The sequence below is a fragment of the Papaver somniferum genome, chromosome 6 (assembly GCF_003573695.1).
Source record: "Papaver somniferum cultivar HN1 chromosome 6, ASM357369v1, whole genome shotgun sequence".
In the NCBI taxonomy this organism is placed as follows: domain Eukaryota; kingdom Viridiplantae; phylum Streptophyta; class Magnoliopsida; order Ranunculales; family Papaveraceae; genus Papaver; species Papaver somniferum.
In genome coordinates this window covers 4,259,415-4,331,503 of record NC_039363.1, presented here as the reverse complement: position 1 = coordinate 4,331,503, position 72,089 = coordinate 4,259,415, and the positions used below count along the sequence as shown (strand labels likewise).

The window sequence follows — 72,089 nt, the reverse complement described above, 5'->3', positions numbered from 1 at the left end:
TGACAAGAATAGTCACGAACTGGAAGTAAGTACACGTACCCGGTACATATACTTACCCTGTCGAATATTTTCAGATGCATCAAAATTATTTCTATGAGATAATCGGCATTCGAACAACTCTCTAAAAACACTTTATAGACATATTTGATCACATTATAACCTATGGTTGTGACTCAAGATTAAATTCTTAAGTGTTATATGAAAATGATTGAGCTTATAGTTCGTCTGGTGATAGTCGTATTTATGTGTCTATTTTGATCTCGATTTTCAATATTGTTATTACCCATTTTTATACTTATTTTGGTATTTTATGTCTTTGAAGGTATTTTTGGAAAATAAACATTTTTGGAGAAATCGGCTAGAAAGTTTACTAAAGGCACCCCAACTTTGGATAAGGGCACCCCACAAACGTGTTAAAATGCCCCAGAAAACTTGTTAAAAAAACACCCAAGGAATTTACTAAGGGGAAACCTATTTACTAAAGGGACGCCGAACTCGGATAGGGGGCGCCCATCATCTTCAACCTTTTGAATATGGATTTTGTTGGGAAAATTAGTTTTCATGGACATAAATTAGGGTTTGATAATTCAAGGAGTTTGGAAGAGATTCAATAGCTGAAATTAAATGGGTTTGTTATAATGGGATAGACAGGGTTGGTAAGGTTTTCTAGTTTGATTAAAATTGGCTGGAATCGTGGATTTGAAGTGAACCAGTCCCGACAGAATTAGGGTTCGGGATTTGAAGCTTTTTGAGAGAGATTCAATGGCTGAAATCTTTTGGGATGACTTGATTTGGATAAAAAGGGATCATACGAGTGTTTGATTCGAAGGAATTGAGCTGGATAAACCGATTGGAAGGAAACAGTGTTCTCGGGTTATTATTATTTCTCCTTGAGAATTCCTGTGTATGGCATGGGACTGGATGGAGAAGGATACTGTTTATAAGGTGTTGGGAATGAGATAGAGTGTTCCAGCTGAAGAATAACACGTGAAAGAGATAAAAATGGGAAATCCCATAACTTTTTGGAGAGAAAATATCTTCTTTAGTGTCGAAAATTTGGAGTAATTACAGCAAGATTCGAAGGCCCTGTGGTGCATAGATAGGGTGATAAGCATTTGTAGAAGAGACTCGGAGAGTTAGGGAGATAACAGAGATGAAAACGCGGGGGTATAACAACCACACCCAATATTTCGTTCGGCAATCTGTATGGACTAAACTCCAATATGATTCTGAGAGCACTAACTAAAAGTAAGACTCAATCAAGAAGGATATCGAAGAGCTAATTTTGTCTCTTTATTAATATAATCAGTAAATCAACAAGATAGAAATCTGTGAGATTGACTGTTCTGAGAATAACTTGGACGGTACCAAAGACCAATGCCCAAGTGTCAATCAACTTCTATACAACAATCAAGGTCGGATTTATCAACTGATTGAATTACGCATAACCTGTGATATTTCAATTATATAAAGAAATATAATGCGAAAAAGAAATAACACAGACACCAGAAATTTTGTTAATGAGGAAACCGCAAATGCAGAAAAATCCTGGGACCTAGTCCATATTTGAACACCACACTATACTACTACAAGTTAACTTCGGACTGGAATGTAGTTTAGCCCTAACCAAGTCTCACACCGATTAAGGTACAGTCGCGTTCCTTACGCCTCTAGAACCACGCCGGATTCTGCGCACTTGATTCCCTTAGAGGATCTCACCCACAACTAAGAGTTGCTACGACTCAAATTCAGAGATTAATAAACAAATCTTTCTCCCACAGAAATTCTATTCTTTATTCTTTTTGTTCCGTATTTTGATACAAATATCAAGGTGAATATGAACTAACTAATGATCCAGTCTTATATTCCCAAAGAGCATCCTAGAAGATTAGTCACCTCACAATAACTTAACTATATAGTGGTAGAAGAAGTTATTGCAGAATCACAAAGTCTGAAAGGAAGAACTTTGTGATTACTTTTCATATCTTACCTATCGGAGATAAATCTCGAGTAAATCTTAGAGAAGACAAAACTCAATATGATAGAACAAGTAAGATCAAAATATGCAACTGTAAAATAAATAGTTGGATATGGCTTCACGAATACCAAATTAGGTCTTCAAGTCGTTAACCTAATAATGGTTTTGGAAAAACCTAGGTTAAAGGAGATACAACTTTAGTTTACAACTAGGAACACATAAAAGTGTGGGGATTAGGTTTCCCAGACGCTAGAGTTCTCCCTTATATAATCTTTCAAATCAGGGTTGCTTACAATCAAATCTAAGATAGCTTAGAAACAAAGCATTCAATATTCACTGTTAAATGAACTCCTGATTTAAGATTCAAGCTAAGTCTGCTTAGAAATTAAGCAATCAATATCCAACGTTAGATGGTCTTATCTTGTTAAACACAAATGAAATATACTTATATTTAGATATGGGTAACCATACCTAAACGTGTATATTGGGTTGGCTCAATAATATTTAACCGGTTAGCCATATGAACACTTTTGGACTTAGCCACATTCATCTAAAACTTCTAGATCAAATATGATGATCAATCAATCATGGTATATAATCAAATCAAATGAATTTAATTGTGCTTTAATAGAGTTGTTCAATTGTTCACTATCTCATAGAAATATTCATGAGCAAATTGAAACGAAATCGGTTTGATTCGTGATTGTACAAGGTACTTAAACAAGAATCAATTCATGAACATTAACCCACGGTTTGCAAAGTTAATTTGCATTCTTTAATTCATAAATGTTTTAGTTCATGAGTATGAGAATCATACATTACCGATTTTAGAGCTTAACCAATATGCTCACAAACTAGGTACGCGAACAGTAGCTTCGGACCTTGGCCTAGTCAAGCCGTTCGCAAACCCGGTTCACGAACAACCGTTTCAGACCCAACTCAGGAAAATACGTTGTCATAATAGGTACGCAAACAAGAGTTCCGGACCTTCTCATGCAAATCCATTCGCATATTAGGTACACAAAAAAGAGTTCCGGGCCTGAATCATCACAATACAGTTCGCATAGTGGGTATGCATACCGTGTTGTATCCATACATGATTAATTGTTTTAAACTCTTCTCGTAATTATTGAAACATCCTTAGAAGACGATAATGGTGATCTTACACATACCATTAGCTTCAAGTAATTTTCAAATGATCAAATAATCAATACGAAACTTCCCAAGCTAACATCAAATGACTGTCTCACACAAATCATATAAGATGTTCAAGGTAATTTTCACATGATCATCTTTTGACTTGATATTTAGTTTCCAACTAAACTCGTCAAGAATACGATGAACATATATAAAGATAAAATCTTCCAATACGTATTTCGAGAAATAGATAAGCGAGATAAACTTAGCTCGAAATATCAAATGTGCATAAAGTAAAAGTCTATATAGCTATATGATATAGTCTCATTAGATAATAGAATAAAATAGACTTCTGAGTGATAGATAAGTTTAAGTCTCCACATACCTTTGTTGATGAAGTTCCTCCAAGCTCCTTAGTAGATCTTCTTCTTCAATTGGTGAACGCCATGTACTCTAAAGCTCAACTACCCAATCTATCCTAATCCGAGACATATCTATAAGTAGACTAGAAATCAAGTATATAGTTTTGATCAACTAAACTTGACAAACAAGCTTGAGATAGCAACGCTTACGAGTTCGACCGAGCAGTGCTCTAACAAGATAGCTACAAACGAAGAAATCAAGCTCTGCAAAAATTCCGCTGCTGCTGCTGAAAAACACCAAAAACAAAATTCATCCAAGGTCAGGCGCGGAGACAGTCGTTTAATCAACGGGGGAAGAATAGTTTCAGTTGTAATAGACTATTTGTAGTTGAACTACTTTAGTAGCTGAATACCTTTAGCGACTAAAAATATCTTGTAAGCAAATTTAATTAAACAACTAATTTAATTTCTAGGGTTGAGGTGGAAACTACTTCTAACATATAATTTTTATTTTTTAATTTCTTTTAATTATTACTCTCCATTTAGATTTAATTGTATATTTTTTTTGTTCTTTAATGCTTCATAATAACTGTTTTGGATCAATCTTCTATAAGCGAAGAAAAATTAGGTCTTAGATTATCGACTTAGTCGCATTGATATTTCATTAACGATAAATTTTCCAAGGCATGATATTGGGTTCAAAATGACCTTGTGTAGTTTTAAGAGTAGATTAGAGAAAATAATTATTATACACTTTTTCATTATTGGGAGAACCCAATAAGTACTCTCTTGCGGATCCATGAAACAACTCTCAGAGATAGCTTTACTCACGTTCGTGGCGTATTTCTATGAAATCCTAGACCTATCTCTCTTCATCTTGTTACTCTATTTTGCACATATTTTCCAATTTTTTTAGTATTTCCTTCTATTAAGTCTAAAATCAAAATCTTTAAAAAGTCCAAGTGAATGATACTTTATTTACCACTATAAAAAATACATCAGCTGGCTAGTTTCGGCTAACCTTTCATGAACAAGTATTTGTACACGTTTTGGTTATGGTTCATTTTAACCAGAGTGTATATTTTTTGTGTTAATCTCAAAACAAGGATTCACCTAACTGTGTATATTGATTGCTCGATTCCAAATCTAAACTTAGCTTAAATCCAAAGAAACCTTTGATTTGAAAGTCTATATAAGGAGAACCACAAGCAACTGGGATTGTTGAATCTCCGACACTTTTCTTGTGTGTCTAAGTTGTAAACTAGAGTCGTCCTCTCCTTTGAACCCTTTTACGGTTTAACGACTAAAAATACTTCGCCTAGGGATTCTTGAAGCCAGATCCAACCATTTTTATTTTGATAGTTTGTGTATCTCGATCTTGCTACTGATTGTTGATCCTTTAGATCCATCTATAAATATAGATAAAACTCGAAAAATTTCTTCGTCTCAAACTTTGTGATTCCATAGGTTTTTTACTTGTGAGGTGAATAGTAATCTAGGTTGCTCTTCGGGAGTCATAAGTACCGGATTTTGAGGGACTTTGTCTACTGCAATCGTTTTTTTATCTCACCTTGATCTTTGATCAGAACAGAAATCACATATATGTTTATCTGTGGGAGGAAGATTGGTTTAATGTCCTCAGTTTATTTGAAGCAACTCTTATGATATAAAGGACGTAATCTAAGGGAATCAATTGCGCAGAGTCCTGCTAGGATACTAGAGGCGTAGGGAGCACGACCGTAACTGAATTTCTGTGAGGGTTTAATTCGGTCTCAACAACATTACAATCTGAAGTATTGATAGTAGGATAGAGTCTGTAGCGACTTAATACATTTTGGTGTTTAAATCAGGATAAGATCCCGGGGTTTTTCTGCATTTGCGGTTTCCTCGTTAACAAAATTTCTAGTGTCTGTGTTATTTATTTTTGCGCATTATAATATCACAGGTTGTACGTAAATCAATCAAAGTGGATACATCTATCGTAATTGATTGGATACAACTTGATTGATACTTGGATATTGATCTTTCGAATCGTCAAAGTACTCTAAAAAATAATTAGGTTCACAGACTAGTCTCTGTTTATATTCTGATTATGAGAGAAATAGATATAAACTATGAATATTATTCCTGATTGAGATTCACTAAATTGTAACTCTCGGAATTGTATTTAGGTTTAGTCCATGTATAAGTTGTCTAATAAAAATTTGGTGGTGTATTTTGGTACCCTCGCATTTTCAATTGGAAACAGAGCAGTCAAACACGCGAAATACCTAATAAGTCTATGTTTGAAGCAATCTCACTATATGGAGAGGATTGCAATCTGGATAAACATACCTCCAGCCTTTGATGGCACAAATTGCTTATAGTGGAATTTTTTTACAACCCCATGACTCTCATACATGGAAACTTGTAGTAATATGATGCAATCCTCCGACAGTTGTTAGAGACAGAACCACTATTGAGACAGATTTAACAGAATATAGTGAAACCGAGATAAGTGCTGCAACGCATAATTCTGAAGGGTTAAATACTATTATTCATGCCATAAGCAAAGATCTTGAGAACCATGTGACTTCATGCACTAAATCTAAAGATGCTTGGGATATCCTAGAAACCGTATTCGAAGGAGATACCTCAGAAAAAGAAGCTAGGCCTTAAAACCTAAATTCTGACTGGGAATATCTTCGTATGTCTAATGAAGATTCGTTTGATGAGTTTAATAAAAAAGTGTCTGTAGTTGTTAATGTATGTTATGCGTTAGGGAGGACTATTCCCCTAATGGACATTGTGATGAAAATTCTCCGATCTTTACCAGCAAGATACGAGTCTAAGAAACATGCCATCATGGAAGGAAATATCCTTGCACCACTTTCCAGAAATGCCTTAGTTGGAAAGTTAAGGATCTTTGACCATGAACTGCCATCCAAAGTCAGAAAAGATATTGCATTCAAGGCACTGAAAAACACTGAAACTCGTAAGAGTGAAAGTGTTTACAACTCTGTGAACAATCTTGTTGATTCTGAGAATTTTCAGATGAAGATCTTGATAACTTAGTTTTATTAATCACAGGACAGTTTAGAGAACTTCTTAGGAATAGAATTAAGCGGTTCACTAGAAAAAAACCTCATAATTCAGCTAAGCTACATAATCGTATTCCTGCGAAAAACAGAGATTCTAATGATGCTGACGATATAGATATTCCACAGTGCTTTTAGTATAAAGAGTTCGGTCACTTTGCTAATAAGTGTCCAACTCAAAATAAATACACTGGCAACAAGAATTTTGCTGCAACTCTTGATGATGCATCTGATCATTATGATTCCGAAAGGGATGATGGATCAAGCGTAGCACTTTTGGGGAGGAATTATCAATTTTGTTGAATGTATTAATACTCATATCAATCTTGATAATTTGATTGATGATTATTTATCAAAATCATTGGAAGCTGTTATGGATTTTTCATATACCAATGAAAATTCTGTTAATGTTTCAGGTAATCTTTGTTTAGCTTCCAACGTCGTCCCTCAATCAATCACCAATATGAAATTTCCTTATTGTACCATTGAGGGTCACGTACTCACACAATATTTCAAGTACAAACACAAATTAAGGTATGTCAACAAACTGCAACGAAGGGGTAGTCGTTTGGAAAATGTGTTTAAACTTGTTCAAAAGTTCAATCGTGAGGTACGTAAAGTTAACTCTTCTTCTTCTAAAAGATTGAATGTTTTAAAGGAAAATGTAAGATCTCAAATGAAGAGAGGAGACCGGTCTAAACATTCCGTAAAGAAGGGTATTATAAATTTCATGCAGGAACCTAGTGGTGAGCATCCTACCGCTCACCTCAATACAACTTAGTCGTGCTGAAAATTGCATATTTTCTAATGCGACCTTAAAAGATACAAGAATCTTGCATATTAGGTCTTTGGATCAAACTTGAATATCATTACTTGGATTTCCATCTTTTAGTGTTCTTTGATGGAATAGAACTACTTGTGATACATTTCCATCTCTCAAGAGTCTTGCTCCATCGTAATAGTCCAGGATAATTTTATCGGGTCATAATCGGTCGCATAACTCATTTTTAATGAATTGATACTACCACTGCAAGTCTGTGGGTGTCGACATTTCGATATAGACAAGAATAACATAAATCAAATAAGATTTTGTTTATTCAACTAAAATGTTCATCTTAATCTGTGTCTCAAGTAATGATATTAAAAATGATGATCTATGTAGAAAGTTAAGGAGGATAAAAGATAAATTGTACTCTTCTAGGTTTTATATATCTCTAGTACGGGAACTATATTATGTTGTTCCGTAACCCTGCATGGTAAATATCTTCTTTATTAAGACTCGTATCCTAGTCTCTTCTATAATATGTTTTGTTTGCTCGAGCAATATATTTGTGTTTTCACAAATCCATTTTATTCTTACAAATTATGGAGACTCCAAGCGTAACATCTTCTCGTGAAATATATACTCTTATGGTTGTTGATGTTAATCCAACTAGAAAGGAACAAGAGATATCATATCCTTATGATTCATCTATTAAAAGGAAATGGGAAAATTGGGAATATGCCTCAAAGTCGATTGTCATCTTGGGGATATGCCCCAGGATTCCAGTTTTTGGAATTATGCCCCAAAGTAATGGTTTCCGTCAAGGAACCGTCAAATAGTCAATATATCATAAATATGTCTGAACTTTCTCTCCAATTTCTTCTAAGTTGTTTCTGTCGAATATGTTCCTGAACCTTGTAAGTGTGTTAATATATAGTTTATCTTTTTTTTTTTTTTTTTTTAATTCGCATATGTAATTCCAAGTGTGTGCGAATGTTGACTACTTAACGGTTTGGATGGAATTTTGGACGGCCGGGGCATATTCCCAAAAATTGGAATCCTGGGGCATATCCCCAAGATCACAGCCGATTTTGGGCGTATCCCCAATTTCCCCAAAGGAAAAGGATGAATATGGAGAAACCTAGAGACGATCGCTTAATTCTCCGAAGGTTTGCAATTCTTCTCGAAGAACTTAAGAATACAAAGATGAAGATGCAGGGACTGAAAGCTATTTTGCAAAAATATCTTAAGATACAAGAAGCACTTGTCAAACAAGAACCTAAAAGGTTTGGAGGAGTTAACTCTCTTATTCATGAACCGTATGTTCCTATGCTGTTATTGATAAGGAGTTCAAAGATGATAAAGAATTTTTCAAGGATTATAAGTACTAGGAAACTTCTTTTGAGAATTTATTCTTGTGTTCGAGAAGGATAACTAGGGTTTGGTCACAAGCTATTTCCAACTATTTTCATCTTGCATTATTTATTTAAATTCTAGAGTTTTTGGAAGATGAACTTGTAATATTTAATCACTATTGATTTTATGTATTGCAAAGTCTTATAAGATATATGTGTCCTTTACTTTTTTTGAATGGAACTGATATCTCATATATGCTCAAAAGTTAAATCTATTAAGTTTTATGAATTAAAAATAGAACAAGCTTTGTGAGAATTTTTCGTAGTTTTGATCTACTGGTGATCACACTCTTGTGTAATTACTGCATTATCAAACTTCGTAATATTTTCTTATGTTGAGTCATAATCAATTAAATTGTCTCCTTGTTCGTAACTGGCGTTGAGATTAATTTATGTCGATGTTTAAGATACAAATCCATGTGATTTGTTAATATCCAACAAAATCCTTCTTTTTCATTAAAGTAAGGTCACTCATGTTGTTCTCCTGGGAATGACATCAAATGGGGAAGAGTTCTTAATTAAACTTGTGCTCAATTGTTATATCTTTGTGGAGAGAGTGGATGTGAAATATGTAGGGGATGTTTGTATCTTAAATATCCTAGATGATACGCTAAGTATTTTATACTCTTTGATAGTATCTAATTGGAAGTTTATATGTGTCCCTTTTAAGTATTGAAGTATCTTTTGATAGAGTTCATTACGATCCCATTATTTTTGTACCTTCGCCAATTTTTATTGACAAAAAGGGGGAAAGTTTATTAGTAGTTTCGCACTAGATACATATGATTTATGTATCATTATGTAGGGGGGTGAATTAACATCTATAGGTTTCGCCTATTATGCAAAAGATGTAAGTAATGACTAAGGGGGAGAAATATATCACCATAATATTACTTCGAAGTTATGATAAAATTGAACTTTGGAAAAGATAATAATTTTATGTTTTTGTATAACGACAATTGAGAATATTTATTTTCAAAGTTGTTATCAGTACGGATCTTCAACAACAACGATGTTGAATTGAACACGTTCAGTATCATCGCAACTTGAAGTAATGAATAATCCAAGAAGTTGGAGAACCAATGAAATTAAGCATCATGGATTCTGAAGTTTTGAAGCTTCATTTTTTAATCCATATGTTGATAGTTTTCTCACTAAAATTAACAAAGGAGGAGATTGTTAGAGCATTGCTCGGTCGAACTCACAAGTGTTGCTATTTCAAGCTTGTTGTCAAATTAGTTGATCAAAACTATATCTTGATTTCTAGTCTACGTTTAGTCAAGTCTCGGATTAGGTAAGTGAAAGGGGAAGATCAACCAAAGCTTTTGGAGAACTTCTTCAACAAAAGGTAAGTGAAAAATGAACCACCTATTTCTCAAGTTTTCACCTTTATATCTATGGTACTATGTCTCATGACTAATTAGACTATTGAATGCACAACAAGAATTTCGAGTCAAGTTTATGTTGTAAATTATTCTCGAAATATATATGACTGAGATTAAGAACGTTTTTTTATACTTGATGAATTTGGTTAAAAAAAATATTGTTTATTACCTAAATCATGATTCAAGATTATCATTCGAAAATAGTCTGGAACAGTGATATGTGTCATTGATGTTATTTGGGGATGTTTCGATTTGATTAAGAGAGAAAAATAAAACCACTGTAAATCTGGATACATGACAGTATGCATACCGGCTTACATATTAGGAGCCGTATGTCCAATGCGTGATTGCAAATTCAGTAAGTACCGGTATGCATACCAGCTCAACAATCAGACGAGAGTTTTCCAAGCATCACACACTAGGAGCTATATATCCACTGCATGACTGCAAATTCAGTGATGTAGAGTGACATGGTTTATGAATAGGCAGAAGACTTGCAAAGTTCTACAAATGCATTTTGGTACTAGTTTCATTTTGATTCACATTGAAAATCCTTGCCATCCCATAACATGCAATTTTGGGGTTCATATATGCTCCTAACACTGCAATAATTGATTCTATAGAAATTTATGATCCATAACAACGATGTGTTGCAGAATTAACTATCGATATTAGGATGTTAAATTTGTACAAAATTGACTCAAAATTGAATCTAATGTAGTACATACATTTATAAATAGGTAATTATTGAACAAAAATGCACACTAACTAGTACTAACTAATATATATAGCTGATACATCTTCTTATGAATAACACACCTCAAGACATCAGATGTGTCTCTAATTCAGTGACATTGGTACTAAATGATGGCATCAATCACCTGAACTTGAAACTGGTAAGCACCTCACCCAACCATCAAAAGAAAACATTCTGAAGGACACAATGGCTCTTCTAGTATTAGATTCTGGTGAAATTGTCCCTCCATGGAAAATTGGAAACCGGGACAAGTTCTTAACCACCGACAGAAATTGCCCACTAAAACATGAATAGCTATACGAAGCCCAACAAGGCAAAGCCTGTCCTTACCCCTTCATTTTAAGAATGATTTTTTAGGGACCATCGTTTTTTTTGAGGGGAACCTCCCTATAATTATCAGGGGTGTCCTAAAACGTTGAAATGACTAACCTATTCTTAACTTAATTTTATTTAAAACCAACCTAATACCTATTTATATATATACATAACCACCACCTCTTTCCATCACCACTGCCCACCACCGTCGATTATCACCACCACCAACCACCGATTACCACCACCACCACCCACCATCGCTGATTACCACCACCGCCGCCACCGATTATCACCACCACCAACCACCGATTACTACCACCACCTCCGATTACCACCACCACCAACCACCACCACCTCTCTCTATATATATAGCTTAATTTAAAAACATTAACAAAGATATTCTCACAAACTCATTACTTGTCATTCGTTTTTGGTTGAATATATGAGAAGTAATCATCAAAATGAGTTGAAAATGAAAGTTGCAGAGAGGTTTAATGGAGGTTTTTTTTCCAGAGAAAAGTTCGGTTACGTCGCAAAAAGTTCGGTTTCGTCGCAAAAAGTTCAGTTATCACTAATTAATTTTTTCTTAACCGAACTCAGAGTTCGGTTGATTCGCAAAAAAATACTTTTAACCGAACTCCTTGAAATTTAGAACAACACAAGTCCATAAGTTCGGTTCCTTCGCAAAATAAGGATATCACCGAACTTTAATTTACGAAAATAATGAGAAGTCCAAAGTTCGGTTCGTTCGCAAAAATGTTAAGTTTTCTTTGTAACCGAACTCTACCTTTGAAACTTCGTAACCGAACTCTACCTAATTCGCTAAGAAATAAATTTCGTAGTAACCGAAATTTTGCCTAATTCCATATATAAGCGCAGTTCGGTTGATTTGCAAAATATGTTGAAGTTTGCGAACCAAGCGAACTTTTAATACTAGGTTACTTTTAACCTGCAGTTCGGTTGGGAAATTGGTTGCGTTGAAGTTTGGGAACTAACCGAACATACCTCTGTAAATCTTAATACTAAAGTTCGGCTACCTGCATGTTCGAAGAAAGAAACCAAACTGTGTGTTCGTTTATATGTTCTTGACATTTATTAACCGAACTCCGTGTTCGGTTACCTGTTCTTCACACTTGGTAACCGAACTACCTGAACCTAGCAGGATTTTTTTAATAAAAATTTACAGTTTTATGAATATTTGGGCCAATTCAACCACCATTATTTAAGTTTGAATTTTACTTGGGTACCCAAATACTCTTCCTCTGGTTGTGGTTGGTAAAATCCATCATTTTCATCTTGAGATTGAGTTTGTGGAAGAATACATTCACCATCTAAGAAATAACTCATATCTAGATCATTGTGAAGATTAACAAATGCTCTAGGAGAGGATGGAGATGAAGAATCAGATGAGCTATCATCACTTGAATACTCAAGCTTAGTGAATTTTCTTCTTCATCTTCTCTAGTTTTACTCTCTCAATAATTCTACTTCTTTAGCTTAATCATTTCACTAATGATTTCACTACTCATTATCCAAAATTAATCAGGAGGATAGTTTAGATATTAATATAAATATCTAGATAAGGGGTGATCTAGATTTACTTCTAAATATCTTACTAAAAATAGAACCATGGTCCCCAAAAAACCATGGTCCCCCAAAAAAATCATTTCCATTTTAACTTTCAAGACATTTTGGTATGTCATACGGCATATATGGTATAACTGCCGCGGTAAGACACATAAAATATGTGAACATGTATCATCATCTTGCAAGAAACATTGTGACGCTGCTTAACAAGTACTCCTATTATATGCATTGTGATCTATATCTGCTTCCGTATCCAAAATTAGCGTTGTGACCCAAAATCATTCACCGCCCCTCAAAGTTTGTTTAATGTGGCGTGTGATTCACATTCGATCTCATAACGTAATTTATTCCATCGTGTAAAATTTTATCTCATCTGTAAAATCTATCTGATCACCTAGAATTTATCATTCTTAAATGCATTTGATGGCATCTAATACTCCTATTGAGGAAGGAGTCGAAGGACTATAAACATTGCCAACATGCATCCGGCCTGTATATGTGTATATAGCAGCAAAATAAAGATGGGTGCCTAAACATGGCAAATCTTAATTACAAATCACCAAAATAATTATTGAAATATCTTTAGATTAATTGCTTCAAATTATTCAATTCTCTTGATATTATCTTAAAAGCCTAGCCAAAGTTCCTTATAAAACTACAATAAGAAATTGTTAGAGGTGCACAGACTTCTTCCCATTGCTTTGGGGATTTTCATTTAAGATTTGTTCATTCACAAGAAGAACTCCTTGAAACGGTAGTTTGCATTTGCAGATTCTTCTCCTGTCGTACAGGTAATCTCCTTTTTGTCAAAGTACTAATGATTATGAATTTTAGGTTTGACATAAAATTGTAACTGTTATATATCAACATTCAACAATCTTATCATCTTATCAGAGCGTGTAATTTCTTTCTTAGAATTAAACATAGTTATACACCAATATCTCATTGTAGCATATTAATTAGAATTCAATCACCACCTAAATTTTATTGAAAATAACGGAATACAAAAAGGTTAATGTGACCATATCTCCTATTTTATTTTATTATATCTTCCATAAATGTGAACACATACATGTTTTCTCTCATGGGACTCTGGATCACCGGCAAGTTTTCAGAGTGGGAGGCCATCAGCATTTACAAGTCCATGGCCATGCACCATTTTGCAACTCTCAATTTATTAATATTTGATTTATCAACATAAATAAGTGAATAAAAATCTTATTGTTTAGTTGGATATAAAATGACTTTGTTCGTTGGCAATATCTTAGATTCCAAGTACTTGTAGAAGGTCACCCCTTAAAGATTTCCATTCTTTAGCCAACTCACTGTAGTAGCCTAAGACCGTTATTGCCACTTGCTAGTACATTGTTTTTGACTTATCCGATCTTACCCAACTTGCATCATGCCATCATCTTCTCTAAGTTTTTGTTCTTGGATCTTGAGTGTGGTTTTACAGATTGAACCTTTAGATTGAGGATCAGCGGCAATGACAATGGCTTCCCTGAACATTTCTTGCTCAAATTTGGGTCTCACTCTTCCACAGTAAGTTACCCTTACAAGATTCATTTCTGTATCCAGTTTGAATGTTTACTGCTTTTCAAATGCTAAAAGAGTTTTCTTGTTTCAGAGATCAGAAATACGTAAACGGCTTTGATGGCGTACGGAGTTCACTTGCGGTGAGAACAGGGGGTCTGTCTATTATCAGTCTGACTAGAAGATCAAGCATCAGTCAGAAGGGTGATGTTAGTGCAAGGGCTGCAGTAATCTCGGGGGAGATTTTGCAACCGGGTGCTATAGCATTTGAAGAACTTTCAGCCGATGTTGTCCCGACTAATGGTTTTTCCCCTGATAGCGATGAGTTTAATGAAGAGTCCCGGCCAGAAGGATTTTCCACCATCAAAGACGCTATCAAAGACATCCAAGATGGAAAGGTCAGCTCAAGTACTCCTAGGCCGGGTTTAGTTTTGGTTCTCATTTTTCAGATGTGAGCATGACCTGAAAATGACTGGAACATTTTATAATTTGTTTGTCAGTTTTTACATGGGTTAGTTGGATTTTTCAGATGGTCATTGTCGTTGATGACGAAGACGGAGAAAGTGGGGGTGACCTGATAATGCCAGCATCCTTGGTGAAACCTGAAGACACTGCTTTTATGGTGAAGCATGGAACTGGGATCATTTGCGTGAGCATGAAAGAAGAAGATTTAAGGAGGTTACAAATTCCTCAAATGGTAACACAAAATGGGGACGAAGCGCGTGCAGCGTTCACAGTCTCAGTGGTATGCAACTTCTTCTACTCATTTATAAGGAAAAATTATATAACAAAGCACTGCAGCGTGACATAGTTGCTGAATATGTAGGATGCTAAACATGGCACAAACACTGGAGTCTCAGCAGATGATAGAGCAACAACCATACAGGCTCTTGCATCAAAAGATTCAAATCCTGAGGATTTCAACCGACCGGGGCATATCTTCCCTCTGAAATATAGAGAAGGGGGTGTTCTGAAAAGAGCTGGCCATGCAGAGGCTTCAGTTGATCTTTCCGTGTTGGCTGGGTTTGGTCCAGTCGCGGTTCTTTGTCAGATTGTGGATGATGATGGTTCCATGGCAAGGCTGCCAAAGCTTCGCCTTCTTGCAGAAAGAGAGAACTTGAAAATCATATCCATAGCTGACTTAATCAGGTACGCCGTTGTAACATGAACCGTATTAGCTCAGATAAATCTAATCCTTTGCATGCTGTTGCATTGAAGCTTGAAATTTCGATGCACTGATTATGGATAATGAATTGCAGCTATAGGAGCAGGAAGGATAAATTGATTGAGCCAGCATTTCCTGCACGAATGCCGACTATGTGGGGGCCATTTTCTGCTTATTGTTTTAAATCTGTGGTGGATGGAATTGAGCATGTTGCCATGGTTAAAGTAAGCAAACATTTTTAACTGAATCAGGGAAAGCTGTTGCATTTTTCTTTCAGCATACAGGATTTATATATCATTGTTACCAAGTACTCAAAAGGCAATACTGTGATGTTTAACAGGGTGATATCGGGGATGGGCATGATGTTCTTGTAAGGGTACACTCTGAATGTCTCACAGGAGATATATTTGGTTCAGCCAGATGCGACTGCGGACCTCAACTTGCACTTGCAATGCAAAAGATTGAGGCAGCTGGTAGGGGTGTATTAGTATACCTTCGTGGACACGAGGGAAGGGGAATCGGTTTAGCTCACAAGCTTCGAGCTTACAACCTACAAGATGCTGGTCGTGATACTGTAGAAGCCAATGAAGATCTCGGATTACCCGCTGATGCAAGAGATTATGGTGTTGGTGCACAGGTAACTTACATGATGAACGTCGATAAATCAAAATTGTTTCATACAAGTACAATTCTGAATTATGTTCGTGTTGTTTGTTTGTGACAGATTTTAGTGGAGCTTGGTGTGAAGTCATTGAAGTTAATGACAAACAACCCGACGAAATTCGTTGGGCTAAAGGGTTACGGTTTGGCAATGGCAGGACGGGTTCCATTGGTGACTCCGGTAACTAAAGAAAACCGGAGATATTTGGAGACAAAACGTTCAAGAATGGGGCATATTTATGGTACTGAGTTTAATGGACTTCTAGCTGATCTCGTCAATAGGAATGATACTCTGTAAAAGAAACAACCAAACTAAGAGCAGATGGAAAGCTGCGTTCCTTTTTTTTTTTTTTTCAAATGCAAATAAAGATTGGCGAATTGTTAGAGCTGATCTTTTGATTCTTTTTTTGTTGGGCCAAGAGTGTTATTACGCTGAGACTTGGTCTTTCTTCCCAGTTTATTAAGCTGGAATTGTTCCAATCCATTATATGTTTTCTTCGGCTTGTGATGTGTTTGTCAATTTCACATGATATTCCCATTCAGTGAAGGACTACTTTTCCCCCCCTTTTTTTTTTTTTTTTTGAAACTTGAAGAATGTATTGATTAAAATTCAGTGTTCATGATAGTTGCATCTTCTCGAAGTTGATGAATGATACAACTAGGAGGAGATAATAACCAAACACTACTTAATTTGTCTGCTCTTGTTAATTTTGACAGAATATCTGCCATCTTATTCTTCTCTTTTGGCACATAGTTACACTACCAAGAGCTTAAATTTCTGAATAAAAGTTTTATGTCAATATCCAATCTATGTTGAACGATTCTTTATTAACAGCGTCTACCACTAATTTTGAGTCAGTTCAAACTCCATCATGTCTAACCGTAGCTCTTTAGCCCATTGAGTTGCCTCCCATAAAGCTTGACATTCAGCTTGCTCTGGACTCAACACATGACTTAGATAGATGCATTTTTCTCTCCGGTACATACCTGCAAAATCACGTAATATTTGACCAACTCCACCTGTATTAAAGGAGGCGACAACATTAAATTTAAGTACTCCTTTAGGAGTTGAAGATCAATGAAGATTACTTCTAGACTGAGGAGGAATAACTCTGGTATCCGCCGGTGGTTTAGCTTTGAATTTGATATTTCTTTCCTGCACTTTGGATAATGACCTCTGGAAAAGCGTTTTTGTAATTAAAAAAACTTTGTCACACCTGACATTCCAAATACACCATGCTACAATGACAATCCTGCAAAAATCCTTTCCTTGAATCTGGTGCGATATTAGTTTGTCAAACCAATAATAAAACCATTCCTTCAAGTTTCCAGAGTTGTCCCTATGCATACCTAATGTAGTAAACCAAACCTATCTTGAATAAGAACACTCCAGAATGCAGTGAGTAGGGTCTTCAATAACTTGATTACAGAAAGGACAACTAGAGTCACCATTTTGAATGATATGATGAAGCTTATCTCTCGTAGGAAGGATATCTTTGACAGAATTCCATATAAATTGATTAATTCTTGGGAGAAAAGGGAGTTTACAAAGTTTCTTAAATATACCATGCATTCTGAGAACAACAGATTATATTCTTTTCATCCATCATTTTCCTATAAGCTGACTTACTGAAAAATTTCCATTGTTCTCAAGAGTCCAGACCAATCTATCTTGATGATTATGGTGAATTCTGATTATTTGGATAAGTCTTGTTGTAGAATCTTCGAAAATAGAAAATAAGACTGATGTTCTATCCTCCAGTTTCTGCATCAAAAAGTTGATGAACATAAGTGAACTCCGCATGATGGGTTGCACTAGCTTTTGGTGAAGGTGGCATATATCAGGTTCTTCAATCCATCTATACTTCCATATCATTATTCTCCACCCACTTCCCAAAGACCAACAACTGAATCTTTTGGTAAAATGTAACTCTAAACTTATGCTCCTCCAAGACTATGTAGAAATACTCTGTTCTTAACACTGAAAACTTGCCCATCTAGAAAATACTTTTCTTTATGAGATCTAACACATATTGAAGAATCATCAAAACATAATCTTCTAGCCGATTTGTAAGGAAATGTTTACCTCTATTAGATTTTTTATTACTCAAGTACTTTTGTTGAGTTGAATTCATCTTACTTATGGTGCTGTCTGGAAGTTTAAAACTGATCATATGATGGAAAAGAATTGTAATTGTGAAATTTCTAATCATCACTGATCTCCCAGCTTCAAATATATTAATACATGTCCATCTTGAAAGTATTTCTTCCATTTTTTGAATGAGAGTTGAGAAAGGGATTTTCTTGTTTCCCCCAACAAAGAATTTCAGTGATATCTTGCTTCCTGACTTGAAAAATACCACTAATGACTTGACAACTGGAATGAATCATGTTTTTACTGAAAAAGATAGTTGACTTGTGAAAGTTTATTAGTTTTCCAGAGCACGCACTGAAATCCTCTTGAAGTATTTTATTGGTTTGAAAAAAGATTTGCTTTGCAGAATAAAAGATAGTCATATGCGAACAATAAGTGGTTGATCTTTGGTGCTGATCTAGAAAATTTTCATACCTATAAGCTGGTTCATGATTTCATAATTAATTAATTGCCTTGGAAAAGCTTCCATTGCAAGAATGAATTGATAAGGAGAAAGAGAACTCCCTTGACATATTCATCTTTTAGGTTTGAAAATTGTTGAAGGAGATCATTTAGTCATTATCTGCACTTGGACAGTGCTAATGCATTGCATGATTAGATGACAAAAATTTTCACAAAACCAAAGTTTCTCGGTACTTTAATAAGAAACTCCCATTCTAATATGGAAAACGCCGTAGACATATCCATCTCCAGAGCTAGATGCCCAGACTTTCCACCTTTCTTTTTCATAAAATTAACTTTTTTTGTACTATATACATATGTTGTCTTTCTTATCAAAGTTACTCTAGTATTGTTGAGTTTCTTGAGAAGAAATCCTGAGCTAAAAAAAGCCTTCACTGTTTTAAAAATATATTCTTTTGTTACATGCTATTGACTTTGATAAAATCCGGGTGGGAAAGCCATCTGGTCCTGGAGAAGTCCATGGCTCCATTGTCATTAATGCTTGAAAATTTTCTTTTTCAAAAGGAATGGCAATCAGCTCCTCATTATGTTGATTAGAGATGCAACCTGGGATGCTGAAGAAAATGATATCTATCTGCTGGATTTGAAGTTGTGCTGATCTTTTTGAAATGAGATACCAGAAGTTCTTCTATAGAATTTCTGTCTTGACACCAAGTACCATCTGGAGATTGAAGAGAACTGTTGTACTTCTGACTCTTCTTTGATTTACCCTTATATGGAAGTATTTTGAATTTATATCCATATCGTTATAAAAATGATATCTAACCTTCTGCCTATTAGAGCTACCTTGGATATCATTCAGAGAATCTATTAATTTATTTCTCTAACTTCAAAACTTCAGATATGTTGTTGCTATGAGAGTATGTAGCTTGTTAGAGCATTTCTCGGTCGAACTCGCATGCGTTTCTATCTCAAGCATGTTAGTCAATGTTAGTGATTAAAACTATAAGTCCTGATTTCTAGTCTATTTATAGATGTCTGAGACTAGGACATAGATAGTGTAGTTGATCTTAGATCTCTCGGCGCTCATAATTTGAAGACGAAGAACTACTAAGGGGAGCTTGTGGAACTTCATCAACAAAAGGTATGTGGAGACTTAAACTCATCTATCACTTGGAAAGTCTATTTCTACTCTATCTCCTATATTGAGACATAAGTCGTGTCACGATATAGTTTTCTATTATACACATTTGAGATTTCGAGTTGAGTTTATCTCGCTTATATATTTCTCGAAATATGTGTTGGCAAACTTTCGCTTTAGCCATGTTCATCTTACATTCGTGACGAAAGTCCAAATAAGATCATATGAAAATTGCCGAGTTACATCTAACATGGTTTGTGTGATACAATCATTTGGTGTTTCCTTGGAATGTTTCATTATGATAATTTCAATAACTTCAAAATTGCTTTACGAAAAATAGTTTGTGAACAACAACTATATAACGTCCTCTAAGAAAGTTTCAATGATTGAAATTAAGAGTTGATGATATAACCATCTTTGGATATAAGCATATATAGTATGTTCGCACATTAGTGTATAAATCCATAAATCGGGAACCAAGTGTATGCATATGTGTGTATACAAAATTGGTGAAGGAGTCAACATAAGTACGCATTCTGGTAGAAGTTTTAGACCCAAAAATATCTGCTTTTTTTAGGAATTAAAAACTCCTAAACTAGTCACCTTAAGTATGCATACTCTACGCATACTGGAGAGAGTTTTCGAGCAAAAAATATCTGCTGAGTTTGGGAATTACAAACTCCTAAACTAGTCATGTACGCATACTGGCGGAAGTTTTCAAACCGAGAATTTCTGCTGAGTTTGGAAACTTAACAAACTCAAATCATGTTGCCTAAGTACGCACACCCGTGCGCATACTTAAGCTGGTTATTTTTTCAAATCGGTCTGCTCATGAACTTATACATTTAAATCTTAAGGAATGCAATCTTTGCAAACCGTGGCTATAATGTTCATGATTGATTCAAGTGAATCAACCCGATTTGGTTTCAATATGTCTTCTATACAATTAAACAACAATTTAACTAGTTTCATTTGAGTCATTTGAACTAGTTATGGTTAAGATGAATATGGTTAACATTAGAGTAACCATATGGATAACTTTGGTTGACCATTGTTGAGCCAACATGAGTGTACACGTTTGGGTACGGTTACGTAAACCTAAATGAGGGTACATTTCATTTGTATGTAACAAGCTAAGTTCGATCTAACGGTTGAAAGATATTAGCTTGGATGAATCAGGTTTTTCATCTAATGGTGATTATTGAATGCTTTGTTACCAAGGTAACTTGGATTGCAAGCCCTGATTTGAAAACTACATAAAGGAGAACTCTAACAACTGGGAAACCTAATCCCCACACCTCCTGTGTGATACTAGTTGTATTGCTAGAGTCGATTCTCCTTTAACCTTAAGTTTCTTCTCGAGACCCTGTAGGTTAACGATTCGAAGACTTAATTGGGATTGTGAAGCCAGACCGATACTACTTCTCTTGTAGTTGTGTGATCTGATGTTGTTGTTTCTATCGTACGAGTACAATTGTAAAATTGTCTTGAGATTTATATCTCCGATAGGCAAGATAAAAAAGAAGTCACAAACATCTACGTCTCATCGTTTGTGATTCCACAATATCTTGTTTCGCTAGTCGATTAAGATTATTGTGAGGTGATTGATAATAATAGGCTGTTCTTCGGGAATATAAGTCCGATTTATGAATTGGTTCATGTTCACCTTGATTTATCAAAAGACAAAATAAAAACTCTTGGGTATTTCTGTGGGAGGAAGATTTATTAAATCCTATAGACTTTTCTGCGTGAGACAGATTTTTTTACCAAGTCTTCGACTTTGGGTCGTAGCAACTCTTGGTTGTGGGTGAGATCATCTAAGGGAATCAAGTGCGTAGTATCCTGCTGGGATCAGAGACGTAAGGAGCGCAACTGTACCTTGAATCAGTGTGAGTTGATTAGGGTTCAACTACAGTCCAGTCCGAATTTTGTTGTTAGTAGGCTAGTGTCTGTAGCGTCTTAATACAGTGTGGCGTTCAAACAGGACTAGGTCCCGGGGTTTTTTAGCATTTGCGGTTTCCTCGTTAACAAAATTTTGGTGTCTGTGTTATTTTTTTCCGCATTATATTTTGTTATATAATTGAAATATCACAGGTTGTGTGTTAAGATCAATTAATTAGAATATCCAACCTTTGGTTGTTGATTTACATTGATTGACACTCGAACATTGGTCTTTGGTACCATTCAAGTAACTCATCTTACATTTAATCGGACTCGCAGATTTTTATTTGCTGATTGCGGATTGAATTAAGAGTTAGAGATATTACACTCTTTGATATACTTTATTCTGGATTGATTCTGACTGTCTCGTTGATTATCTAGAAAGTATATTGGAGTAAGTCATCTCAGATTGCCAAACGAATTGTTGGATGTGGTTGTTAGACCCCCACATTTTCAATTGGTATCAGAGCAGGCAAACATGTTAAAGACCTTATAATTCTTTGTTTGTAGCGATCTGATATGGACAAAGGTTCTATCTCTTTAAACGTACCGCCAGTCTCCGATGGATCAAATTACTTATGGTGGAAAATTGCTATGCGAGCTTTTCTTCAATCGCATGATTTTTAATCATGGGTTTATGTAGTTAATGGCTATAATACTCCCGTTGTGGCATTCGGTAATGCAACCGTTTCAAAGAATATTGGTGCGTATGATGCTACCGAGATACTTGCTGCAAAGAAAAACTCCGACGGTTTGAATGCCATCATTCATGCCATTACCCTAGATCTTCAGCACCATGTGACTACGTGCACTCGGTCTAAATATGCTTGGGATATCTTAGAAACCGTATTTGAAGGAAATACCAGTGAGAAGGAAGCTAGGCTTTAAAACCTTAATTCCGATTGGGAAAACCTTCGTATGGCATATGAAAATTCATTTGATGAGTTTAATCACAAAGTGTCTGAAATTGTTAATGCATCTTTTGCATTGGGTAAGACTATTCCTAAAAAGGACATTGTGATGAAAATTCTCAGATCACTGCCATCTAGATACGATTCTAAGAAGCATGACATCGTTGAAGGAAATAACCTTGATACGCTCTCCAAAAATACTGTGGTTGGAAATCTAAAGATCTTTGATCATGAGCATACATCCAAAACCGGAAAGGATGTTTCCTTCAAGCACAAAGAAACACTAAATTACTTGACAAAGGTAAAGTGTTTGCGTCTCTGAGGATGATCTTTCTGAGACTGATTCATCAGATGAAGATCTTGACAAATCAGTCTCGATAATCACAAGACAATTTAGAGATCTCTAAAGAGAAGTAAATGGTTTTCCAGAGACAAACCTAAGACACAAGTTAAACCTCGTAATCGCATTCCTCCTAAAAACAGGGATGCTGATGAGGCTGATGACGAGGATATGCCATGATGCTTTAAGTGTAAGGGTTTTGGTCATTTTGCCAATGAGTGTCCAAATCGTAGAAAATACACTGGAAACAAAAGTCTTGCTGCAACCCTTGATGAAATGTCGGATCACTATGATTCTAATGAAGACGAAAAATCAAGTGTTGCAGTTCTTTGTGAAGATATTGATTTTGATAATTGTAGCAATACATGCATACATTAATCTTGATATCCTTCCAGAAGATTCAACCAATCTGGAAGAAAAAATTAACCCTTCTTTTGGAAACTCTTTGTCTGGTTTTTCAGGTACCAATCTGTGTCTAGCCGCTTGCACATCTCGGGGATCTGAATCACCTTATCCTTTGACATGCTCTTATTTTTCACTAAAAGGTCATGAACTTTCTAAGTGTTTCAAGTACAAACACAAGATGAGATATGTCAATAAACTTCAAAGAAGAGCAAATTGCCTGACAGACAAGCTTAAACTTGTTCAAAAAACCGCTGAGGTATGTAAGGTTTTATCGTCTTCAAAGAAGTTGGTTTCCAAAGATAGGTCAAGCCTAATAGAGAAAAGAGTATGGTCTAAACAAGTTGATAGACAGGGGTCTATGAATTCATCTCAAAAAGGGTATGGTGGACAAATCGTTGTTCACCGCAGCACAACTTGATTGTGTTGTTTCTGTGCACCTTGTCTCATGTGCCTGATTAAAAGAGACAAGATTGTGCACACCTCAGGCTTAAAGAAAAATATTTGTTTTTTTTCCTTAGATTTATCTTTTTTTTTTTGAGATTGGGATTCTTTCATGTTATACGGGACTACCCTATTGAATCAATAGAAAAGGGATATTCACGACAATTCTACTCTCTTTAGGGTTGTGATTGTGCATGCATGAACCTGTGTGGATAAAGGTTCCGTAACTCTGCATTCCTTTTTCCTTCTATGAAACTATTTTCATCTTAAGATTGCCTGTTGAGTTTAAATTATGATTTACTCTCACAAACCCATACACGTATGGATACTCCAACCATCATGTCTTCTGATGGAAAATATGTTAATATGATTTTTAAGCCATCAATCATGTAGGAAAAAGAAAAATCTTTGTTGGCTCCAACTTTGAAAAGAAAAAGAAGGAATATGAGGAAGCCAAGAGCTGTTCCTTCAAATTCTCAAGTTTTCTGGTGTTCTTGAAGAGTTGAAGAAAACAAGGAAGGAGATTCAGCAAATAAAGGCTCTTTTATGAGAACTCTTGAAATTCAGAAGGCCCTTGTTCGACATCATTAGCCTAGAAGGTTTGCTGGAATTGACTGCTTTCTCTACGAACCTTATGTTCCCATGGTTGTTGACGACAAGGATTTCGGGTACGATAAAGAATTCTTCAGAGGTCTCAATGTCTAGTAAATCTTCTTATGAGAATTTTTATTCTTGTTTTTGTTTTGAAGAATAACTAGGGTTTGGAATAGCCATTATTGTGAGTTCACATAGCTAGTTCCAAACCTCATCTTCAATGTTTTTAGATTTATTAATTTAAATTGTAAGTTTTTTGGAAGATGATGTTTGCAATTTTAATCTTTATGTTTTTATATACTGCAAATTGTTATGGGATTTGGTGTGTTTGCGTCCGTGAACTATGATTGTCCCATACTTGTTCAAAAGTTATCTCTATTATGTTGATATGAATATATTGATAAAAGATAGAATGAACTTTTGACAAACAAAAGTTAAAATCTTTTATGTCATTTGTTTGATAAAAGAAAGGATAGAACTTTTGTTCAGAAGGATTAAGTCTGTTATATATCATTATGCAAATAGTGATGAAAGATAGAATGAATCCTTGTATATTCCGTAGTATTGGTCGATCTCCGATCCACATTTTTGTGTATGTACTGTGTTGCTTCATAAGTTTTCTTATGATTGAGCATAATCAATTGAATTGATCATTTTCATGGTTTGTTTAGTTGTGTTGCTCCGTATGATTCTCTTATGTCAAGCATGACCAATTGAATTGATCACACTCTTGTGGTAATTTAGTTGTGTATTCCGATTGAATTAATCATGGGTTCTCTTGTTATTAATTTAATTGTGTATTTTTGGATTAAAAATTCATGTTTTCATGTGAGTTGGTTATATCCAAAGAAATCCTTCTTTTCTTGTAAAAGAAAGGTCGCCTTTGTTGTTCCTTTGGGAATGACATTTTATGGGGAGGAGTTCTTTTGAACTTGTGCTTAATTTCCATATCTTTGTAGGGAGTGCGACTATGGAATATTTTAGGGGTTATCTTGTATCTTTATAAACTCCTTGATGAATGCATTTAACTTCGGCTATATGATTGCATTTAAATTTGTTGGTATGTTAATACACCTTTGGTCATGAAGTATCTCCGTGAAAATTTCATTAGGATCCCACTAATTTTTGTACCTTTTCCAATTTTATTGACAAAAACGGGGAGAATTAATGTGTAGTTCATACTACAAATACATATGGTTTACGAATCATTATGTAAGGGGGAGTGGTTTTCATGTTGAGATAAAGTATCGATTAAGGTGGAGTGATACATAACACCATAATATTGTTGTCAAAGTTGTGATACAATTGAACTTTGATGCTGTGTAATAATAATACTATGACACTATATAACAATGATTGAGAGCATTTGTTTTCTCATTGTTATAGCTACGGATCCTCAACAACGATGATGCTAAACTTACAACCTTTGGGATCATTGGAGTACTTGGAAGTGACGAAGATTTCGAGTCGTGTTGAAGATGCCAAAGAGATCAAGCATGTGGATGAGAAGCTTCAGTTTTTATTTATTTTGTATTGATAGTTTTGTCACTAAAATTGAAAAAGGGGGAGATTGTTAGAGCATTGCTCGGTCGAACTCGCATGCGTTGCTATCTCAAGCATGTTTTTCAATGTTAGTGATCAAAACTATAAGTCTTGGTTTCTAGCCTATTTATAGATGTCTCGGACTAGGACATAGATAGTGTAGTTGAGCTTGGATCTCTCGGTGCTCATCATTTGAAGACGAAGAACTACTAAGGGGAGTGTCATAAAATGACAATTATGAGTTAGACTAGCTTATTTAAGGGGAACCCTACTGTTATGGGGCACCCAGTTTCGCCGTTAATCGCTCTTTAATTCTGTTTTATAATTCTGTTTAGCCAGTTACCCCTCGTGCTACTCACACGTTCTGTCCTTGTGAGAGAGTGGGTATATGTATTACGGATTGGTATCTTTTGGACCTATGTTGAATGATTAATCAAAAAGCTTCTTTATCTCCCAATTTCTCCTCTTCCCAAAATCTGATGTCTATCCTTAGAGATCCTGATTTGCTTCTGAGTTAATTTGTAGTGTAGATCACTATAATTGGTATCAGAGCACTCGATCCGAGTGTTCCTGTGTGATTATGTTTACCCAGAAGGAATTTGAAGTTTTGAGTAAGCGAGTGAATGAACTGACCAACACTCAGAGTGAGGGTTTCAAACATCTCAACAAAAAAATTGATGAAGCTCAGAACATGGTTTCTCCAGCGTTGTTAGCCAGACTAGGAAGGTTACTTGATTCTAAGATGTTATCTCTGGAAGAGAAGATTCTCATTCGACAAAAATCAGGAGAAGGAGTAGTCGAAACTCCCTTCAAACATCAAACTCATCCTAAACCTGGAGGAACACCACCAGAAAGTAACCATCATATCTTGTCTAACCAGTTTTCAAATACTCACAAACCCAAGTTAGATTTTCCTAAATTTGATGGGAATAACCCTAGATCCTGGATTCGAAAATGTAATAAGTTCTTTCAATTCCATTTAATGGATGAGGAGCAGAAGGTCATGGTTGCTTCTCTTCACTTAGAGGGTAAAACAGATGTATGGTATCAAGACTATCAGGTGGGAAGTGAGACTATCTTATGGGAAGAGCTTTGCAGTGATATCAATTTTAGGTTTCAAGAGCTTGGCCATGATGATGTGGTAGGAGAATTCAACAAGCTTTGTCAAGAAGGCACAATATTATTGTATCAAGAGCTTTTTGAAGAGATCAAGGCTTTAATGATTGCTAAGAATAGATATCTGAATGAAGTTTACTTTACTTCTATCTTTTTCAGTGGACTTAAGGAAGAAATTAGAATGGAAGTACAAATGCACTCTTCTTCAACACTCAATCAGGCTATGTACTTAGCAAGGATGCAGAAAGTTGTATTGGAGAGGGCAGCTAGGAAGAACAAATTTGTTTCAAGACTTCCTCCACTATCAATGGGAAGTAGCAGCTCTAAAATCTTTGTAACTCCACCAAAGTCCAAATCACCATATCCCACCAGTGGTGGAAGCCTTAAACTACCCCCCATCAAGAAACTAACTTATGCTCAGATGAGGGCAAGAAGGGAGAAGGGCTTGTGATATAATTGTGATGAAAAGTATGAGATGGGTCACAAGTGTGTTAAACAGCAGTTTTACATGTTAGTTGGTGATAAAGATGAGCTATCTACTTCTGAGGAAGAATCACCTGGCATTTCACCAGTCATCCAAGAGCTAGAAGAGGAAGTGGAAATTTCACTACATTCCTTATCTGGTAATATCTCTCACAACACTATTAAAATACAAGGAATTAATAAGAATAAAAATACCTTCAGTGTCTTAATTGAAAATGGTAGCACCCATAGTTTTATTGATCCAGAAATGGCTAGACTTAGTGGTGCACTAATAGAGCCTACTGCTTAATTACAAGTAGCTGTAGCATATGGTAACAAGGTGCTAAGTGATGCTAAATGTCCTCAGTTTAGCTGGAAAATGCAGGGCATAACATTTCTTTTGATGTGAGAGTTTTAGACTTGGGGGGCTGTGACATGGTGCTAGGAGTAGACTGGATGAGAAATATAAGTGCTGTGAAATTTGATTTTAAAAAAATGACAGTATCGTTTGTCCAAGGAGATAAGAAGATTGAACTCAAGGGGATTACTGAGGAAGTCAGAATTTCTTCCATGTCTGTTGGATCTTGTCAGAAGTACCTCAAGAAGAATAAACATGGGATGACGGGACATTTTTTCCCATCATAGCCATAAAACCCATCCTGCAAACACCAAAAGTTCTAGAACCAAATCTCACAAAATACTCTTTCATATTTAATGAACCCACTACATTACCACCTGTAAGGTCTCATGATCATCATATACCTTTACAACCAAATGCAACACCACCTAACCAAAGACCCTATAGAATCCCTTATGTGAAAAAGGAAGTAATAGAAAAATTAGTGGAGGAGATGCTCAATTCAGGGGTGATCAAGCCTAGCCATAGTCCCTTCTCCTCCCCCATTCTATTGGTTAAGAAGAAAGATGAGAGCTGGATATTTTGTGTTGACTACAGAAAGGTCAATGAAATTACTGTTAAAGACAAGTAGCCAATTACGGTAATTGAAGAGTTATTGTATGAACTCAAAGGGTCCTTTATTTTTTCCAAGATTGACTTGAGAGCTGGATACCATCAGATCAGGGTGTCACCTGGAGATACCCAGAAGACTGCCTTCAAGACACATCAAGGGCATTATGAATTTTTAGTTATTCCATTTGGATTGACTAATGCCCCAGCTAGATTCCAAGCATTAATGGATGATGTGTTTGAACCTTATTTAAGGAAATTCATACTAATGTTAATTGATGATATACTAGTCTGCAGACCACATATGGAGTCACATATGAAGCACCTCCAGCTTACTCTAGAGACTCTCCAAAAGAATCAGTTGTTTGCAAAGCTCAGCAAGTGTACATTTGGCCAAGATAAGCTAGAGCGTTTGGGGCATATCATCTCTGGTGAGGGAGTAACTACTGATCCCCTCAAGATAGACTACATGAAGAGATGTCCCACTCCTACAACCATCAAGGATTTGAGAGGGTTTCTAGGTCTAACAGGGTACTATAGAAAATTTGTTAAGAATTATGGACTCATTGCAGAACCATTAACAGATCTTTTTAAAAAGAATAGCTTTCATTGGGACAACTCATCTCAAGTTGCTTTAGAAAAGTTGAAGGATGCTGTCACCACCACACCAGTCTTAGTGTTACCATACTTCAGTAAAACCTTTGAGATATCAACTGATTCTTGTGACACTGGAGTTGGAGCAATACTGATGCAAGGAGGAATACCTATAGCTTACTACAACAAGAGAATGGTACCCAAATTCCTGTCCATGTCCACTTATGAAAAGGAACTGATGGCAGTGGTGATGGCTGTAACTAAATGGAGATCTTACTTACTTGGAAACAAATTCACAATCTTCACAAACCACCAAAGTATTAAGTACTTCATGGAGCAGAGGATTCACTCACTACCACAACAAAAATGGTTAGCCAAACTATTGGGGTATGATTATGAATTGAGGTATAAGAAGGGTTCTTAGAACCAAGTAGAAGATGCCTTACCCAGAGGCCACTTGGAAGATAAATCTTCATGTCAGAGTTTAATCCAACTATAACCTGAGTGGTTCACAAAATTTCAAGATAGTTACAAAGAAGACACTCATGTAGAAGAGTTAATTCCTAATCTAACTGTACAAGATGGAGAAGTAGAGGGTTATTCTTATCAGCAAGTAGTGTTGAGGTACAAGGGAATGATCTATATTGTACAACATGGAGTATTAAGACAGAAAGTCATTATCTCCACTCATTATTCACCCATTGGAGGGCATTCTGGAGCACAAGCCACTTACCAAAGGGCCAAGTTATACTTCTTCTGGATAGGAATGCACAATGATATCAAGACTTTTGTCCAATCTTGTGATGTGTGCCAGCAACACAAAGGTTTTAACACCAGTCCAGCAGGCCTACTTCAGCCACTGCCCATCCCAGAGCAAGCATGGGAACACATAAGCATGGACTTCATCTCTGGTCTTCCAAAATCTGAAGGCAGGGAGGTTATAATGGTGGTGGTGGATAGACTCACTAAGTTCATCCATTTTATTCTTTTGAGCCACCCTTACATTGCAGTTTTAGTGGCAAAGGTATTTATTGACACTATATTCAAACTTCATGGTCTTCCTAAGTCTATAGTGTCAGATAGGCATGCAATTTTTGGCAAGCCCTTTTTGCTAGGATGGGTTATGATTTACACTTGAGCACAACTTGTCACCCTCAAACTGATGGACAGACTGAGAGGGTGAATGCTTGCTTGAAATCTTATTTAAGATGTATGACCATCTTTAAACCTAGTAAATGGGTCAATTGGCTACCAATGGCACAATGGTGGTACAACACCAATTTTCATACAATCCTAAAGATCACCCCATTTGAAGCCCTTTATGGATATGCACCACCACAATTTGGGGTCTCTTCAGCAGAACAAGGAGTTCATCCTGATGTAGATGACTACATAGAGCAGAGGAAATCCATGAAACAGCTATTGAAAGGATCTCTAGAAGAAGCTCAACACAGAATCAAAAGCCAAGATGATAAGAAAAGGACATAGAGGTCATTTGAAGTGGGAGATTGAGTATACTTGAGGTTACAACCATATAGACAGACTTCAGTCCAACTGAGGAGGAACATGAAGCTATCTGCTAAATTTTCTGGACCTTATCAGGTTGAAGCAAAAGTTGGTCAAGTGGCCTACAAACTTAAGTTCCCATATGAGTCCAAAATCCACCCAACCTTTCATGTCTCATAGCAGAAACCCAAGCTTGGAGAAGAAGCCTTTCCACAAACAACTCTACCTCAATTGTAAGGAGAGATGAAGGTGAGGCCCTTACAAGTGCTAGACACAAGAATTATCAAGAAGAACAATTTTTCAGTCAAGCAAGTATTGATTCAATTGGAAGGAATGGATAACTCTGAAGCTACTTGGGAAGACAAGCAGGCCATGAAAGTGCAATTTCCAAAAGGGATTCTTGAGGACAAGAATCTAAAGAAGGGAGAGCATTTGTCATAAAATCACAATTCTAAGTTAGGCTAGCTTAGTTAATGGGCACCCTACTGTTATGGGGAACCTCAGTTTAGCCGTTAATCGTTCATTAATTATGTTTTATAATTATGTTTAGCCAGTTACCCTCGTGCTACTCACACGTTCTGTCCTTGTGAGAGAGTGGGTATATGCAGATTGGTCTCTTTTGGACCTGTGTTGAATGATTAATCAAAAATCTTCTTTCTCTCCCTATTTCTTCTCTTCCCAATATCTGATCTCTATCCTTAGAGATCCTGAGTTGCTTCTGAGCTAATTTGTAGGCTAGATCACTACATGGAGCTTGTGGAACTTCATCAACAAAAGGTATGTGGAGACTTAAACTCATCTATCACTTGGAAAGTATATTTCTACTCTATCTCCTATATTCAGACATAAGTCGTGTTACGATATAGTTTTCTATTATACACATTTGAGATTTCGATCTGAGTTTATCTCGCTTATATATTTCTCGAAGTATGTGTTGGCAAGCTTTCGTTATAGCCATGTTCATCTTACATTCGTGATGAAAGTCCAAATAAGATCATATGAAAATTGCCGAGTTACATCTAATATAGTTTGTGTGATACAATCATTTGGTGTTGCCTTGGAATATTTCATTATGATAATTTCAATAACTTGAAAATTACTTTGACGAAAAATAGTTTGTGAACAAAAACTATATAACGTCCTCTAAGAAAGTTTCAATGATTGAAATTAAGAGTTGATGATATAACCATCTTTGGATATAAGCATATATAGTGTGTTCACACATTAGTGTGTAAATCCATAAACCGAGAACCAAGTGTATGCATATGTGTGTATACAAAATTGGTGAAGGAGACAACATAAGTATGCGTACCCGTATGCATACTGGTGGAAGTTTTCGACCCAAAAATATCTGCTGTATTTAGGAATTACAACCTCCTAAACTAGTCACCTTAAGTATGCATACCCGTACGCATACTGGAGGGAGTTTTCGAACCGAAAATATCTGCTGAGTTTGGGAATTACAAACTCCTAAACTAGTCACCTTAAGTATGCTTACCCGTACGCATACTGGCGGAAGTTTTCAAACCGAGAATTTCTGCTGAGTTTGGAAACTTAACAAACTCAAATCCGGTTGCTTAAGTACGCATACCCGTACGCATACTTAAGATGGTTATTTTGTCAAATCGGTATGTTCATGAACTTGAACATTTAAATCTTAAGGAATACAATCTTTGCAAACCGTGGATATAATGTTCATGATTGATTCAAGTGAATCAAAATGATTTGGTTTCAATTGTGTCTTCTATACAATTTAACAACTCTTTAACTAGTTTCATTTGAGTCATTTGAACTAGTTATGGTTAAGATGAGTAAGGTTAATATGAGAGTAACCATATGGCTAACTTCGGTTGACCATTGTTGAGCCAACGTGAGTGTATACGTTTGGGTACGGTTACATAGACCTAAATGAGGGTACATTTCATTTGTCTGTAAAAAGCTAAGTTCGATCTAATGGTTGAAAGATATTATCTTGGTTGAATCAGGTTTTTCATCTAACGGTGATTATTTAATGCTTTGTTAACAAGGTAACTTGGATTGCAATCCCTGATTTGAAAACTATATAAAGGAGAACTCTAACAACTGGAAAACCTAATCCTCATACCTCCTGTGTGATACTAGTTGTATTGCTAGAGTCGATTCTCCTTTAACCTTAGGTTTCTTCTCGAGACCCTGTAGGTTAACGACTTGAAGACTTCATTGTGATTGTGGAGCCAGAAAATATCTTGTTTCGCTAGTCGATTAAGATTATTGTGAGGTGATTGATAATACTAGGCTGTTCTTCGGGAATATAAGTCCGGTTTATCAATGGGTTCATGTTCACCTTGATTTATCAAAAAACGGAACAAAAAATCTTGGGTATTTCTGTGGGAGACAGATTTATTCAATCCTGTAGACTTTTCTGTGTGAGACAGATTTGTTTATCAAGTCTTCGACTTTGGGTCGTAGCAACTCTTGGTTGTGGGTGAGATAAGCTAAGGGAATCAAGTGCGTAGTATCCTGCTGGGATCATAAATGTAAGGAGCGCAATTGTACCTTAAATCAGTGTGATATTGATTAGGGTTAAACTACAGTACAATCCGAAGTAATTGGTAGTAGGCTAGTGTTTGTAGTGGCTTAATGCAGTGTGGTGTTCAAACTGGACCAAGTCCCGGGGTTTTTATGCATTTGCGGTTTCCTCGTTAACAAAATTCTGGTGTATATGTTATTTCTTTTCCACATTATATTTTTTTATATAATTGAAATATCAAAGGTTATGCGTTAAGATCAATCAATTACAATATCTAACCTTTGGTTGTTGATTTACATTGATTGACACTTGAACATTGGTCTTTGGTACCATTCAAGTAACTCCTCTTATATTCAATCGGGCTTGCAGATTTCTATTTGCTGATTGCGGATTGAATTAAGAGTTAGAGATATTACACTCTTTGATATACTTTATTCTGGATTGAGTATGAATGTCTAGTTGATTCTCTAGAAAGTATATTGGAGTAAGTCCTCTCAGATTGCGAAACGAATTGTTGGGTGTGATTATTAGACCCTCGCATTTTCATAGCTTGCAAATGGATGAGTTCCTGTTGAAGACTTGTGATTCTAGACTGGATGTGGCCAAAAGTAGTTTTACTCCATTTGGATTATAAGTGTCTAGTGTTAGACAATTTTTCCTAAAAAATGAAAGCTGCAGACCTTGTAATGTTATATTTCCTGGCATTCATAATTTCGTTTATACATGTATCATTTGTGAGCCCGTGTTCAAAAAATTTCCAATATTTTCCTGTGATGATTGTCTTAGAGTATAGAGATAATAAAATTTGTTTCGTTCATTATTAACAATAGGTCTATCAAGTATGAACTTAATTTTACCTATACCATGATTGTCGCTGGTCCAAGTGAAGATATTTCTAATGAAAGCGAAGTCAGATAGGTGCGATTCTTTTATACAGTCTAGAACTTCTTGATAAGTAATATCAGAACTAGTATTTCTTTCTGTTATATCCATGGTGATATTTAGGTCCCCAATGAGGACCCAAGGTACAAAGACAGAAGTACAATTTTTTTTTAATATAATCCCACTGACTAAGCTGGTCATTCTTATATAGAGTTCCATAAATACAAGAAAGGAATCACTCATCCTTAAATGGATCATTGTTGACTATAGCATGGAACATGTTGGAAGATGAGTTAACTATATCTAGAGTAAAACCATCTTTCCAAAAAAGGATAATACCACATGCTCATCTGTTAGGCATTCTAAGGTAACTAGTATGATTTAGGATTATAACATCATTAATTTTAGTCTCAGACAAAATTAATCAGAGTCTTACCCATTTGTGGGCTTAATCAGAGTCTCGGGCCGAGGCAATTCAGGAGTGTGGTTAGGTGCAGACTCGGTATACCTCTTTTTACCGAAGGTAGTTTGTGCTCCATCTGCAATAGGGAGATGTATATTTTTGGGGATCACGCACTACATTGTGCCAGTGATGTTAGGATAAAATACCGACATGATTTGGTTCGAGATGTTTTTGCTGACATTTGTTACAAGGCTGGTGTACCTGATAGGAAAGAAGTTGATCTAAGCTTCTTGTCTGGAGGTAATGAATACTTTGAGGCCTGCTGATGTTCTTGTTCACAATTGGGAGAATGATCAAGATGTTTGTTTACATGTCACTTGTGTCTCACCTTTCACATGAAGTGGTATCAGATCTTTTATTCCTGGTCAAGCTATTTTTCGGGCTATTCAACGCAAACGCACTAAATATTTGGACAAGTGCGTGGCTCATGGTTATGTCTTCGGTATCCTGGCCTTTACAACCTTAGGGAGCTTGATGAAGATACTATTACGTTTTTGGAAAGGTTGAAGAATTGTTTGTTGAATAATGTGGCAAACGCTGGTTCTGGCAGTTTTATTTTTCATAGAATATGGGTGGCCATTCAAATAGGTGTTGGAGTTCAGCTTTTGGCGAGACTCCCATCCAACCTTTTATAATGTATTTTTTCTTTTAAATTAATATATCATTATTTGTAAAAAAAAATAATATCAAGTGAATAAATTTAATTTAAGTGTTCTAAATGGTCTCTGGTTTCTTTTCATAGAAAGCCATTACAATTCCAGCTTAGGATCTTCATACTAAAAATAGTAGAAAAATTATCAAGTTACAATATATGCAATGAACGGATACAAAATATACAAAATTTAAATATTCCAAAAATTTAAGACACGAGTAGAATAAATGTAAAACTGAAATTTAAAGAAATGTATGACAGAAAGATGGATTACCAGATTGACAGTAGCCTCATTCATCTCATGCGGAGTCTCTTTTGCTCTTGCATCTCCTTCTTCAATAAGGTCATCTACTCTTTTTAACCTTAAGGCCAAGTATTATGAGAGGGGTTATCCCTTCCTTATCCCTGATATGTAGGAAAGGGATATGGGTCACAAGGCAGCCTCCTCACTATGATCTTCTTTTATCCCTTCCCTACATGACACAGAAACTTAGTTTTTGTGTGAATCGTGCAGTTTCCGTTTTTTTTTATCCAAATTTTTGTACGTTGGGTAAATTGTATAGATTAAAAGATAATTAATAGAAAAACATAAGAAGATAAAAAAAAATAAAAAAAAAAAGAATTTTAGTAAGAAATAAAAAAAAAAAATGTTAGTGTAAAATGATAATTCAGTTTTACACGAAATCTTTTCTTTCCTACGCATATAGGGATATGGGAAACGATAATACATGACAAATTGGATATTTCTCCACATGTAAGGGATACGGAAGGGACTATGGCCTAAATGCCAATAGGTATGCATTTTAATCAAACCGTCAGATTTTTATGATATAATCCTCCTTGACGATCTAGACGCAAAATATATATTTCTGCAACTCCAATGTACGTTGTTTCGCAATTGCTGTGCATTAAGTAAACTTGCCCACAGAATAGTGTGAACATGAGTAGTCTAGTCAAACTTCTAAATTTTTAGTGTTTCAAATTTTCCCAAAATGGGATTTCATCCAGAGACGCGTAGTCAAAAGAATTCCTAAAGCGGGAAGCTAGCAAGCTGTTGCGGTGTTGGCGTGTGGCCAATCTCGGTCGGTTACATTTTCCCTTTCCCCCCACATTCACACGTTTTTCTCTATATGGAAACATTCGGGGCTGTATCTCAACCATAATGGCCGCTCTCTTGCTCATGGAATGAATGTGGGTTGATTTTACTTTTAAATGTCTTCTTTACGAGCTGATGAATTTTTAAATGCATGATGAATGTTATTTTATATGCTGACCGTATACTTTAATCATGGTCTTGGTTTTTGGGTCCCGGTGTTTACAAGTTTTCAATCCATCCAACGGCTATTTTTGTGGTAAAAATATCAGAGATAAGATTATGAACAGCAGACACACACTATCATGTTCGACCTTGGCAATGTTTCGAACGTCGATGTTTGGAGAACCCAATACAAGAAGAGTTTAGGTTCGAAGGATAACCATGGGAAAAAGAGAATCTAGGTTTCAGAAAAATTCCCCAAATCTCGACGAATCCATATCTCGAGGACTCTACAAATGGTTATAATCTTGTTCTTCCGAAGTTTCTCACACACCCACGTTCCCCAAACCTTAAACCTCTTTCCTAATGATTTGGTAGTTTCCCACCTACCCAAATCATCCAGCACCGTAAGTTCAAACCCGTACACGTAACAAAAACACGGTAAATCCTACACCTTCCAGACCATCTCATAACTTTACCGCGTGAACAGTTATACGCCGAGATATACCAAATCATAATCCAACGAATTAACTTTGTTATTAAGAAAAAAAAATCAAGTAAAAACAAAATATATTTTGTGCCGAATAGTGCGTGATATTAGAATATCAAACGGTCTAAAATTCTGCCCCTCTAGTCTGCCTATATAAACTCAACCAATCCCCACAGCCATATCACACTTCATCACCAAACCTAAGAATTCTCAAATCTCTTCTTCTCATCTCAGTTCTCTCTCAGTTTTTCTTCAGATTTCTCAGTTTTTTCTCTTTAAGATCTTTGAGTGATTTAGCAATGGCGTTTTCATCTAAAGTTGTTATCACAATGTTGTTGTTAGCTATGGTTATCGGATCAACATTAGCACAAGGTCCAGCATCATCACCATCAAAAGCACCAGCAGCATCTCCATCAAAGTCACCAGTTTCTGCACCAACACCATCTAAATCAGCAGTAGCACCAACTCCTTCATCATCAAAATCTCCATCTCCATCACCAACTCCTGCTACAACAACACCATCTCCATCTCCAACAACATCATCACCACCTGCACCACCAACTGATGCTCCTGCTCCATCAACACCATCCGGAGTTGTTGTTCCTCCTGTTTCATCACCTGTTTCGCCTCCTTCTGAAGCTCCAGCCAACGGTGCTGCTACTCACGGCGCTGTTCTTCTCGTTGCATCATCTGCTCTCTTAGCCTCTTTGTTATTCTAGATCTGAGGGATTTACACTTTAATTATTTAGTTTTCTAGTTTTTTTTGGTTATGGTATATTTATTTGATTATTATTCATATTTGGGATGAATGAGTGATGATTCTGCTACATTGTGCTCATCTTATCTATTTATTATCTAATCGATGGATTTTTTTCTTATACTAGTACATTATTTTGCTTCTTAAGTCTCTTTAAATTTCATGGAATTTGATTCATTTGTGTTGTTTACTTATCTGAATAGAATTTGAGATTGGTTGTTGTTTTGGGAACTTGTTCAGTGATTCTTCACCAACACATCTATCTGATCAGCTCTGTTCTGTGTTCTTCTTTTCTCTGTTAAAGTAGAGAATAAAGTGGTGTTTTGCTTTTGCGGCGTGTTCTGTTTTGTTCAAAGTAAAAATAAAAACTCAGTCAAAGAGGTTGAGGGAGGAGGTTAGAGTGAATTTAGGGTTTTTCAGTCTTTTCTTGATTTTACTACCAGGTTTTTGATTTTACTAGGTTTTAAACCGTTGCTTGGTCAAGTCAAAGACTGAGGTGGTTATTATGACCTTAACAATGAGCCACATTGCAATTTCAAAAAAAGATCGAGGAGGAAATTCAGAAGACCATTGTAGTTAATCTGTTTATGAGAGCTAGATAATGGATAGTTTAAAGGGGAAAAGTAACTTTGTTATCCTTACCAAAATGATAATTATGAAAATCCAACATTATCTGACATAAAACTAAGGATCATGACAAGTCATGTTGTGAATTGGGCCTGGATTAATGGTTTTGCCAGTGAAAGGAATAAGGACAGTGAAACAATCTTAGGCCCAACTAGTCAATTTAGCACCCTTACATGGTTGCTGGTGATGTGTTCACCATCTGGTCAAGGGAAAAAAAAAAAAACAATTGCTTACCATCTGGTCAAGGGAGAAAAAAACAAAGACGACCTAACTAAAGTCTGATTACGGGGAATGAGAAGAAAAGCACCTAATGATTTTGGTGAGTAGATAACCATTACGCATTAGCTAGTGCCTTCAAATGTGACGTGGCTTGGTAACTGGGTTTGCTTATACCTGGCTTGAGAATGATAAAACCCGGTCATACAAGGTATGAGTAGTTGAGGATTAAAGTCATTTCATGAAACATACTAATTACTTTTTACGAAGTCTGGATGACCAAATTGGTAGAGAAGTAATTGACATATCATTTTCAAGTCACATGCAACAACCCATTTACATGGTCCATACAGCCTAAACTCTAGACTTCATAATAACCCTATTCCAAGTTCTAACAACCCTAGGCTGCATCACATCACATATGCAGCATAGCTGTAGTTTCTTCATACCAAAGCAAAAAACCACAAAACACAGTTTCAAAAAGCAGCAAGAAAACACCTGAAAGAAGAAATTTTTGAACAGCACAATGACATAGACAACAAGAGATTTAAAAAGACTTAGTTCAGCAACATATAATTCTTGATATCGACTTTTAACAAACTCTGTATCTGCATTTCCTGTTGAAGTTTTCAATATAAGTGGTTGCTAATTACACTGTAGAGTTTTAGAAAATGTTAAGCTTAATATCCAAATAGTCAAATACTACTAATTAGATGGAAAGAATGTGAGGATTTCCAGTGAAATTCGAATGGATTTTAGACCGTGCGGATCCAATGTTATGCACATTATCTAACGAGTGTTCCATGTGACATTTTGTTACCGTACGTCTTAACAAAAGAGCCTAACTTTGCTTTTCGTTTAAGCCAGCAACTATAGCAATTGACATGCCCAATTGTTGAGCCCATTGCTAGCAAGAAGAGGATATATCAAGTGGTGCTGAGGGAGGTAAAGGACTGGGGTTGGGTAATTTGCACCACCGATTCTTATTTTTAGTTGGAAAATGTATATGGGTTTTCCTTGAAAAATTAAGATTGATTCACTTTCACAATAAATAACATGACATTAATCAATCTACTAATCCGTCATTACAAATTTTAAATATAAAACTAAACTCCTCAAATGCATCAGTGCAAGTAAAAATCATCAACACGGCCCCTTTCTCTCTTTTTATCATCTACCATGACATGTTCATACAAAAAAGCTAGAGAGATGGACAGAGCACTACTGCCTCACAGCATAAGAAATGACATCAAGGTGAACAGAAGTACAGTCACAGAAGGAACAACGACAAATGATGAAGATGGGGTGGTGCTGGTTGGAGTAGTGGTAGTGGGTGTTGTGGTTGTTGGTGTAGTGGTGCTTCCTCCTGTTCCGGTACCTCCTGCTGCTCCAACAGTAACCGCTAATTTCATTCCATTGGAACAATGTCCAGGGATTCCACAAATGAAATAACGAGTTCCTGCTTTGTTTAAGCTAATTGTTGTTGCACCATCACTCTCTGAAGCCAATGCGTTTGCTGATGAGCAACCCTCGTAATCACTTTTACTCACTTCAGCAACTGAATGTGCACCTGATCCATAGTTAAACACTGCAATAACGACAGTACATCAATATTTTAGCTAGAAATTCATCATCGGAAAATAAAAATAAAAAATCTGTTAATTAGAGTTACGGCCAAGGGACGCAAGAGATTTAAGAGTGGGAGATTAATTACCCAAGGTGTCACCAACAGCGAAGGTTTTACCAGTAAGCCAAGTATCATAGTTCACACCTGAAGCCCAACCAGCTGTATCTCCGACTGTGTAGTCTGTTGCTAAGCTCAACATGAAACAGCTAAACAATATAGTGATTGCACATAAAACTGCTACTCCAGCTTTGGCCATTAGACAGAGAATGAAGAAGAAAGGAAGAAAGAAAGATATGTGAGATGTGATAACAATGAGAGGAGGGGATGGTCCTTATATTTAATGGAGGGAGCAGTTACTAACTTGGGTTAATATAACTAGTCGTGATAATAAATTTATTCTTGTTCAATGGGGATGACTTGATTAAGATTTTATACCTAAAAATAAAGGTAAAGATAAGATTTGATGTGTCCCAAAAACAATGTCAATTTCGAAGTTCTTTCTCATGTACGTTCAATGAGATAAAGTCCCAGTAGGCAAGTAGTTGGAGCAAGGTATAACTTTTTCTACCAGGAGATACGATCCAAAACACGTGCTTGTATATCTGTCTGATAAAAATAGGATTTGTATAGTAGTGTTTCGGCAATGCAATATTATTTGCTCATGGATTTTCAGGCATCATTTGACTATTATGTTTTGGCCAAACCATGTGGCAGTTAGAGTATGAGAACATCAAAATTTTGATCTATGTCTATAAAGATCAACAAACACATCTAGAAGTAAGTTGGTGACCTTCTTTTGGATTCAACTGTTCTCTTCATACTACTTTTTAGCACTTTATGAGAATGATTCACAAAGAGAGAACTAGCAGAGGTAAAAGTGGGTCAAATTTTGTCAACAAAACATATTATAAAAATGGTTCAAGTTTTGTCAAAAAAAAGCAACTCATTAGCTTAAAATTTTGGACCCAAAACATGTAAATGCGTTTATAATAAGCAAAGTTTGTTAGTCAAAAGATGATCTTGGTCTCTAGGTTTTAACTTAACCTTGATTAAGACAAAGAAGAACAATACAAACCCTAGTTAGTAAGTTCGCGAATGATTCGCGAATCATTCGCGAATTTTTCCGTATCACGAATTTTACCGTTTTATTCGCGTACGTTTGCAACTCCGAACCCAAGTCGCGTATTATGTGGCATTCCCGGATTATTCGCGAACCGTTCACGAATTTTACGTATTCCGAATGATACGTCCGCTTAATTCGCCATAAATTCTTTAGCTTTTACTTTTCAAAGACTCCACTTTTTGGGCTTTACTGCCTTCCGAGCATACACGACCGAATATTAGACGTGTTGTAATTTTTATGAAACAAAAACGACTGAAGAGATTTGAAGGTGAAGGTGAGAGAGATCTCAAACTCACTAACCAAGCATCTAAACCACCATACGACGTCCTCTTGGATAACTAATGTTGTATATATTATTAATATCATCATATTAAGTTTATTTTTTCTTTAGATAACTCACACATATGTATAAAAATTGGTCTATGACCTTAAAAATACAAATTATTTGTTATATATAGATACCGAATTTTCAGAACCGAACTCACATTTATAAATCGAATTATACACGTACGTATGCCGTTCCGAATTACTGACGAATCACGTCCCGTTGACCGAATTTTGGACCGAATCTGGATTTTACAAAATCATATAATACTCGTACGTTTGCCGTTCCGTACGTTTGCCGAATCCCGAATTACTAACTAGGATACAAACTAACTAAGTACGTGGCATTTTTCTAAGAAGACATTGAAAGTAAGACATACCAGCACAAAATGTGGAGTACAATACCTAACTTGAAACCTACTCCAATGTTTTGAAGGGATGAAACAAGAGACTTTTAAGGTGTTTTAGTTTGACTGGCCTCATCCATATGGACATTTATTTGGACATTGCATCAACCAATTTTCTTCAATTACCCTAACCTAGACATGTTCAAGCGCACAAAAATTATTGGAATCCTAATGCTCTGTTGTTGGTGGCGACGTAATAAGTTTTCAATTTCATTTATAATTATGTGTAAAAAATTTATGCACCTCATCATTACTCCAAGGTTGTGAAAATATCCCTGACGTTAGGGAAAAGATTAAAATGCCACATTCCGTTAGATTTTCCGTTAAACAGAGTTAAGTAGTCGAAATTGCCCTTCAGGATAAATTGTTCATAATTCAGGATTCAATGTTTAGAATTCAGGGTTCAGGGTTTAGGGTTTGGGGTTCAGGATTTAGGATTCAGGTGGTGGTGGTGCGGTGGTATTGGTGGTGACAGCGATGGTGATAGTGGCGGTGGTGTTGGCGGTGATGGTGGCGGTGGTAGTGGTGGTGGCTGCGATGGTGATAGTGACGGTGGTGGTGGCGGTGATGGCGGCGGCGGCGGCAGTGGTGCGGGAGGCGGTGGCGGTGGTGTTGGTGGTGGTTGTGTCTAGTGGTAGTGGTGGTGGCGGTTGTGGGAATGGTGGTGGTAGTGGTGGCAGCAACGATGGTGGTTGGTGGTTGTTCGTTTGGTGGTGGCGGTGGTAGTGGCGAATTGGGGGTTTTTGATTAAGAAGGATAAAAATGGAATTTCAAAACTCCTTTGACTGGTCAAGATGCCCAATTTTGATCAAAATGCCCCAAAACTAATGGAATTGGGCATTTTAATCTTTTCTCTAACGTCCGGGACATTTTCAAAACCTTGAGATCCATTTTTGGAGCGTTTTACCACTTAACCCTATTACAATATCACAACAATTCAGTATAATTATCGAGTATGCTAGTTGTATGAATTACATTACAATGTGCCTCTAATTTTATATCGAATTGCATTACCTAAAGCATATAGTAAACCAATCTGAGGTTTTACAATTTTCACCAAGAATGGATGGTTGTTATCCAAATACATGGTTCATGAATCCGATGATAATTACATCAGCGCAAAGAAGTTTTTCGAAATTAAAGTTGATTTTAGCGTATTTTTGTTCGACTAAGTCGGAACAGAGTTATGAACACTTTGTGGAATCAATTTCATTTTATTTTTGATTATATAAAATCAATCATAACTCAAAAACTGACGAGTAATGACTGTTACCAACGGCAAAGTGTTGAAACAAAAATTATTGTATGAAATTACGAATCATAATCTAATCATTTTCATTTTGACAAATAATTTTTGATCATAGCTCCCTTGTAAAAGGAATTTATTTTTGATAATTTCACTTTTTTAAAAAGAAATGTATCTTTTTTGATCATTTCTTACTTTCTTAGTACCATCTATACGCGCAAACTAAAATCATGATCAAGGAGGATCCAACAACCAACCTAACTTAATCAATCGGAATTGAACTCCCAAGTTATAAGTTAGGGGTTCAAAACAAACAAAAAAAAAAAAAATGTAGACAGCTAGTACAACTACTACTACCAGTCATGCAGATTAAACCAAAGGGGATCGATGTTGCCATCAAAATTATGAGATGGTGACTTCCCACAATTTTTGTCTTGGGTTGCAAAAACGAAAAAAAAAGAAAGAGCAAAGCTTGAATAATGCAGTGCATATGCATGTGGGTTTTAGGTATGATGATTTCATTTGTGGAGCCTCTGTTTAATTAGTTGGTGCGTAAAAGATAACCACTTTATTTTTAATGATATCTTCTTCTTTCAACTTCTCATTCAGTTTATTTTTAATTTTCGGAGGTTTTTCTTTTGGACATGGCACAACTCGTTCCAACTCTTCTTGGCAGATCCAATATGTCCCATTCCTATCTCAACAACAAGTCCAACCGCGGTTGAATCTCCTTGGTGAAAACAAGTCGCATTTGTATTGGAGTTGGGAACTTATTACATTTCATCAGCTTTAGCTTATTCATTCTCAAAAAGTCATGGAAAAGAAGAAGAAATCTCTCAAATAATGTAGTAGTAGTAGTAGTATCTGCACCCAAAAACAAATCCTACACCAGCAAATCCAAAACATAAAGCTAACGCCATGTACCATGTCACATTTCCTACTACACCTTCTTCTTCTTCATTTCCTACTACTTCCTCTTCCTCTGATGATGAAGACGAATCGGTTTCGCAACTGCACCGAGGCAATTTGTGTTCATTTTCATTCTGTGATTGCAATTGAGAAACTTCAAATTCAAGCAGTTTTACCCATTGTTTGTAAGCAAACATTCTCAGGGATTCTCTAAGAAATGAATTAGCAAGATTGTCCCTCTCCTGGGTTACAACTTTGGCTTTCTTCTCTGCTTCTCTCGCTCGCGTCTGCGATAATTGCAAAGCTCTCAATAAATTCATCTTTTCGATTTCAGACACTTCTTTTGGGATTGAGAATTCATCTTCTCCACCACAATTCTTAATACTGTAGAAAATATAAAATCACAAATAACAAACAAGATCATGTTTTAAAAGTACTAATTAGACTCTAATTACGACATAAGAACTCATTAATGGACCCTTACCTGTGATAATGTGGAGTGTTGGTGGTGCAGTTGATCACAGATTTTTCAGCTCCGGCAAAGACTTTCTGAGGCGGAGGAAGATCACAATTCTGCATAAGATCGACGTAAGTCCTCTGTGAAAACAAGTTATTCATCATCTATCCCTTCTTCCCCAAACCCCCAACTTTTTGTGGTATTCTGAAATCAGAAGAAGAACAAGTAAATTGAAAGCAAACAAAGATCCGGGTTTTTGATTTAGTGGAGTAAAGGGTCTGTGAATTGGTTGCAAACAAGACAAGAAACAAGAATTTCCTGATTCTGGTTATTGAGTTGTGAAACGTATGAAGAAGAAGAAGAAGAAGAATCTTGAGTTTTAGGGAACCATTACTGGCGTACATGACAATCAATCAAAAAAAAGTCTTTAATAAAAAGAAAAACACTTCTTCTTATCTGTTTTTTAGATTTCACCTTTGTTTTATGTACGCTTCCATCGAATGAGTCAACTCGGTATATAATATTTGGCGATTATGATGTTAATCCGAGGATTTAGAGTGCTGTAATTGGTGTTTTTAGGTTTTGGTTTATGGAAGAGACAGACGTGCACACAAGGTTAAACTCTTAATTAGGTAAGATTTTGGCATTTGGTGCAAAGTTCCGACTCTTTTTAGCTTTGCTTGCTTAGATAGATTAGCATATTCAACAGTGACCTTTCTTCCAAAAAAGGGGCATTTAAGCTTTACTTGTGGCAAACACCAGGCCCTGCATAGTGCATTGGTGATCTGTAATATTTCTTCTCCAGTCCTATGAACTCCTCCATAACAATGTGCAACACAAACATAGTTAACCAAGATGTGAAGCTATGTTAAGGAGGAAGAAATCTGAAAATGTGCGGAAAAAAAAAGAAGAGATGAATTGTGCAAGGGTATACAGTTGGAGCGATGAAACAATCACGTATCTAGTCAACTAGGTGGAATGTCAAAATCAGGACCATCAACATCTAACACTCAGAGAGACATACTTTACCAACCTATTTTTCGTACAGAATACTCGCTATGCGAGAATCCACTGTCTACTATGGATTGGAGAATTTGCCTCTTCAGGGATGCTAAACCATGTGAATCAATGAATGTTTGTAAGATATCGAAAAATAAAATCTGTAACTAAAAGGTGAATGACGTTTAGGAAAGCAAATGTTGAAACAGAGTTGGATTGATGGAGCAACAGAAACAATCTTGAAGCGAGTCAGAGGCATGGCAAATAAGTGGAAAAACCGAATTAGAAACAAATTTCCTGCTAGATGGAGAAACAGAAACAATCTTAAAGCAAGTTAACTTGGACTAGTCATAAGCATGGCAAATAAGTGAAAAAACCGAATTAGAAATGAATTTCCTGCTAGATGGAGAAATACAAGTTAACTCGGACAAGATGGCAAACAAGTTACGCAACCAAATTAGAGGTAAATTTCCTGCTAAATTGCAAAGAACTTTCAGATTTCGAGAAACTCAAACTCTATAAGTTCTAAATGTTTTCTCCCACCACTACACTACACCATGCCAACCTAAGAAAACGATCCCTAACTGAAAATTTAAGGCAGCACAACTTGGGGGGAAAACCTTAAGGGTGCGTTCAATAAGATTTTGTATGTGATAGTGATCAAGTTTATGCAGTTCCAAGTACCAAAAATGAAAGCATTAAAAACACTTGCAATTGGTGAGTAAGCAACCAATCAACGTTAGACATACATTATGAAATTAAAGTTAGGGAAGGCACATAAACATCAACCATATATTGTAAAATTAAGAAAATACAATCTGCAACTAAAAGGCTTAATGAGGTTTAGGAAATCAAATATTAAACTAGAGTTAGAATGGAGCAAGATAAACAATCTTAAAGCAAGTTATCTTAGACAAGTCATAAGCATGGCAAATAGGTGACAAACCGGATAAGAAATAAGTTTCCAGCTTAGTTGTACCGAACTGTCAGATTTCGTGAAAATTCAATAGAATCCTTATATCTTTCTAAAGGTTGTTCACGGCTTCTTGCACCACTATACTACACCATGCCAACCTAAAAGAACGATCCCTACGGGAAAACTTAAAAGCAGTACAACTTGGAAAGAAACCTCTAGGGTGTCTACATTAAGATTTTGTATGTCATAATGACCAAGTTTATGCAGTTCTAAGTACAAAACGAAAGCTTTGAGAACACTTGTAACCAGTGAGTAAGCAACCATCAAAGTTATACATATTACACTATGAAATTTCTACAAAATTTTACCTCACCTAATAGACAAGGATGTATGAAGGACTAGAACCAGTGCATGGTTAACAGTTACATTACACTTTCTTCGGCTTAATCCCCGTTCACCTCACTGGATGGTCCTCCGAATGCTGTACCCGCCTTCACTTCTTCTTTCAACTTTCTTCTGCTACGTGCGAGTCGAAGCGGTCTTCCCATCAATATCTGCACCAGTAACCATAATGAGAATTTTGCAACCAAAAACAAGTGAAGCAATAATCAATCAGAAACATAAGAACCCAGATAGTTTACCTTCCCCTTGAAAGCAGTAATAGCTGCTTCAGCTTCCTCTTTGGAACTGAAAGAAACAAAACCATATCCACTTGGCTTTCTTAATTCAGTAGTCTGGTAAATAACTTCCGCTGATACAACATTATCATTCAAAGAACTAAAGAACTCTCTGAGATCCGAAGACGTTACATCCCATGACAAATTACCAACAAAAACATTGAATTTCGTTGGTGCTGGAGGCGCTTCACGAATTTCCTTCTTTTTCTTTGGATGTGCATAAGCAATCTTCAATATACGACCATCGAAATCCTAAGCAACAAAACAAACCAAACACATTCTGAATTACATAACCAGAAACTTAGAATGCAGCAATTTCAGAAAATAACCACTCTACTGCAGTAGTGAACAATTAGAAATGCTTACATGGGCTTCGAGATTGGTCATGGCAGCAACAGCTTCTTCTTCTGAACCCATTGTTACAAATGCCAATCCTCTATTTTTAGTCTTGCTATGCATTGAGAGCTTCAAAAAATCATTTAAACAAAACCCCAATTTATAGATAAGCACCACATTCAAAATTCAACACACAACAATTTCACAAAACACCCAGATTATAAACAAGATTAATAATTCAATTTTTACACAGAAACAAAAATTTAGAGACAGTGAGACAAATTTACCTCAACATCTAGAACAGTCCCATACTTCTCAAAGAGATTTTTAATATCTTCATTAGTACAAGTCCATGGGACATTCTGAGCAAGTAATCTAGTTTTAGGTCCTGATTCTTCTGTTGGGGTTTCAACAGATTTTGCTGCAGAAGATTCTAATTGTTGTTGTGTTGGAAAAGAGTATTGAATGATAAAAGGGTTCTTCTTCTGTTTTCTAATTGTTGTAGAAGAAGAGGAGTTGGAGAAGAAAAGAGAAGATAGAGAATTAAGGGTTTGAGAAGGTTTGTGCAGTGTGAGATTTGGATGGTTTCTTTCTTTTTTACAGATTGTTGATGGAACCCAGAGAAGATGAAGTGCCATTTTTGGAGAAAATGGTGTTCTTGTTCTACTACTATCTACTACTATGTCTGTCTGGTTTTTGCGTCTTTGGATAAGGGTTTTTCAGTGTGCTCTTGGGTGTTAATGGGAGACCTGCTTCGGCTAAGAGTTGGTCTATGGTATGGTACTATGGGCCTATTAATCTAACTCAGTTGCTTCGGTCCATGTTGTAGAACGATTTTTTTTTAGAGACCATGGTTTTCTTTTGTAGGGACCATTGTTTTATTTTGGGTAAGATATTAGAAGTAAATCTAGGTCACCCCTTATCTAGATAATTTATACTAATACCTAAATTATCCTCCTAATTAATTTTGGATAATGATTAGTTAGTGTTAATAATAGTTAGTGTAATGATTAAGTTAAAAATAATTAGTGACATTAAAAAATCAGATGGGCTTTTTTTTTTTTAAAAGAAGTGGAATTATTGAGAGAGTAAAGTTAAAGAAGATAAAGAAGGAAAACATGAAAAATAATGGATTTTACCAACCACAATCAAAGGAAGAGTATTTGGGTACCCAGGTATGCTTCAAACTTAGATAATGTTGGTTGAATTACTCCAAGTTTTCAAAAAAATGTAAATTCTTAGAGTAGATTTGGGCTTGTTCGGTTACCTTATGTGAAGAACAGGTTACCGAACTCATCTGAAAGTGTAGTTCAGTTACTTTTTCCAAACACGCAGGTTACCGAACTCGCTCTTTAATGGAGGTTTTTAGTCGTTCGGTTAACATACATGTTACCGAACTTTGTTTATAGGATTTACAGAGTCATGTTCGGTTGGTTTGCAAACTTTAACGCAACAACATATCTAACCGAACTCCACATGTATGCAATTAGTGAAGAGTTCGGTTTGTCAAAAAATTTTGCGAACTCCACAAGTGCGGTTAAATCATAACTCAACATAGTGGGAAAAATAACACAGTTCGGTTATATTGTTTTTTTTTTTGTATTATGGGTAGAGTTCGGTTACTAACTAGTTTTAGAATTTTTTGCGAACCAACCGAACAGAGTGGGAAAAGTTCGGTTGAATGAAAACTCAACATAGTGGGAAAAATAACACAGTTCGGTTACATTGGATTTTTTTTTCTTTTTGTAATATGGGTAGAGTTAGGTTACTAGATAGTTTTAGAATTTTTTGCGAACCAACCGAACTCGCAGTTCGGTAACCTAATTTTAAATCCTATTGAACCGCATTGTTCTTCGTCTTCTTCCTTTCAGGAAGTTCGGTTAAGAAACTAGGATTTTTGTGAAACGCGTCCTAACCGAACAAACCACTGTAACTTCCATATGAACCCTATTTTGATGATATCTATTCAATTGAAAGTAATGGGGAAGAAGAGAAGAACATGAGAAAAGAACAATTTTCAAGCGAACGAGGAACGTCAAGGAAAGAGAGAAGAAGAAGAGAATAATTATTTTTTTTTTCAAAACTAAAAAATTTCGATTCCCCTCCTATTTTTGTGTTTGATTTTGATTTTGATAATAGATTCATTTAGATTAGATGTATATGATTAGATTTATATAGTTATTAGGTTAGTTTTAATTTAAATTAAAGTAAAGGGTAAATGTGTATTTACCTAACTTTAGGACACTCCTTATAAGTATAGGGAGGTTGGCCAAATAAGACCATGGTCCCTCCAAAATAACCATGATCCCTAAAAATCATTCATGTTTTAAGTTTAACATATTACATACCCATTAGATCCAGTGCTTAACAAGTACGCGACAAGGTTCACGGGTTACTGTTCACAAATGGGAAAGTGGCAAACATAACTAGCTAAGTGGCATTGAGAGACTCTATAAATGATGGAGTGGTGTGATCTGATAAGTTTTTTGGTTGCTTGAGTTTGTATCATGTCTGTCGAGTGACGGATCCAAAAATTTATTGAGTCATGTTAATGGGAGAGAGAAAATGGATTTGAGAAGAGAAATATTAAGAGGAGGAAATTATAATTTAGGAGGAGGGATTGACTTTACATAAAAATACGACAATGTCAATTATATCCTTCAATCCAACCTCAAATCAACCAAACCCTCCATATTTCTTATGAACCCTAAGTTTTTTACCGGCCGCGGAAGAGAATATAACAACCAATCTGCAAAACCAACGTCAAACCCATGAACACTTTAATGCTTTTTAGCTTTGACTTGATATTGACCATAATTGGACCATTTTTTCCTCCTCCTCAAATCCATTCTTTCCCTCCTATTAGCATGACTCAATTTATTTTACTAGCGTAACGTATTACCAATAATGCAGCCGAAGAACAATTGAAAATGTTCGAACATTTCATTAATTTGACTAGATGTTGGAGGAAAGCTAACAACGATCCTCCCTAGTCATTTTCTAACTCAGTCGTTGGATCAAAGTATAATTTAAATCAAATACAAACAATTATATAACTCAAAACTAACATTTATCCAATGATTTTTTTTTCTAAATCCATATGGAAATGCAAATTGCAACACTAACTACGCACGAAAATCACTAGTTTAGAACCTCAAATTAATACATAACATAAGTCATCAAATATTTATACCTAATATTCTAGTCTGACTTTGTGCACACTCCTCTAACGAATGTGCATGGAACAAAATAATCTTACTAAATTGTCTTATAACTAGCGTTTAAATATTTTAGAAATTGTTTTTTTTAAAACAAATTTACTTTAATATGAAAAAAATGAAAAGGAGAATAAGTAATATATATTACCTAAAATATCCCGATTATGTAAACCTATCAAGAATTAACCAGTTTATATAATCGATTTTCTCCTAATCTAAGTCGCCAATAAACAAAACCCAATTTTCTTTGATCCTTAGTTCTTAATCATCCCCTTAATCGCATACCATATTTAAAAAACTCAAGCATTTTTTATTTGATGATAAGGGGAATCGTTCTTATATCTAACCATTTTATTATCAGTGATTGTCCATTGCTAATCACTCTTTACACATTTCTTTTTTTTCCAGTAAAAACTTATTCATAAAAAAATTAATATTGCTAAAGATCGTTGAAAGTCTTTGCTTAGAATTATATTTTGAGATTTTTAACAAGATAAACTTGACTCGAAATTTGTTCTTTATAAATCTGCTAGAAATCATATAATATCGTCTCAAAAAAAAAATGGAACGGTAATATAGTGAGTAAAGCAGAAACTTATATAGGGTTTGAGAAGGTTTGTGTAGTGTGAGATTTTTATGGTTTCTTTCCTTATTACTGAACGTCTCTAGAACCTAGAGAAGATGAAGTGCCATTTTGAAGAAATGCTAGTACTACCACTCACTGTGTTTGGTTCGTGCTTCTTTGGCTGTTAATAGGTGACCAGCTTTAGTTAAGGATTTTTCATGTGCTTTTGGGTGTTCATAGGTGACCAGCTTTAGTTAAGGGTTGGACTAATGTTTGAATCTATGTTCTACGACCCAAGTTAATGTAACAGCTCATTGGATGATAAAATCTTCCAATTAATGGTCTTTGAATGAGGTTTATTATTTTCATTTTTTTGAATTGAACACCAAAAACACTATAAAATGGATATGTTTGCAATGCTTGAGGGGAGAAAAAATTCTTTGCAAAACAAAATCAACTACAAAATTCCTCGTGCTGTGATCGAGGACGTTCTTATTGAGGTCGACAAGTTTATTTATCCAGTGGATTTTGTTATTCTAGATACCTTGCCTGTTCCTGACCCAGAGAACCAAATACCAGTGATTTTAGGTCGCCCATTTTTAACTACATCCAATGCGATCATTAACTATCGAAATGGTATTATGAATTTGTCTTTTGCTAATATGACTATTGAGCTGAACATTTTTAATATTAGTAAGCTACCTATGTTAGCACAGTTTAGATAACTTTGCCTATGTAAGTGGCGGTTCAGATTTGTCCTCACAAAAGATAAATCTAGGGATGTAATCGTTTGTATAAGTGATGGTTGTGATTGAGATTAGACATGCATCTAAAGGACAAAATTTATCATGTCATTAAGGTTCCATAATTGTTCATAATAAATACTCTATTAATTTTTCATGATAATATTTTATTAAATATCAAATTAAAAATGATAATATATAAATTATTCTACTAATCATGATAATAAATAGTATATTTGTTATTAGCTAATACTGAGGATTAGTTTGGTATTGCTGTGAGATTTACAAAAGTGCTTTTCCGATGTACATTACTGTTCCGAGCTCTGTAAAAATTACAAACTAAATCTAAAACTATTTAAAAAAGCGAACAAATTGTGTATGGGAAAATATCAGGTTCATCTATAGTGAGTGATAAAATGACAAAAGCAGACATATCTCTGAAAATTGTTTATTCTATTTTATTATGCTTAAAATAAATTAATGTTTCTACTATTAGAGTACATAAATTGATGTAATATTAAATTTACTAATTAGTATTATTACTAAAGAGTAAAATTTTTACTAACCACTTTTTAAAAATCAATAATTTCTTAATATTTATTGTTGACAACTAAAAGTTATGCGACCGAAAGATCAAAATATCGGGTTGCATAACTATGAAAATATAAAATAATTATCTTCAAGGATAATTCTTATCAGTTACAAAAAAAAATTATTTTATATTTTGGAAAATCTAACGAATAAAAATTGGTGATATATAGATTCAAGGATAATTCTTATCAGTTGCAAAAAAATGGGATATAATTGGAAAATAAAATATGAAATCTGGGTGAACTGTGACATTTGCTTTTGAAGCTTTTAAAAGCTCCTCTCCCCCACTTTTTAAATTGACAAATTTAATAAGTGTTGCATAAAAACACTTAATAAAATCTTTACCAAACACTAAGATGAAAAAATATTGTTAAATATGTTTTCAAAGTACTTTTTTTTTCAAAGAAAAAAAAGCAGTACCAAACTTAGTTAGATTGGCTAACAATCATGTAAGTGGACTGTAGTGACGGTGGCAAGTATTGGTTCCCAGTGAGTAATTTCCACCGTCTCACGTATTTCTTGATAAATGGTTTGACGTTATTTTTATTCAATGATGATGAATAACAAAATTTATGGTTAATAGCGTGTATTGTTATTAGGTTAAGTACTTAACGATTTGACTTACTAACTAATCATGGTTTTATTATTTTTATGTAACGAGTAAACTCACATTTGGAAGTGTAATGTCGTTGAATGTAATGGCCTGACCCTCTACCGATAATTTCCTCACTTAGCCACTGCGGTCATCTGAGAGTATGGGATTTTCAATGGTCACCACTGCGGTCATCCAGCAACAGCTTGTCAGGAGGTCACCCATCTCAGGATTACTCAATACCAAGCATGCTTAACTATAAATATTTTTCGCCATCCAATTATGCTGAAAAGATCTCGGTGTTAGGAAAAAACAAACCATTACCTATATTCCATTTGACGAATCCTACCTGCCGATTCGGAGTACTATAATACCATCAATTTAATTTGGAGCTGTCCTCGGCTCCGGAATATCTTCAATCCTAGACTCTGGCATTTGTTTCTCACTCATGAGACCCTTTCCCGACACAATCCATCAAGCATACTATTTCACCCTTGACAGGTAACCCGTGGTCGATTCTAATACCATTTGTCAGGACCTGATCCTCTGTCAATATTGTCATCACTTAGTCACTACGGTTGTACGACAGCGTGGGGTTTTCAACAAACACTAATACGGTCATTAATCAACAATTTTCTAGAAGGTAGCCCATCCCTAGATTACTTTCGCTCGAGAATGTATAAATACAATGTTTTTTACCAACTCTGGATCCAACTATGTTGAAAAGATGTAACGAAAGGACACGTCATTACATATATTCCATTTGGTGAACTCTTCCTACATCGTATGTGAGTAAATGGTTGCCATCGAAAATGACTTAATACTTTAAAATATAATTAGCTTTTCATTATGTCATTGAAATAGTAAGAACATACAATACGATATGTATTGTTGAGTCAATTCTGAGTTTTACTCTTTATAAACTATTCTTAAAGGGAAAAAAGGCAACAACGATCCGAACACTGTTAATATCTACACAATTATTCTTGAGACGAATGTGTTCAGGTGTTGTGATTTTGTTACAGCTTACATAGTTTAATTTTTTGGTTCCACTCGGTTGTTGGAGTATGTGGCACGATAAACCAAATGTGCATAGCTAAGGATAGTCCCTCATGGAATAAAGAGGAATACATGTGGAGGTTATTAAGTTTGGGCATCTCCATACATAGCACCGAGGCCTTTTAGTTAAAAATCCCACACCTCTTATTCCAATGTGGTCAAGTGGGGTTCGAGGTTATGTGGTTGTCCCCTGAGTAGTGTCTGATGGTCCTTGAAGATCCTAACAACTGGTATCAGAGCTCATGGTTGGGGCGACTGTCCGAACATAGAAGTGGTTGTGGATGTCACCCAATTTAAGGCGCAAGTGGAGTCAGACCCAAGGTGGAGCAGGCAAGGGTCAAAGTTGAATTGGATCTCAAGGTGGATTTAGTGTCTCGCCCATCAACTCAGGTGGAGAAGGGTTCTAGATTGGCATGGAAATGCTCAAGGTTGAATTGGCGCTCAAGGTGGAGTTAGTGTCTCACACATTAACTCTCAAGTGGATCATGGTTCTAGGTGGGAAAGGAAATGCTCAAGGTGGAGGTAGTGCTTACATTCTCATTAACTCAACGTGGAGTAGTATTCCAAGGCGCATAGTGATAATTATCATGATCGATGGGTAGCATATACAGATAATAATCGTGGAGTCCGATTGTACTGGTGAAGTGGTTTAATCTCGCCAAAGTGGAGATTGTTGGCGTATGTGGCTCGATAAGCCACATATGTATATCTTGGGATAGTCCCACCTGGAGGAAAGAAGAGTACATGTGGAGATTAATAAGCTTGGAAATCTCCTTACGTAACACCGAGGCATTTTAGATTAAAACCGCACACCTCTTATCCCAAGGTGGGCAAGTAGAGACAACACTGGTGCTATGTGGTCGGTCCCATAGTAGGTTCCTGTGGTCCATGAAGATCCTAATATTGTTCACTGAAATAAGGAAAATGCAGAAAGGTAATACAATTTCAAAGGATCGATAAGATATCTTTGTAAACTAAAAAACATATCGAATAATGTTTTTTCTGGGGGGGGGGGGGGGGAATATGTAAAAATTAATTCCTTCATGGCTAGCTTGAGGATACAATTCGAGAAAGGAGAGGGATAGTATGGAAGAATGTCAAGGCGAAAAAAACTAGAAAGAATTTGTGGAGTGGAGGATAAAAATATCTATCGGATTTTCATTTACTTTTGTAATGATAAGAAGGGTAAACTTGATACTAATGGATATTATATTTAATACTCATTTGTCGTAAAATGCATAACTACATAAAAAATATGCCCGTGCCGTTACGGCACGGGTTAAGCCCTAGTTTGTTTACAAATTTATTAAGTTGAATCATCAATTTTTTTAATTATTTTTGTACTTATTTTAGAGTTTCAATCATCTCGTTTCTGTGATAATTGCATTTATCGTTTCCTATAATAATTATGGTTTTCAGTAAATTATGACCAAGGTGAAGTTTGATCTTTCACTTTGAAAATTCATGATATTTTGATTATTCAGATGATAACTGAGCGATTATTAGAATTTTCACATGATATTTCACCTTAAAAATTGATGAGAATTTGATTTTTCACCAGATGATAGTCGAAATTTTCACGGGAGATTATAGCAGAATTCTCACATTAAATGAAATTTAATATTATTGATTAGTGAAATCTAGAATTTCCATAAATATAATAATAATTGGAATTATTTAAGGATAAATGTACTAGAGATTTTGAATTTAAAATTATTGATTAGTGAAATCTAGAATTTCCATAAATATAATAACAATTGGAATTATTTAAGGATAAATGTATTAGAGATTTTGAGAGGACAATTTTAGGGAAGTTAATTTATGAGTGATTTGTGGGGTTGGATTAAATTTTATCACCATTTTGTTAACGTTTTCTCTTTTCCTTTTAATGATTTTCTTTTAAGCAACAGTACTTTCCTTATTTAGGAAAAGGTTATTTTTGTGATTAAAACTTATTATAACTAATTATGGGTTCAGGGTTCAAATTTTGGCATGACCTTGTCCGTAACATGATTGCTGATATGTGTTTTCGATCGGGCTGGTGTATCCGTTGGGAAAGAGATTGCTTTAGGTTTCTTATCCGATGAGGGTGGGGCTTTGAGACATGTGGGTATTCTGATTTACAACTGGGATAATGGTCGAGACGTTTGTTTGGATGTGTTCCGGGTGTCTACTTTTACTGGTGGAGGAGTTCGTGCTTTTCAACCAGGCTTAGCCTTGAGGAATGCCATTATGTGTGAGAATAAAAAATACCTTGACAAATGTTCGGCTCAAGGTTTTGGTTATGATACCTTAGCTTTTTCGACGTTTGGTGAACTACGTGAGGATACAATTGTTTTTTTTTTTTAAAAGTTTGTATAATTATTTGTGTAAGTTCGACGTTAGCGCTAAGAAATGTAATGACTTTTTCCACAAATTAGGGATAGTTATATAGAAAGGTGTTGGAGTCCAGCTTGTTACTAGGATTCCTACTAGTTTCTTGTAGCCTTTTGTATTATTTTAATTGAAGATTGTGTAATGGTATTCAAATTCAAATTATTAGCCTTGGAACGGTTTTTCATATATAGAATTTTATTGATGTTTTTTTTTCATATACATATATATATATAGAAAGATAAAATGGCTAGAAATTTCCTCAAACCGCTTTGCATCTTCAAGAACAAAGATAAACTTTCAATGTAGAAAACGAGATTGTAGAGAAAAATAGCATCTGGCTTGGCTAAGCTTTAGCCAATTAGCCTTATATGAAGGTTTAAGCCAATCAGGGGTGGATCCAAGTTCGAAAGAAAGGGGTTAAAAAATTCTATCTACTAATGCTACATCTAAATAGGTAGCCAGGGGTGAAAAAATCATAAAATGTACCCATAAAGACCATATTTGAAATGGAAAACTATCAAAATCTTAAAACCAACGAATATCCATTTTTCTTTTTAATGTTTGATCCACGATAATCAAGGAATGTCATCAACCGATTACAATTAGTGATAAACGCCTCCTATGTATAGAATGTAATCATAAATACCATGCTATCTTTCCAAGTTTAAACCAAGTCAGTCATGTATAAACTCATCATCATCTAACTACAATTTCATTTGCAAACCAATACTGCTCCTCTGATCAAAATTATTAAGAAAAATCGATGGCTTCATATTTTGGTCTAAAGACAGCGGGTAGCTTTCTACCACTCGTGGTGAGATTGATTCTCGCATATCATCATGCTGTTATGCTAGTGGAAGGAGGAAGAGCTGGTGCTAGTAGATTATCCATGGAAGAGGATTTGGAGTTGGATAGACAACTCAACATTCTGAACAAACCACCTATCAAATCGATGCATGTAATCATGAGTTTTCAAAATACGTGTTTCTCTTTATAACTGCGATGTCACAGATTCATCAATAATTTTGATAAACAGGAAATATTTCCGCACCTGATTAATAAATATAGGTCAAGCTGCAGGTCTATGAATCTATGATATTCACAGTTTAGATCAACTTCTATAGAATTATTTTATCACACTCATTCACAAAACAGTAGGATCAGATTAATGTGATATTTATTATTTGATTAGAGAGATTAATGTTTTATTATTTTGTTTATTATGGCGATAGACTCGTTGGGGCGATATTTTTGATTGCGTTGAATTCCACGATCAACTTGCATTTGATCATCCTCTGCTCAAAAACCATGTTTTCTCGGTATGGCATTATTTTTTTTTTGTTTGTTTGTTACTACTTGTTCTTTTAAAGACAACTTTCAAAAATAGAAACTAAATGCATATAGGCCATTTTAGAAGCACAAGGAAGATATCAGGTACACTAATAATTGTTTGGTTTGAGTAGATATATTTTTATATCTCACTGTTATATTACTCCCTCGTCTTAAAAATAAAAAGATACACATGAGACAAGCCAATTATTTTGAAGCGAATGGATTTTCTTTTTTCATCTCAAACAAATTAATGTATTTATACCAAAAGATTATTTACGCGATGGTTTTCAAAAGAAAGTACATCAATTAACAAAGAACTCAGTAACCTATTACATGATTGTTTATATGTTTTCTTGTTGGAAAAAGAGACGCTCTTGTAAAATACGAGTACTTTGCATAATATCTTATCATCTTCGATAGAATAATCAGGAGAAAACCTTGTCATTTGTAACGTGAAAACTATCACCAAGTGTAACGTTGTATTCTCACTGGTTTTACTTTTAGAAAAAGAAAGAAACTACACAGGCAAGCCCACATAAAAAATTGATGAGTCAAATCGAAGGGTGCCCAAAAGGAACAGTTCCTATTCGTAGGACAACCAAAGAAGATTTAATCAGAGCCAAAAAGATTTCTTCCTCATCCAACGGTGGAGGTGCAGGTGATGAATATGTATGTAATCCAACTCTAATTGGCTCTATAATTTCATCTGCTATCAATGATCTTTCGTATATAATAATACTTTTCTAGTGACTTTTCCGTTCTACCAATAAATGTTGATTTTCAGAGAGTAGGTATTACTCTTGGAATACAAGATAAACTATTCTTTGGAGCAAGTGGAGTTACAAATATATGGCATCCCTATGTAAACCATCCTGGCCAATTCAGTGCAGCAGAAATGGTACTTCAAGCAGGCACTACAGGACAGACTAATGAAATCAAAGTCGGATGGACTGTAAGTATTATTACTTTCTTAATTTTACTCGGTTGATAGTTAAAAACCAATAAGTTAGAGACCGATATTATCATCTAAATTTCCGCTAAAACAAAAAATATTATCATCCAAATTTTACATTTAGAATGGTGTTTCCCCTACATTGCTAATGAGGGTACCCAATATAAAATTAATTGAGGAGGGTACCAAATTCATATAAGACAAATTGATAAATGCTTCAAATGATTTGGGTTTTGGTACCCACGTCAAAATAAAACCCCCATTATCAACCATGGTATTCCTTTATGGGTATCTACCTGGAGTGAATAATTTGGTAGGTCTCATTATTTGTTATTTAGACTGTATGTTCAAAATATTGAGATTTCGCTTATTATGACTTAGACTTGTAAGATGTTTTATTCATGTACATTTATCAGGTAAACCCATCATTGTATGGTGATGCTATGACTCGATCTTTCGCACATTGGACTGTAAGTTTTTGGCAATGAACTTTCGTATTTTTATCTTTATGATTAGTTTTCTCAAGGAAGATTTCTGATTTTTCTTCTTGTTTTCTTCTTGGTGTTAATTTTGTATTTAGGGTGGTAACAACACAGGTTGTTATAATAATCTTTGCCCTGGATTTGTGCAACTTCACTCAACATACACCCCGGTTATGGCCTTTGAGAATACATCAATTATTTCAGGCACGCAAGTTAAAATGGGATGGTACATTCATCTGGTGCGTAGTACTTACCAATATAATTTTTCTTTTACTTCCGACCTAGTGACATTTACCAATATACTGCAACTATTAAGTATTATTTTGTGTTTCATTACAGGAACTTGAAAACGGGAATTGGTGGTTGTCACTCCTAATTGACGAATCATTTATTGAAGTTGGTTATTGGCCAGGCGAACTGTTCCCTTTACTTAAACAAGGAGCGGAACGTATTTACTGGGGTGGTCGTGTAAAGGCCGGAAATGATGCGATCACTCCTGAAATGGCTAGTGCTTTTTATCCCAATGATGATAACGATCACACTGGTTCTTATGAAAACCTTAAATATTATGACCAGAACGAAGAATTTTGGATGGCCGATCACAAGGCTCATCCTCAGTCTGTAAATGATTGTAAAGGACGTTATGATGCTATTTGGGATGATTCAAAGAGCATCCTTCGATATGGAGGACCTGGTGGTGACACTTGTTATTGATTGAATAACATGTTACAACTGTAATAGTTAAAAACACTAAAAATAATGATATGAAATTAATTTGAATCAAGTGAGCATGGAACAACACAAGGAAGACAGAGTCATTTGATCATCCTCAAATCTATTTCTATGATTAAAGAGGATATCCCACTGAATTAGAAAACTTAGACAAGTCATAAGCATGGCAAAAAAGTGACAAAATTGAATTAGAAATCAGTTTCCAGGTTAATCCTAAGCATCAATTTCGACCAAACACATTCCAATCTATTAACATAACCAAAAACTTAAACGCAGAACTAATATTATCCAGACGTCAATATCACATCCACTCTTGTCTAGAATATATGGTGCTGACAATATCCTTCACTATGGAAAATATAATCATTGCATTATTTGTTACCACCGGAGGTATATGTCTTTATTTTATTTTTTTGATCAGAGGTATATGTTGAAGTATCACACGAATATGCTATCATGGTGCAAATGAATTGAAGACAACAAGATGAACGTGGACTGGAATCAAGATAAGTGAAGTGCAGTCAAGTCAAGTCATCTACTAGCTAGAAAATAGGATCAAGTCAGTTGTGTATCTTGTATTCTAGATAGATTAGTTTTTACCTAGGTTTAGTATCCTATCATCTATAAATAGGATTAATTAAAGCAAATGTAATTATCCCAGAATTATCAAACTCTGGAGATCAATCAAATTCACCCTTCGGGATTCTATCAATGGACGTAGGTGTTAGTGCCGAACCACTTTAAACATTGTCCTCTTTGATTTATGTTTTCCGATCTATGAACCTCGATACCCATAATTTATTATGGTATCAGAGCGGGGAGATCCGCTCGATTTGCTTCCGCTACTAAATTTTTGATTTGTCATTCAATAATTTTCTTCATGTTCAGTAATTATCCTGCTTACTTATTGAACTTCATTTTTTTATCAACACAGTACTGCTTACTCATTGCGGACTATGTTGTATGAAATTCAATTGGAACAAAGTTAAAAGCATCTTTGTTTATTTCTTCTCTTCACTGCAGGATCATTTTTCTACTATCATCTTTCCTTAACACTAGCATGATTTTCTTTGCAGTGTCAAGGAATCATTGATCAACACTATACGGCGAGTATCTTCAATCTTCTCTTCGTCATTATACAACAATTATCTTTGTTATATTTTCTGTCAAACTAATTTGTTGTTCTCAAGATCATTGTCAAACTGATTATTTTCAAATTATCAATTATACGGGAAGTTCGGCAAATTTAATTTCCTCATTGCTATTTTATTTAGCAATTTATTCAATTAGAGACACGTTGTGGATGATCAATTATACATTCACTAAAAAAAGAAAAAAATTCCCTTCTTTGCCAAGAAGAATTCAATCCCGAAAATATTTTCATTTTCGAAATTCTTGCCATAATATGGGCAATTGATTTACTTTTGGAAACGGATATCATATTTTCCATCTTTATCGAGATAATCTTTTATTTCTGAATATTTTCAGATTTGGTAACATCTTGTTCTAATACTTTAATGTGTTTTATTTCTGAAAAACATAAGTTTGGTAATGTGAAATTCACACAGCTAATACGTTACGTTGACAACGATTCTTGTTAACAAAACAGTCTTTCTTCCTATGTTTGGCAATGCTATACATAGTGGATTTCTTTTCATCCCACCAATCTCAAATATAGTCGGATATCATTAATTCTTGATTTTTGTTTCTCTTCATCAATGAAACGATCGTGTTCCAACTCATTAAGGCATCATATTCTTCGGGTTTTTCTGCGACTGTCGCAGCTTAGATAAAACCATGAGTACGCCTTTCAATATCTCATCACATAATCAGTTAACCTTATTTTCTATGATTTTGTGTTTTCAGACATTCATACCTTGTTAAGTCTTAACAGATGTATGGGTATTCAAGTCCCGTTAGCATGATTGCATCACAACCCTTGTCGTTAACAAGAAATGACAATATTCCGTTTTCTGGATATCAATTTCTAGTGTTTCAACACTTTTGCCAATATTCTCTCTGCCGACTATTGGATGGATTAATAATCATCAAACGAAGAACTCAACTAAGTCTTTTTAATTCCATTACGCAATGAAGACTACATGATGCTGTTGAGAAAAGTTATTTTGCTGCGGCTGAGAAGGTTATTATTGCTGCTGTCGTTGCTCATTTGATACTTTTGTTCAAATGAGTATCTGAAGGAAATCAAGTGAATGTGGTACAGGATTCTAACTGAAGTTTATGTTCAAGATTCATCTCAATAAATTGTTCAAGACTTCAAGTTGAACACTTCAATTCTCTTCGTGTCCAACTTGAGGGGGGTGTTGAAGTATCACACGTATATGCTATCATGGTGCAAATGAATTGAAGACAACAAGATGAACGTGGACTGGAATCAATATAAGTGAAGTGCAGTCAAGTTAAGTCATCTACTAGCTAGAAAATAGGATCAAGTCAGTTGTGTATCCTGTGTTCTAGATAGATTAGTTTTTACCTAGGTTTAGTATCCTATCATCTATAAATAGGATTAACTAAAGCAAATGTAATTATCCCAGAATTATCAAACTCTGGAGATCAATCAAATTCACCCTTCGGGGTTCTATCAATGGACGTAGGCGTTAGTGCCGAACCACTTTAAACATTGTCTTCTTTGATTTCTGTTTTCCGATCTATGAACCTCGATACCCATAATTTATTAGTATAAATGTCACCAAAGCCAAACCATGCATAATTTGTGAGAATGTCACAGAGAAAATAAAAATGTTCTTGCGAGAAATTAATTAACAGTCAGAAACTGTTTCGGACAGTACTAATACAGAAATCGAGAGAAACATAACAGCTACAATAACTGTAATGGACGACTAAGTCAAGGCCGAGTTAAACAAGACTGACCTTGACTAACTACATTATTTCTAACACACCCCTGCAAACTGATACATGCAGATTGTGAAGTTTGAAAGTAAAGACGATAAAAGCAACACCCCTGTAAACAAGTACAATAGTGTAAACACAAAGGAAATGAAAAACAATAAGTTCAGATTCACCGTGATTTTTTCACGGTGATATCCCGCAAGACATAAAAAATGGTGGGGTCTCTTGAAAAATAAAAATCCATCCTCTTTTTTTTCCTGGTGGGATCCCCGGGGCTATGAGTGTCGGTGAATTCTCGGTGGAGAATTCACGGTGTGTGTAGCATCAGTGAATGAAAAACACCCTCTCACCAGAAAAAGGGAAACACACTAATTAGTGAAGAACGCAGTAATTGAGGAAGTAGTCTGGGGAGGATAGGAAAGCAAAGGCCTTTAGTAAACAAATCAGCTAACTGGTTTTCATTGTGGACATGAGAAACAAAAAGAAATCCAAAATCCACCAGTTCTCTGATAGCATGAAGTTCAATCTCCACGTGTTTTGTCCTGACATGAAACACTGGGTTAGCAGGGAGGGCAACAACACTAATATTGTCACAATATAACGAAATATGTTTTATCTCAGCAGCAGCTATTAAATAATGCCTTGTATTCGGCCTCAGCTGATGACTTAGACACAATATGCTGCTTTTTATAGACCAGGACACCAAAGATGAACCTAAAAAGATAGCATAACCAGTAGTACCAGTCTGCTCAGAATCTATTTTTATAGGCAGTAGTCTGGTATATAACTTCTGCTGATACACCATTTTCATTGAAAGAACTAAAGAACTCTCTGAGATCCGAAGACTTTAGATCCCATAACTTTTGTTGGCACTTCTCGAATTTCCTTGTTTTTCTTTGGATGTGCATAAGCAAGCTTCAACATATGACCATCGAAATCCTAAGCATCAATTTCAACCAAACATATCCCAATCAATTAACACAACTCAGTAAATACCCACCGAACTAATAGTTGTGAAGAATGGAAAATGCTTACATAAGCTTCGAGATTAGTCATGGAAGCAACAACTTCTTCTTCTGAACCCATTGTTACAAATGCCAATCCTCTATTTTTAGTCTTGCTGTGCATTGAGATCTTCAAAAAATCATCCAAACGAAAAGCCAATTTGTAGATAAGCACAACATTCAAAACTCAACGCACAACAAATTCATAGAAAAGCCTGATTTAAAATAGCCAAAAACTAAATATTTACACAGAAAAAAACCAAAATTTAGAGAAAATGAGAAAAACTCGCCTCAACATCTAGAACAGTCCCGTACTTCTTTAATAGAACTTTAATATCGTGATTGGTAGACGTCCATGGAAAATTCTGTGCAAGTAATCTGGTTTTAGGCACTGTTTCAGAGGATTCACCTTCTTTGGCTGCAGAAGACTCTAATTGTTGATGGAACCCAGAGAAGATGAAGTGACATTTTTGAAGAAAGTGCTGCTCTTGTTACTCTGTCTGGTTTTTGCTTCTTTCGAGAAGGGTCTTTTATTGTGCTCTTTTTTTTTTTTGATGCTAAAGGAAATGGTTTATTAGCTGTGAATCAAATTGTCTGACAGAAGATGACCGTCAATGACACTAGGAGGACTGTCTAACCAAGTCCTAGTAATTCTAAACTTGTTGCTGAACTTAGCAAGTTTGTCAGCGATTTTATTACATTTCCCTGGAACAAAACAACATTCCCAATCATGAATAGATTTTAAATTCTCAATGGCGTCTAGCAAAATGACTTCATTCTCCCATATTATTATGGGCGCGTTATTGTTGATGTAGCTTTTAATCCCGTGAAGATTTGTCTCCAAGATAACTTTCATCAGCTGCAACTCCAAACTCCAACTAACAGCAGTGGGTTTTTGCTTCTTTAGATAGAACCCTGATTTTGGGCATACTAAAATCTTTCTAGGCATACAAAACAATAGTCCCATCTTGGGTGACCTTATAAGGGGTACCCTATGGGTAGTTCAATTACCTATATACCCTTAATACAAAAATCTAAAATCAGTTTTCTAAAAAATCAAAATCAGTTTCCCTTACCATCTCTTCTTCCTCCTTCTCCTCTAGCCAAACTCTTCCCCCTCCTGCGAAAAAAAATTCATCATCGTGATTAATTGTCGATTCGTAAAAATTTGATCGTCGATTAAACTCAACCACATAATGACTCGTACAAAGAAAAGCAGGGACTAGGCAAACCAAATCGTCTTCTAATCCATCAATTAAAGAAGAAGAACCAATTGAAGATGAAGGTGTAGAAACTGAAAATCAACCGCCAATTGAACCAGAAATTGAACCAACTGCATCTCCAACTCCGGAAATGAGGATAAGAAAGCAAGTTTTACAAACCCAATCTCCTATTTGCTGTTTTTCATCGATTAAATGACGGTTACAGTGTTGGGTTCGGCTCAAAATTGAGTTGTGTTTTTAGCCGAACTGTTCTTCACAAAAGCTTCCTGTAAGTGTATATGAACAGTTCGGCTGGAATTTCATGAAATTTCAAGCCGAACCTAGTCACAGATAGAGATGCATAGGGGTTCGGCGTATTCGATAATCATAATATGTGCCGAACCTAGCACATTAACGAGGTTCGGCTATTACGATATTCTCAATATGTGCCGAACCAATAACAATATTTTAACCCAAAAAATAACAAATTGATGTTCGGCTCATACGATTTTCGAAATATAAGCCGAACCGGTAATTATTTTTTTTCCGAGCTATTCAGGATGTTGTTCGGCTTACTATGAAACTTTCATATAAGACGAACTAGTGTCTAGCAAACAGTTCGGCACATGCAGTAAACAGATTCAGTAAGCCGAACCGTTCATCAATTGGTAGATTCGGCTCATAGATGTGAGCCGAACCTCAACCTGTTTCGCCGAAGCATGATTCAAAAAACCTAAATTTTGATAATTGAGAGATATAGAAGTGAGATTAAGTATAGGATATAAGTGTACCTGTGTATTAGAAGCATTGGATTCCTCATCAATGTCTTCATCATCAGGATTTGGCTCATAAAAATCATCATCTTGAGTTTGTGTTTGAGTTTGAGCTTGAGTTTGAGTTTGAGTTTGAGTGGGTGTAAAATCATTCTCATAATCTAAGAAATCAGCCATTTCTGGATCATTGTTGTAGCTGATATGTATTTTCCTAGGTTTTTTAGATGAATGATGACCCTCCCCATCCTCCATTGAATCAAGAATTAGAATTTTCTCACTTTCTCCTTCTCTTTCTCTCCTTCTTAACCAAACCAGATTTTTTTTCCTCAAATTTTTCATCTAAACAACTCTTATAATTCTGAAAATTATTTTAATCACTAAACAAAATATTTAATCACTAATCAAGATTATTAACACTAATAGGTAAAGGGCAGATTTGCCATTAAATTTTTTTGGGGTTAAGAGGTTATCTGATTTTGTTATTTCACAACCTTTTTTATCTTCATTCAGAATATAGATAAGCATGAGTGATTGTTTTGATTTCTTTTCGAAAATTTCCGAAATATTTTTTTACCATATACCTAAGAAGAATTTAATATTATAAAGTAGATTTCGTTAAGAAATTAAACATATAAATTATATGTGGAAAAAATGAAATTCTTTTGCATTAAGGGCGTCGCTAGCTCTTTTGCACAAGGTCGTCTAAATATTAGAGACGACCCTGTAACCCGGTAGCTTAGGCACATGTCTTAACAGTTAACACACCCATCAACTCCACTGCTTATAGGAGCGACTAGTTGTTAAACTGAAAACGTTTTCGTTAGTCGGTACTTGAGGTTTTTTGCCGCTTACCGCAAAATCTTCCTATTTTTTTAGATAACAAGAAAATTGTATTGCTTAAGCAGTTTCAGGCACTGCAAGCCTTTGAAACAAAGTGGAAACCCATGGAGAGTAATCCATGTATTCTTCTAAAAGAAGTTTATCCTTTCTAACTCTTTTAGCTAAACTATCAGCTAAATTATTGAAGTCTCTCTTTATATGAGAGATTTTACAAAACTTAAAAGTTGAAATAATATCTTTAATGTTTTGGATCAGATCTAACTAGCAAATTATTAGTCGTGATAGACTGCACAACCACTTCCGCGTCTGCTATAAATTGAACTTCAGAGATATTAAGTTTCTTAATCCAACTAAGGGCCTCCAAGATAGCCATGCATTCTGCAGCTTCTGAATCAATTACTCTGTCTGCATACGATCCTTTAACTCCATCAAAGGTACATGCACAAGATAATAGCACCATGCCAGTGCCAGATGAAGATGTCAGTTTATCAAAAGAGGCATATACAAAAACTTTTGTAACATGGTCTAGGATTACATGTCTGTCAGGAGTTATTGATTGGAAATGCATGCTTTTCTTAGTTGCAAGAGAGAAATTATGAAGATGGAAATTAATTCTAGCAACAGTAGAAAGAGGGTTGAGAAGTTTTTGTTGAAAGACATTGTCACATCTTTCCTTCCAAATAACCCAACATCCAACCATCAAAGTAATTATCTGATGAGTGCCAAATATTGTATATATTTGCACCTTTTTATTGGCATTTAACTCATCATTTGTGCACCAACGCTCCATTTTATCCCATATTCTGTGTTTTCGTTGTTTTCAAGAATAAATACTTTTCTTAATTAATTTTGCATTTTTAGGTACTAAATAAAGCCTGGTTAACTCACGGAGCGAAAAGAGCAAAGAAACGGCAAAGACTCCCGCAGAAAGGCAGCAAAGAATGATGTTTGCAAGAGCCGGATCAACTAGAAGTGGGCTTGAAGAGGAAGAATTGTCCTTAAAGAAGATATGGGCTTGGAATATCCAAGGCCCAAAAACCTTACCCTTACCCAAATCCATTTCCATATCCATACCCATTTCCATGAGAGCCGTCAGATTGGATCCATCACATCATCCAATGGTCGCCTCATCACCGAGCATCAAATCTTGAAGCTCATGTCAAACATCATAGTACCTAACTCCAATCTAAGCCGTCAGAATTGTTGTATCACGCATACAACGGTCGCTGAAATCCTGTTCAATCTTAGCCGTTCGATGCAATCCAGATGTGATCATCCAACGTATCATTTTCGCTGGACATCAAATTTTCTACAACATCTCAACACTACAACACCTAACACCTATACCCGCAAAACAAACAGCCCCTTCCTCAAACCCCATCGAACCCATCTTCCTCCCTCACCCTCTGCAACACCACCACTCCCTGCCACCGCCATTCCCTGCCATAGCCGCCTTCAACAAACTTCCATAACCACCCTACTTCACCAAACAACAAATCCCCTCACTACCCCATCATCCTATGATAAGCTATTAGTCTATTTCACCAATTTCACCATCCTTATCACTGTTAGGGTTTGAAATTGGTGAACTATGTTGATGGGCAGAGGAAGCTAGGCTGAGCGTAGAAGCATGAGGGAGAGGAAGAGGAGCAGCTGCAGTCGGCATGGGAAAGATTTGACCCATCAAATTAGGTAATTGAGTAACCCTAATTCAACTACCCTATTTTGAATTTGGGGGAAATGTCTGTAACCCTAATTCTGTAGATTGTAACTATAAATTGAGTGTGTGGTTGTGAGTAGAATGGATGCCCGGGCTAGCCGGTGCACCAAGCAGTAGTTCATTTTCATCATCTTCATCTTGTTCTAAATTCACCTGCTAGGGTTTAGATGAAGCCCTAGTTTGCTACTAGTTATTCCTGTTAATGGCAGTAACCTTGTTGTGCTTAATTGTTTTAGAATAAAATTCAATCTTAGGACTTCAGTACTTTACTTTTACAATGTTTTCAAAACCCATAAAAACCAAATGTTTCCCATCAAAAACCAAATGTTTTTCATTGCCATCAAAACCAAAATTTTCCCATAAAAAACCAAAATTTTGAAAACCCATTAAAACCAAATAGTGGGCTTTGTGTCTTTTCAATATGGGCAAACCTCGTGCTCTCCATGAATACATGTATCCCACAATAAAAATTCCATTATCATGTATTGTCTTACCTCAAACCAATAACCCTTTTAAAATAAATGCAAGCATGACACAAATACTTAATATATATCGAGGGTTCGATTCTGAGAACCCCTATACTCATGTAAGAGAGTTTGAACAAATTTTTCGGATTATGCAACCTGATCATATGTCCGAAAACTCTCTGAAATTGCGTTTGTTTACATTTTCTCTAAAGCAAAGGGCCAAAACATGGTTTTACGATTTGAGACCACAATCAATCAACACTTGGGACCAACTCACAGATCTATTTTTCAGAAAATTCTTTCCACATCATAGGACCATCGCTATTCGTCAAAGTATCAATTGTTTTGTCCAATTGGATGAGGAAACTGTTTTTCACTATTTTGAACGTTTTAATGATTTGTTGTTTGAGTGTCCTCACCATGGTCTTGAGAAGTGGAGACTGGTCGCCATTCTTTATGAGGGACTAGACTTTAAGTCTCGAGCCTTGGTTGAATCTATGTGTAATGGTGAGTTCATTGATAAAACTGTGGATGATGCATGGTCATTTCTAGCTGAAGTCGCAGAGAAAACCCATCAGTGGGAAACCTATAGGGGAACTAGGACCATGCCACATGATATAGATGATCACCATGAGTCAGATGTTTATTTTCCCAATGAGCTTAATTCTTGATATAGTGTTTCATACCCTATTGCTGAAAATGTCAATCCATATTCACATATTTTAGAGGCAGATGTATGGGCGGAAAACACTAATGGTTTTGACAAAATAGGATTTTCATGTATTTGTGATGATGATGATTATGATGATGTTATATTAGAAGAACATGTCTATGCTGAAAATGTTATGGAACCTTTGGGTTCAAATACATTAGGCTTTTCTGCCCCGACCTTCATGAATGATGTTTCTTCTAGCATTCCATATACATGTGATGAGGCTACTGATTTAGATATTGTGCAGTTATCCTGTGAAGAGCATGACTTAGGTAATGTTGAATCTTCTGTTGACACTACTGATCCTATGCATGAAAATATAGTTGATGTGTCTGATTCCATACTTAAGCCACAATATATTGCTTCTTTCGATGTTAATTTGGATATTTCGAATAACCATGATTCTGAATTTGGACTTGTGAAATTGTTTTCTGATGATGAGAATGCTACACAACTTGATTATGACTTAGAAAATACTGATGTGACTGATAATATTGGTACTTTTGATCTCATGCATGTGAGAAACTTAGATGTCACCTTCTTTCCTAAGTCACAGATTGAGATTAGTCCACCCAACCTAGATATGGTTTGTAACAAAATTTTTAAACCAACTATTCTGAGAATTCCTAATCTAGGATTGGAACTGTGTGCCTCTCAAGTCCTCTTGGACTATTTTGCATATAAATACAATACTTTTAAGGAGCCCTAGTTGGAATATGTATGTTTTCCCGTCCCTAACAAAGTCCATTTCGAGTTAGACCTTGTGCATGATGAACCCCCAAAACCGCAAGATTTTGTATCCAATAGTATATCTAGTTTAAAATCCAGGTTTAGGGGTAGCTCATTTGGTTTTTCACTCTCACTCTCATTTCAGTCCAATTTTAGTTGTTTGAAACTGTCTATGTTTCAACACTTTGTCTTTTGGGTTGATCCTCAACTCTTTAGACTGTATGTATATAGTGAATTGTTTGTATATAATCTGGTAGGTAATGTTTAGTGGAATCATATGTTTCTTGTATATATTGTGCTAACCCAATGTGAATTCAGTTGAGTTACTGTTGGGTTTTTCCTTGAATAATGAAGTTTAAAACTTGCTTTCGCCAATATCCGGTAATCTCTTTCCTTTTTCTACACTTAGCATCGTTCTCATGGTATGTGTTATAAATATGTTTATCTTTTGAAACATTGAGGACAATGTTTAGTTTAGGTTTGGGGGTGAAAATTAGATACTTTGATAACATGCTATAATCGAAAAATTGAACTCTTTCTTTTTGAAAAAAAAAATGAAAATAAAAAAATAGAAAATGATAAAAACATAAAAATGGAGCTCATTTACCTTGAAATGTTGACTCTTGTGCATGTATGTAAACATAAGGATTCTTAGTCTAGATATTTAGGCACCCTGATTCTAGCACAATTCACATAGTGATAAGAAACTTGCACGCGCACGATCTACCAATACATGTATAGCCTCATCCTTGAGGTGTTCTATCGGAAGTCACGATTTCCAATCACTTTAGAATACTGAACGAAACTTGACTAGCTTGTTCTTTGGTTGGTTGGGATAGAAGGTGGAGGTTACATTAAGAAAGACAACCATCGAATTTAACTGGGTGCATCAAAAAGGGCTACCTCTTGCAAAGTGTCATGTAATTTTTTGTTTCTTTTTGCTTATGTATCAAAAGAGTTACCATGTTGTAAATATGTTATAAAAAAAAAAATCAAGTATTTATCAATTCCATCCTCTCTTGTTCCAAAAATAAAAGAGAGTAGTCAATGTAAATAAGAGTCATGTAAAGAGTCATCTTTTATGTTTTTGTGTTATAAGCAAGGAAGGGTGTATGCCATTGATGTAAAACGCGAGTAATTGTGAAATACCTCCAGCTCATTCACAATTCTCGTAAAGTCCGGACAGCTAGCTAGATTTCGACCTCAGTTCTTAGCCTGAGAAACTATCTCTTGGTGATTAGTAGTCATAACATCCGATCTTTCTTTACACATGGGTAGATACACTTTAAACTCTTATCACATGTCTTTATTTGTTATCAGTGCTAGGATTGTGCCTTTGATAGCTAGATTGACATCTCCATTTTGCTGTGAGCTTCTACTGTCTTGCACATGTCACATTTGACGGAATATGAGCTTATATTTTGTCCTAGAACTTTGTAGGTACGTTCTAATAAAACCTTCACGAGACTTAAACTCGTCCACTAGGGACACTTAGTGGTTCAAAAGGCTTATTGCATTCGCTAAATGCAATCGAGAGACCAGCGACAGTGGTATAGGTAGGATTTCCTTAGTTTTGTTTTACTTGAGGACAAGTAAAATTCAGGTT

At 35.5% G+C, this 72,089-nt stretch overlaps 6 protein-coding genes across 6 annotated transcripts; 3 read left to right on the top strand and 3 right to left on the bottom strand.

The window, feature by feature from the left end:
• Positions 1 to 13,446: 13,446 nt before the first annotated feature.
• LOC113285350 (bifunctional riboflavin biosynthesis protein RIBA 1, chloroplastic-like) lies at positions 13,447 to 16,666 on the top strand. Its single transcript, XM_026534258.1, has 8 exons — positions 13,447 to 13,567; positions 14,233 to 14,318; positions 14,404 to 14,707; positions 14,839 to 15,054; positions 15,136 to 15,458; positions 15,569 to 15,698; positions 15,815 to 16,111; positions 16,199 to 16,666. The coding sequence occupies exons 2-8, from the start codon at positions 14,263 to 14,265 to the stop codon at positions 16,430 to 16,432; spliced, it is 1,560 nt and encodes a 519-aa protein (XP_026390043.1). The 5' UTR covers positions 13,447 to 13,567; positions 14,233 to 14,262; the 3' UTR covers positions 16,433 to 16,666.
• A 20,535-nt stretch (positions 16,667 to 37,201) lies between these two features.
• LOC113290357 (classical arabinogalactan protein 5-like) lies at positions 37,202 to 37,621 on the top strand. The gene has a single exon (XM_026539966.1). The coding sequence runs from the start codon at positions 37,202 to 37,204 to the stop codon at positions 37,619 to 37,621; it is 420 nt and encodes a 139-aa protein (XP_026395751.1).
• A 1,897-nt stretch (positions 37,622 to 39,518) lies between these two features.
• On the bottom strand, positions 39,519 to 40,507 carry LOC113286733 (blue copper protein-like). Its single transcript, XM_026535333.1, has 2 exons — positions 40,217 to 40,507; positions 39,519 to 40,090 (listed from the first exon to the last, which is right to left on the bottom strand). Exons 1-2 carry the CDS (start codon positions 40,383 to 40,385, stop codon positions 39,732 to 39,734), a joined length of 528 nt encoding a protein of 175 aa, XP_026391118.1. The 5' UTR covers positions 40,386 to 40,507; the 3' UTR covers positions 39,519 to 39,731.
• Positions 40,508 to 43,960: 3,453 nt separating this feature from the next.
• On the bottom strand, positions 43,961 to 45,439 carry LOC113286732. The gene is made up of 3 exons (XM_026535332.1): positions 45,070 to 45,439; positions 44,623 to 44,799; positions 43,961 to 44,522 (listed from the first exon to the last, which is right to left on the bottom strand). Exons 2-3 carry the CDS (start codon positions 44,757 to 44,759, stop codon positions 44,066 to 44,068), a joined length of 594 nt encoding a protein of 197 aa, XP_026391117.1. The 5' UTR covers positions 44,760 to 44,799; positions 45,070 to 45,439; the 3' UTR covers positions 43,961 to 44,065.
• A 1,272-nt stretch (positions 45,440 to 46,711) lies between these two features.
• LOC113286731 (multiple RNA-binding domain-containing protein 1-like) lies at positions 46,712 to 48,241 on the bottom strand. Its single transcript, XM_026535331.1, has 4 exons — positions 47,811 to 48,241; positions 47,554 to 47,652; positions 47,152 to 47,439; positions 46,712 to 47,064 (listed from the first exon to the last, which is right to left on the bottom strand). Exons 1-4 carry the CDS (start codon positions 48,159 to 48,161, stop codon positions 46,954 to 46,956), a joined length of 849 nt encoding a protein of 282 aa, XP_026391116.1. The 5' UTR covers positions 48,162 to 48,241; the 3' UTR covers positions 46,712 to 46,953.
• Positions 48,242 to 57,404: 9,163 nt separating this feature from the next.
• On the top strand, positions 57,405 to 60,147 carry LOC113290356. Its single transcript, XM_026539965.1, has 7 exons — positions 57,405 to 57,625; positions 57,900 to 57,986; positions 58,504 to 58,668; positions 58,784 to 58,951; positions 59,368 to 59,421; positions 59,532 to 59,672; positions 59,773 to 60,147. Exons 1-7 carry the CDS (start codon positions 57,431 to 57,433, stop codon positions 60,145 to 60,147), a joined length of 1,185 nt encoding a protein of 394 aa, XP_026395750.1. The 5' UTR covers positions 57,405 to 57,430.
• The last annotated feature ends 11,942 nt before the right edge of the window (positions 60,148 to 72,089 follow it).

Excerpts from the sequence above, each read along its gene's own strand:
- LOC113285350 (XM_026534258.1), top strand. The coding sequence starts at position 14,263 with ATGACAATGGCTTCCCTGAACATTTCTTGCTCAAATTTGGGTCTCACT. Across the intron at positions 14,708-14,838 it reads AAGACATCCAAGATGGAAAG|ATGGTCATTGTCGTTGATGA; the intron begins GTCAGCTCAAGT and ends TGGATTTTTCAG. Across the intron at positions 16,112-16,198 it reads ATTATGGTGTTGGTGCACAG|ATTTTAGTGGAGCTTGGTGT; the intron begins GTAACTTACATG and ends TGTTTGTGACAG.
- LOC113290357 (XM_026539966.1), top strand. The coding sequence starts at position 37,202 with ATGGCGTTTTCATCTAAAGTTGTTATCACAATGTTGTTGTTAGCTATG.
- LOC113286733 (XM_026535333.1), bottom strand. The coding sequence starts at position 40,385 with ATGGCCAAAGCTGGAGTAGCAGTTTTATGTGCAATCACTATATTGTTT. Across the intron at positions 40,091-40,216 it reads CGCTGTTGGTGACACCTTGG|TGTTTAACTATGGATCAGGT; the intron begins GTAATTAATCTC and ends TCGTTATTGCAG.
- LOC113286732 (XM_026535332.1), bottom strand. The coding sequence starts at position 44,759 with ATGATGAATAACTTGTTTTCACAGAGGACTTACGTCGATCTTATGCAG. Across the intron at positions 44,523-44,622 it reads AACACTCCACATTATCACAG|TATTAAGAATTGTGGTGGAG; the intron begins GTAAGGGTCCAT and ends TATTTTCTACAG.
- LOC113286731 (XM_026535331.1), bottom strand. The coding sequence starts at position 48,161 with ATGGCACTTCATCTTCTCTGGGTTCCATCAACAATCTGTAAAAAAGAA. Across the intron at positions 47,653-47,810 it reads GGACTGTTCTAGATGTTGAG|CTCTCAATGCATAGCAAGAC; the intron begins GTAAATTTGTCT and ends GATTTTTTGAAG. Across the intron at positions 47,440-47,553 it reads TGACCAATCTCGAAGCCCAT|GATTTCGATGGTCGTATATT; the intron begins GTAAGCATTTCT and ends TTTGTTGCTTAG.
- LOC113290356 (XM_026539965.1), top strand. The coding sequence starts at position 57,431 with ATGGCTTCATATTTTGGTCTAAAGACAGCGGGTAGCTTTCTACCACTC. Across the intron at positions 58,669-58,783 it reads GAGGTGCAGGTGATGAATAT|AGAGTAGGTATTACTCTTGG; the intron begins GTATGTAATCCA and ends GTTGATTTTCAG. Across the intron at positions 58,952-59,367 it reads AAATCAAAGTCGGATGGACT|GTAAACCCATCATTGTATGG; the intron begins GTAAGTATTATT and ends TACATTTATCAG.